The 72,089-nt window shown below is 43.5% G+C and overlaps 2 protein-coding genes across 2 annotated transcripts in view; both read right to left on the bottom strand.

The window, feature by feature from the left end:
* Nucleotides 1-5,664, bottom strand: part of LOC115140692 (electrogenic sodium bicarbonate cotransporter 4-like) — a 62,842-nt gene extending 57,178 nt beyond the window's left edge. The window contains exon 1 of the mRNA XM_065026760.1: nt 5,439-5,664. Within this exon, the coding sequence (XP_064882832.1) occupies nt 5,439-5,484 (46 nt within the window). The 5' untranslated portion in view covers nt 5,485-5,664. The remainder of the gene's footprint in view (nt 1-5,438) is intronic.
* Nucleotides 5,665-44,089: 38,425 nt separating this feature from the next.
* On the bottom strand, nt 44,090-71,770 carry LOC115140254 (tetraspanin-15-like). The gene is made up of 8 exons (XM_029678505.2): nt 71,394-71,770; nt 61,034-61,219; nt 60,662-60,736; nt 60,366-60,461; nt 59,000-59,116; nt 58,042-58,092; nt 57,238-57,354; nt 44,090-45,810 (listed from the first exon to the last, which is right to left on the bottom strand). The coding sequence occupies exons 1-8, from the start codon at nt 71,478-71,480 to the stop codon at nt 45,445-45,447; spliced, it is 1,095 nt and encodes a 364-aa protein (XP_029534365.2). The 5' UTR covers nt 71,481-71,770; the 3' UTR covers nt 44,090-45,444.
* Between the last annotated feature and the right edge of the window lie 319 nt (nt 71,771-72,089).

Below are 72,089 nucleotides of genomic sequence, written 5' to 3'. Positions count from 1 at the left end.
TCAGACTCCAAGTCATCAGATGAGACCTTGTGTTCATCTGCTACTCTGTCACAGACTCACTTTATACAGCTCAGACTCCAAGTCATCAGATGAGACCTTGTGTTCCTCTGCTACTCTGTCACATCCTCTCTTTATACAGCTCAGACTCCAAGTCATCAGATGAGACCTTGTGTTCCTCTGCTACTCTGTCACAGACTCACTTTCACACAGCTCAGACTCCAAGTCATCAGATGAGACCTTGTGTTCCTCTGCTACTCTGTCACAGACTCACTTTCACACAGCTCAGACTCCAAGTCATCAGATGAGACCTTGTGTTCCTCTGCTACTCTGTCACAGACTCACTTTCACACAGCTCAGACTCCAAGTCATCAGATGAGACCTTGTGTTCCTCTGCTACTCTGTCACAGACTCACTTTATACAGCTCAGACTCCAAGTCATCAGATGAGACCTTGTGTTCCTCTGCTACTCTGTCACATCCTCTCTTTATACAGCTCAGACTCCAAGTCATCAGATGAGACCTTGTGTTCCTCTGCTACTCTGTCACAGACTCACTTTCACACAGCTCAGACTCCAAGTCATCAGATGAGACCTTGTGTTCATCTGCTACTCTGTCACAGACTCACTTTATACAGCTCAGACTCCAAGTCATCAGATGAGACCTTGTGTTCCTCTGCTACTCTGTCACATCCTCTCTTTATACAGCTCAGACTCCAAGTCATCAGATGAGACCTTGTGTTCCTCTGCTACTCTGTCACATCCTCTCTTTATACAGCTCAGACTCCAAGTCATCAGATGAGACCTTGTGTTCCTCTGCTACTCTGTCACAGACTCACTTTATACAGCTCAGACTCCAAGTCATCAGATGAGACCTTGTGTTCCTCTGCTACTCTGTCACATCCTCTCTTTATACAGCTCAGACTCCAAGTCATCAGATGAGACCTTGTGTTCCTCTGCTACTCTGTCACAGACTCACTTTATGCAGCTCAGACTCCAAGTCATCAGATGAGACCTTGTGTTCCTCTGCTACTCTGTCACAGACTCACTTTATACAGCTCAGACTCCAAGTCATCAGATGAGACCTTGTGTTCCTCTGCTACTCTGTCACATCCTCTCTTTATACAGCTCTAACTCCAAGTCATCAGATGAGACCTTGTGTTCCTCTGCTACTCTGTCACAGAATCACTTTATACAGCTCAGACTCCAAGTCATCAGATGAGACCTTGTGTTCCTCTGCTACTCTGCCACAGACTCACTTTATACAGCTCAGACTCCAAGTCATCAGATGAGACCTTGTGTTCCTCTGCTACTCTGTCACAGACTCACTTTCACACAGCTCAGACTCCAAGTCATCAGATGAGACCTTGTGTTCCTCTGCTACTCTGTCACATCCTCTCTTTATACAGCTCAGACTCCAAGTCATCAGATGATACCTTGTGTTCCTCTGCTACTCTGTCACAGACTCACTTTATACAGCTCAGACTCCAAGTCATCAGATGAGACCTTGTGTCCCTCTGCTACTCTGTCACAGACTCACTTTATACAGCTCAGACTCCAAGTCATCAGATGAGACCTTGTGTTCCTCTGCTACTCTGCCACAGACTCACTTTATACAGCTCAGACTCCAAGTCATCAGATGAGATCTTGTGTTCCTCTGCAACTCTGTCACAGACTCACTTTCACACAGCTCAGACTCCAAGTCATCAGATGAGACCTTGTGTTCCTCTGCTACTCTGTCACAGACTCACTTTATACAGCTCAGACTCCAAGTCACCAGATGAGACCTTGTGTTCCTCTGCTACTCTGTCACAGACTCACTTTATACAGCTCAGACTCCAAGTCATCAGATGAGACCTTGTGTTCCTCTGCTACTCTGTCACAGACTCACTTTATACAGCTCAGACTCCAAGTCATCAGATGAGACCTTCTGTTCCTCTGCTACTCTGTCACAGACTCACTTTATACAGCTCAGACTCCAAGTCATCAGATGAGACCTTGTGTTCCTCTGCTACTCTGTCACAGACCCACTTTCACACAGCTCAGACTCCAAGTCATCAGATGAGACCTTGTGTTCCTCTGCTACTCTGTCACATCCTCTCTTTATACAGCTCAGACTCCAAGTCATCAGATGAGACCTTGTGTTCCTCTGCTACTCTGCCACAGACTCACTTTATACAGCTCAGACTCCAAGTCATCAGATGAGACCTTGTGTTCCTCTGCTACTCTGTCACATCCTCTCTTTATACAGCTCAGACTCCAAGTCATCAGATGAGACCTTGTGTTCCTCTGCTACTCTGTCACAGACTCACTTTCCCACAGCTACATATTTGTTTTAGTTGTTTGTCTCTGTACCTCTTCAGTGTCATTCAGTCTATTTTTTTCCATCCTTGCTAGTTGCTTGTACTCTTATGGACTTCTTCCCTTCTCTCACTTCCTTGGCTGCTCTGTCAAGAACCTCAAAGGGGGGGCTAGACCCCTGCTTGTTTTGCGTTTGTTTACATGGGGCTTGATGATGTCATCTCTGTAGCAATACTAATGCACTATCTTGAGTTCATATGGATGACACCTTGCTAAAGTACCATGAATTTATGCATAAAACTGACTAAATGTGTTGAAGACTATCTGACTGAAGGTTCTGGACTCAGACTGGGCCACGACAACACCAATAGGAGGAACAGACTTAGTTGTTGCCTAGCAACAGAGACTGACTGTTTGTACTAGAAATACAAGGAGGTGACTCCAACTGTAGTCCAACTGGATTTGTACCAGAACTTAGAACCTATCAGGGGTATGTAGTATGGTGGCCATTGGCCTCTAACATTTACATGAAGATTGACATAGATGTCCATTACTGTGTCCCAAATTACACTCTATTTCCTATATAGTGTACTACTTTTGACCTGAGCCCTATGGGTTATGGTCAAGAGTAGTGCACTAAATAGGGATCAAGGTGCCATTTGGGACACATTCCATATGTGGGTTGTAGTTAGCTGAGGGAAGGGAGCTTTGCACTGTAGCTGGTGGTCACAGTGTTCTAACCTAACCGACGGATGGACTAGAGCCGTCTATAAATTACACACTGAGCTGTAAAAAGCCATGATGGATCAATGGCTTTAAATCATTGTATCGACAGGAACCAACCCGGGAGTGAATTCCTGTTATATTTCCTGTTTGCATACATTAGTACCCACAAAAACCTCACTTGTCAGCCTATGGGGAAGGACCATAGAAACAGAATCCCATCATCATAGTGATTCTATTTCTATGTAGAAAGACAGTATATGTGAATGAGACAGAGCATATTACTTTTTCCAAATGCAGAAAACAACTACTGGGAAACAAATATTCAGCAACCATCACTCCTGTGTTCCAATGGCAGCTTCATTAAATAGTACCTGCAAAACACCAGTCTCAATGTCAACAGTGAAGAGGTGACTCCGGCATGCTGGCCTTCTAGGCAGAGTTCCTCAGACCAGTGTCTGTGTTTTTTTGCCCATCTTAATCTTTTATTTTTATTGGCCAGTCTGAGATATGGCTTTTTCTTTGCAACTCTGCCTAGAAGGCCAGCATCCCAGAGTCGCCTCTTCACTGTTAATGTTGACTGGTGTTTTGCGGGTACTATTTAATGAACCTGCCAGTTCAGGACTTGTGAGGCATCTGTTTCTCAAACTAGACACTCTAATGTACTTGTCCTCTTGCTCAGTTGTGCAACGGAGCCTCCCACTCCTCTTTATATTCTGGTTAGAGACAGTTTGTGCTGTTCTATAAAGTGAGTAGTACACAGCGCTGTTTGAGATCTTCAGTTTCTTGGCAATTTCTTGCATGGAATAGCCTTAATTTCTCAGAACAAGAATAGACTGACGAGTTTCAGAAGAAAGTGTTTTGTTTCTGGCCATTTTGAGCCTGTAATTGAACCTACAAATGCTGATGCTCAAGATACTCAACTAGTCTAAAGAAGGCCAGTTTTATTGCTTCTTTAATCAGGAAAACAGTTTTCATCTGTGCTAACATAATTGCAAGAGAGTTTTCTAATGATCAATTAGCCTTTTAAAATGATAAACTTGGATTAGCTAACACAACGTGCCATTGGAACACAGGAGTGATGGTTGCTGATAATGGGCCTCTGCACGCCTATGTAGATATACCATTAAAAATCAGCCGTTTCCAGCTACAATAGCCATTTACAACATTAACATTAACATGTCTACACTGTATTTCTGATCAATTTGATGTTATTTTAATGGACAAAAAATGTGCTTTTCTTTCAAGAACAATGACATTTCTAAGTGACCCCAAACTTTTGAACGGTAGTGTATATTTTTTAAACCCTTACGTATTTATCCAACTGTAATAAAAACACTGACACAAACAGTTTTCAAAGTGTGAGAAAATGACAGGTACGGGTAGACAGAGAGACTGTCACTACAGTAAGCCGTTTCATTCACTTTCCCGAAATTCTCTTTATTCAGCATTTTCTAAGCTTTCATCTCCCAAAATGTTGTTGTCCTGAAGGTACTTTGGTACGACTCACAACCTTCAAACAGCTTCTAATCTTATAGGGAAAGTTCCACAAAACAACATATTTATGTGGAACTGAACTCTACCTTGTCTTTCCTTCTTCTCTCAAATATATTCAAACATAGTGTTCCTTTCATTCCTGTGTAACAGCCCTCTCCTATTATTGCAGCCATGCAGATGCTCTCTTACACCAGCTAACAAGCTGACTGAGATTAACAACAGCTGCATATTCATACTACTGTGCTGCTTTGAACTCAGTTACACCACATAAAGTGATGTGCACAGCTTTACCTAGCAATTTAACCAGGTCAGCATTCTGGCCAAGGGATGCAATTCCAACCAAACCTGATTTATGTTTTATTTGAGTTCCTGTAAGCATTACAGATCCACTTCCTCATATAGAAAAATGTCCTTGACATTTCAGCCAATTTAGCAGATGCTCTTTTCCAGGGGGACTTGCAGGATAAAATAAAGTGCCTTGCTCAAGGGCTTTGCTTTCAATGACTGGCCCATCATGCTTAACCTCTAGGCTTCCTGCCGCCAAAAGGGAAATAACAACTGGCTATTGAATCTGAAATACTGTCTTCGTCAACTGTCCGGACCGTGCGTCACTGAGAGTTGTTATGATGCAGCCAGCGTCACTGAGAGTTGTTATGATGCAGCCAGCGTCACAGGAGTTGTGACTTGTGGAGGGAATGGAATGAAATCAAATCAAACAAAACCATGTGTTTGATATCATTCATTCCATTCCATACTGTAGTGCAGCATAGTGACATGTGACTCATCATGACTTACTTGTGATGTGATGCGTGAAGTGATTGGTTTTTATGGTGCATAGGCACTGGAGTGTGATGTGATTGAAGCCCAGGTAGTGCACTACATAGCGAATAGGGTGCCATTTGTCACGCAGACCATGACTAACTTGTGCGGTTGATGTCTTGAGGAACTTGGAGGTCATGTGGGTCCATGAGTCCCTCCTCTAGGTCCCTGTATCTGTCTCTGTCATCATGGTCATGGTGTCTATGGTGGTCGTAGTGTCTGTCCCCCCTCTCCTTGTCTGCTGCCTCACGGCCCCCCGCAGAACGTCTTCGCCGGCGTTTCCGTCTGTACCCACGAGGCACCGGGACACCGATGTAGATGTTCTGCTGGTCTGTGGACAAACGGTAATGCAAATTACATTAACATCAAAGTTGGTTACTGGGACACTAATGCAGATGGACTAATGGCCTGTAAACAAACCGTAAGGTAAAGTCACATTAACATACATGATTTAAATCAGTCATTGAGGAGAACGTACTGCAAACATGTATTACAGAAACAGAACGTCCTAAAAAAGACATTAAACTGGGCTTAATAATAGTTTTACAATATCTAGAAAAGCCAAACAACAACCTTGACAGACTAACATAATCACAGAGTCCTGCCACATCACTCATTAATCCCTGGTACAGAAAGGGACATTTCCATAAGCGTTCAATCATTGAAACAAACAATGAATCAATTATGATACAGTGTTCATGTCTGTTTCTCTAATAAATAAACCATTCTCAAGTATTTTAGTCAGGGTTGAATGGCAAAGAAAATGAATTCTTATCAATGAATTGCATGTAAAAGATTACTCTTCTTCTGCACATTGTCTTTTCTTACATGACATACTTTGTGATGTTTTCCTGTCAGCTACTAACAGCAGGAACCATGTCAACGTTTGTGCTGTTTTACATTACTTTGATACCAACTGTACTGTCACTTTGCAATGGACTCCTTTTTGAATATCAATGCATGATCAAGTTCATTTTATGCAACAACTACATTAAAACACAATTAGAACATTGTTCTAAATTGAATAATACGCTGTTTGCCGAAAGGACCCCCCAAAAATTAACTTAGCATGTGAGGCCTGAGGGGTAAGCCAGATCTACTCAGGGTTTTCTAAAGTTATCCAGCTTCAGTTAGCTTCCCATTCCAGCTCAGACTTCATCCGGTGGATGGACGGTGGATATTACTCTTCTGCCTGCCACTAACTCTAGCAGGCTTGTAACTGCGTGTGCATGTCGCATGTGACTAGTCGAATTCCAAACTCTTCATTGAGACAATGCTGAAACATCAAGCCATGGGCAAGTTAGTGTCATATTTTAATTTGTGCCTAAATCAAAATGAAAGAAAATCTTGCAAATTCAGCAGTCTTTTAGAAGTTCCGTCTACACAGCCTCCTCTTCCTAGTATTCTGATGGCTAATGTCCAATCGCTGGAAAATAAATGTTGAACTCAGAGAAAGGCTTCAATCGCATAGGAACATCAGAACATCATGTGTCTGTTTTTCAGAGACATGGCTTACGGACAATTCACTTGCTCTGCTATTCAACCAGGCGGCTTTTCCATTTTCCGTATGGATTGAACGGCGGCTTCTGGTAAGAGCAGGGGGAGGGGTATGCATCCTCATCAACAAAACATCTCAAGCTCCTGGTCACCCAACCTGGAGTTTTTGATGCTAAAATATGCCGAAGGAATTCCTGTGTTGTTATCACAGTGTGTACCTACCGCCACAAGCAAACATCAAGGCGACACTCAGCGAACTGTACAAGGACATTAGCCAGCAAGAATCCTCTCACCCAGAAGCAGTCTTTATTGTCGCAGGAGATTTTAAAACAAAGTATCACCAACATGTATCCTGCCTCATGAGAGGAAACAATGTGATGGACCATGTATATACAAACATCCGTGACAGAGGCAGAATCAATGCTGCAGGACTGTTTTGAGAATACTGATTGGAATATGTTCAAAGAGTCTACTCAGGACTCATCCATCAACATTGAGGAATATATATCATCAGTCACAGGCTTCATTAGGAATGTGTTAATGATGTTGTAACAACACTAACAATCTGTACATACCCAAACCAAAACCCTGGATGAATGGTGAAATCCGTACCATGCTAAGAGCCCATACTGCAGCATTCAATGACTCGTTGACGCGCAAAGCTTATAAGCCAAGCAGGTACAAACTCCGCAAAAAGATGATACAAACATAAACTTGAATCGATGTTCGACAACTCAGAATTCCGACGCATGTGGCAAAGACTACAGGCTATCAGGGACTACAAAGGCAGATCCAGATGTGTGGTGCTCACTGAAGGCTCTAGCTGCTCCAGATAACCAGGTGCTTTTGCTCTCCAAGGCTGACATGAGGAAAACTCTAAAAAGATTAAATACTCACCAAGCCACCGGGCCAGATGGCATCCCTGGCCGGGTGTGTGTTAACCAGCTGGTGGGCATCTTCTCTGACATTTCAACCTGTCCTTGTCCCAGGCTGTAGTCCCCACTTGCTTCAAGGACACCACCATTGTCCCCATGCCCAAAACCAATGTGACATGCCCAAATGACTATTGCCCGTCTCACTCACCACTGGCATCATGAAGTACTTCAAGAGGCTGGTCAAGGCCAGCATGCTAGCCACACTGGACCCACTCCAATGTACCTACAGCTCCAACAGATCCATGGAAGATGCCATTTCCATCGCTATTCACACGGTCCTAATACACCTGGACAAGAGGAACACCTATGTGAGAATGCTATTCATTGACTACAGTTCAGCATTCAACACTATTGTTCCTCCAAGCTCATCACCAATCTCAGAATAATGGGTCTGGACACTGCCCTCTGCACCTGGATCCTGGATCCTGGACTCCCTGATGGGCAGACCACAAGTTGTGAGGATTGGCAACAGCCCCCCCCCCCCCCCCCCACCACTGCTGTACTCCCTGTTCCCCCACGACTGTGTTGCTTTGCACGACACCAACTCCATCATCAAGTTTTCTGATGACACCACGGTTGTAGGACTGATAACCAACAACAATAGGGGGAGGTAAGTGAACTGGCATTGTGGTGCTAGGACAACAACCTGTCCTTCAACATCAGCAAAACAGAGGAGTTCTGGAAGCAGAGGAGGGAACAAGCCCTGATCCACATCAACCAGACTGCATTAGTGAGAGTCAGCAGTTTTAAGTTCCTGCGCGTCCCCATCACAGATAACTTGACATTGACCAACAACACCCCCACTCTTGTCAAGAGGGCTCAACAGCGCCTTTACCCACTAAGGCAGCTTAAGAATTTTGGCTTTCCACCCCGGGTCCTTGCCAAATACTACTGCTGCACCATCGAGAGCATACTGACCAGTTGCATTATGGCCTGGTATGGGAATTGCTCGGTCCATGACCGCAAGGCCCTCGAGTGTGTGGTGAAGTTCGCCAAGTATCTCACTGGGACCGTGCTCCCACCCATCCAGGAAATATATTTGTAACGGTGCCTGAGGAAGTCCCAGGGAATCATCAAGGACCACACACACCCCAGCCATGAAGCATGAGGTCTCATACCAAAAGGCTCAGAGGCTGTTTCTAATTACAAACCATCAGAATGCTAAACACTTGAACTGGACTGACCAACTGCTCTGATTCTCCGCACCTTAGCACACACACACACACACACACACACACACACACACACACACACACACACACACACACACACACACACACACACACACACACATAGTCTTGTACAGCTAACAATGGGACACACAATTCAGTCCCATTCAACATCCAATTTTCTCTAACCCCTAACCCTAGACCTAACCCTAACCTAACCCGTACTCTTACCCTAACCATAAACGTAACCCTAACCCTAACCCAAAACCTAACTTTAACCTTAAACCTAACTCTAGTGTCACGCCCTGATCTGTTTCACCTGTCTTTGTGATTGTCTCCACCCTCCTCCAGGTGTCGCCCATCTTCCCCATTATCCCCTTTGTATTTATACCTGTGTTCGCTGTTTGTCTGTTTCCAGTTAGTTTTGTTCCTCAAACCTGCCAGCATTTTCCCCCTTGCTCCTGCCTTGTCTATATTCCTGTTTTCTAGTTTTCCTGGTTTTGTCCTTTCTGCCTGCCCTGACCTTGAGCCTGCCTGCCGTCCAGTACCTTTGCCCCACTACTCTGGATAACCAACCTCTGCCTGACCTGACCCTGAGCCTGCCTGCCATCCTGTACCTTTGACCTCTACTCTGGATTACCAACCTCTGCCTGACCTGACCCTGAGCCTGCCTGCCATCCTGTACCTTTGACCTCTACTCTGGATTACCGACCTCTGCCTGACCTGACCCTGAGCCTGCCTGCCATCCTGTACCTTTGACCTCTACTCTGGATTACCAACCTCTGCCTGACCTGACCCTGAGCCTGCCTGCCATCCTGTACCTTTGCCTGCCTGTGTTCGTATTAATACACTTTTGTTACTTCGACATTGTCTGCACATGGGACTCACCTTCAAACTTGATACCTAGCTCCTAACCCTAAAGCTAACCCTAGCTCCTAACCATAACCCTAAACCTAATTATAACAAAAACATTCATTCTAACCTGAACCCTAAACAAAACAACAAACAAACAAAATGTCCCCAGTTGGTCAAATTGTTGTTTGTTTACTATTCTTGTGGGGACTTCTGTTAAACACATCCATCACAACTGCTGCCACAAGATTCTTAGTTACTATTGATAATACTGCACAATTTAAACACTTGTCCCCTGATCCCCCATTCCCCTATACTCGTGTAAATATTGGACTATAAATTGTGTCTTCCTGTATTATACTTATGCTAAAATGTTTATTATATTCTACTGAGCCATTTACTTTATGTTCGTATTCTTATATTTTATTATTTATTATTGTTGTCGCATTGTCGAGAAGGAACCCGCAAATAATAATTTATTTGGACGGTGTGTACCATGTGTACCCTGTACATACAACTAATAAAACTTGAAACATGAAAAGTCTGTGACATCCGCCTCAGTGCAAAGCTAAATACAGAGAAATCAATGCTGGAACAACATACAGCCCTGCTGGAAATACACACATCCCTGTTGCCAAATGGATAGATAGGGGCCTGCTTAGGACATGGTGAACCACACTGAGAGTACATACACACATCCCTGTTGCCAAATGGATAGATAGGGGCCTGCTTAGGACATGGTGAACCACACTGAGAGTACATACACACATCCCTGTTGCCAAATGGATAGATAGGGGCCTGCTTAGGACATGGTGAACCACACTGAGAGTACATACACACATCCCTGTTGCCAAATGGATAGATAGGGGCCTGCTTAGGACATGGTGAACCACACTGAGAGTACATACACACATCCCTGTTGCCAAATGGATAGATAGGGGCCTGCTTAGGACATGGTGAACCACACTGAGAGTACATACACACATGCACACTCATATTCACATAGAAAATGGTATCCAATGCCCATCATGATCATGTTATTCTTTCATCGTTGTTATTGCCAATTATCATCACATAGGACATGATTAATTCTTCAAGATAAACAGCACATTTACACAAATGATCAGATCTAATAATGATACATTAGATACTTAAATACACTGAAATGATGAATGTCAGTTCATTCCATTTTAGCCAGGATAGTCCACTCAGTAATAATTGCCACTGTTTTACACAATACTGTAATTGAAAACAAAACTAACTGTAAATCTCTCATGTCCATTCTTGTTAGCAACAGACTGTTAGACCTATTCCATCATGATAGGTCTATTGTACATTATACATCATGTATTTTATTGTAGACGAGGACAGTTTCCTGATGTACTGTGATGTGTCTCACTTACCCTCCTCCTCATCATATCCATGGTGAATGCCCCCCATACCCCGGTCTCCCATACCCCGGTCTCCCATACCCCGGTCTCCCATAACCCGGTCTCCCATACCCCGGTCTCCCATTCGCTCATGGTCCATCCTGGAAAAAAAGAAAGACAGAAAGGGGAAGATCAGTGTAAAGAACTGTGTGTATTTATCACAGTTCACACAATCTTAGTTGACAACCCATCGGTTTCTACGATCAATCAGAGTGGTTAGAATGTATTTGCGTTCTAGAAATCATCGGAGAGGTACTCCGATTCAGACGCATTGCGGAGAAGAAAATATTGTCAGTGAGCATTTGGCCGGAGAAAAAAGTTTGGATAGCCAGGCAATAGACAATGATCATGTTCACAAATTACAGGTCAGTGTGTGTACAGACTGAGTGCTGAACATTTCCCATATCTGGGAGACTCTGAGAATGTAGCGAACTTGTCAAGGATTTGAAGGGCGAGACAGTTCACATATACTGTATGCACTTAGAAGAGTGCTTGCATGGTTGTGACTGACTATATAGCTACTATTGTGTTTCTGTGCGTGTGTGTGTGTGTGTGTGTGTGTGTGTGTGAGACCCAACTGAGCAGTAAGCCATGTGCATTGACCTGCATGTGAGGCTGCTGAGGATCACAGATCAATGTGGAAATAATTAAATGGCAGGTCAACTCAATGGAAATGTAATAATTAAAACAGATGAGCAGAGTACTTCATGCACGTGACATTTTGACATACCACTGGATATGGGGTAATGCCATTGACAATACTTAGGCTTCTCATGTTTGTGTGTCTTACTATTCCCAGGTAACATCCTAACGTGGCACACAAAGTTCATAAACAATACTGACTAAACTATACATTCATAAAGTAGCCTGAGGGCATTTCCATGTAAAAAGCCCCATGAGGTTCATAGGGGCACAACACATTTGAAATCAAATGAAAGCTAAGAGTCTATTTTTTTTTAATTAAAAAATATTTATTTACATTTTGTAACTATTTTTCATCCTAAAAATTGGGATTTGATTTCTGGTCAAACAGATGGAAACCGGGTCTTAGAAAACATCTGTCAGATAAAGTCTTAAAAGGTGTTAGAAAATATATCAGAACACAACAATGTTGAAGTAAAGACTCCTGCCAACTAATATCAGCACATATTTAGCTTTGCAGAAATGATTTATCTTCTGGACAACCCCTCCCTCTTTCTCTTCTCTCTCTCCAGTTAATGTCAACACTACCAACTATTACTGACACTACCCATGAGTCCCCTTTCTTTCCATATATTGTACTGTAACCTGCCCTCTCATGCACCCAGCACCAACTGATACCGGACGTGGGAAATGAGCTGACATTTTGTCAATCCAAATCTGAAATAATCATAGACGTCTGCTTCACAAGTTTGGACAACACAGTACAGTACAGTATAGTGCAGTACAGTACAGTACAGAAGAGTAAAGAAAAATATAGCAGATGATAGGTCAGTGCAATACAGTACAGTACTGTACAGTAGAATAAGGTTTAGTACAGTAGAGCACATTAGAGTAGAGAACAGTATAATTGATTGTATTGTATTGTACTGTACTGTACTGTAGAGTATTGTACTGAACTCTATTCTACTATAATGTGCTGTGCTGTGCTCTACTGTTCTCTACTGTGATGTCCAAACTTGTGAAACACATCAGTCTATGATTGATACAGGTTTGGTCCAGTGCGGACCAACAAAATGTGGTCTTGTTTGGGGGCAGAGACTCATTCGGGGCAGCAGGTAGCCTAGTGATTAGAGCTTTGGGCCAGTAACCGAAAGGTTGCTAGATCGAATCCCTGAGCTGACAAGGTAAAAATCTATCATTCTACCCCTGTTCCTAGGCCGTCATTCTAAATAAGCATTTGTCCTAAACTGACTGTCTTAGTTAAATAAAGGTTCAATTAAAAGAAAAAGAAAAATAGAATAATAGCCAGTGTGTAGAATAATACCCCAAAATATGACATATAGCTTCTACCTTTGTGTTGCTATTCAGGATACATCACCATGAAGAGAATGACATTCATAATGATGCATTTCTGTATAGTACTGATCAGGGACCCATGATGTCATTCTGTTACCAGGTGTTAATCCACTTCACCTACTGTAGTTCAATAACCAAAAGAGATGTTTTCAAACCCAAGGTGTCATATCATAGCTGACACCACATTCTTTCTGCAGACATATTTGAAGCTTGATTCAAATTAGATATTTAAAAGAGTTTTTAGAAAACGTGGTCACCGATGAAGATTTTACCATCATTCTGTTACCAAACTTTGTACCTGCACTATTCTTCAAGTAAATGTGCTTTTGAACCATTTTCAGTGGAAATTGTTAAAAGTAGTAATTGTGCATAGAGTTGTATGATTTGTTTAACTTTGCAATCAATGGTTTTTGTTTGACATACATTTGAAGTAAAATATCTGCTTCTCAGCGTCATTCTGTGGAATTGCCCCTGACTACATTGACTCCACTTTAACACAAAATCAACAAGCATGAAAAGGGTAACAATAGTTAATATCCATTTCCTTTCAAACTATACCACCTGTGTATGCCTTGCTACCAACTATGAGTCCACCCTTTGCTAATATCACAATCCAACCTACAATTACTACCAAATGGATAGCAAGCAGAGTAGGAAAAAGCTTGGTTAAGGCCATAGATGGTTAAGGCTGTGTTGAGCCTGTGTTGAGCTTGCGTGGCTCCTGTGTGTGGCTCTTGTTACTGCTGGCTTCCTGTGTGTGTAATTAGTCCTGTCACATCAGTGTCCTTCACACCCAGTGGACAGGCTGAGTGGGACCTGCAGGCCATCACCGCTCTGCTCTGACAGCCTGATCGATCCGCCTGCAAAGGCACTTAAACTCAATGTGAACAGCCACAGCACACTGATACAAACACTGGTTCTCTCTCTTTCGCTCTCTCTCTGTCACTCTCCCTTTCTCTCTCTCCCCTATCCCCCCCTTTTCTCTCTCTACTCTCTAAACACACGTGCACTGCACTCCCCCATCTCACCTTGGTGCACAATCAATAGTCACATCACATCTGCCTTGCAGATTATACTGTTTCTAGATGAAAACAACACCTGCACCCAAAAAAGGCCAGCCCTCTGACATTTCTGTTGTATGAGTATCAGGAACCGTACTGCTTACAGTTCTGATTTCATTTGCTATTTAAAGATCAAATAAAGTGGTGTTTAATACATTGTAAATCAGTTTGCAGCAAGCATGAAAAGGGTAACAATGAAACCAAATTACATTAGCAGTTATCACAATTTTCTGTTCAAACATATTGTTTCCCAAAGATATGACACATTGAGTTAATTAAACAAAATTTAGTTTTGTACCCCAATTATGTTAATTCCCCAAGAACATTGCTTCTTAGATCAATTTGCTCAAAAACATCAACTGCTTAAAGAATTCACTGTCATTTTTGTGCCCATATCCCTACAAGACTATTCATTGACAGGCGCCAGTTCATATATATATATATATATGCTGGGATATCCAAGCCTACAAGATAAAACATAATTCCCAAATTCATTTAACAATCCATCAAGTTTCAACAATTTATACAGACTTTAGGAAATCATCATCTGCATTTCAGTAAGTAGTTGACAGTGTGAGTTTCGGATCTATTTGCCATCTCCAGCAGGGAGCCTTGATTCTGCAAATGGAACCAGACTAAACAAGACCCAGAGGACAGGTTAATCTATGCACAAAGAGGGCTTACCTGGTGTAGTTTCCTGGCCTGCAATGAGCAAATGGAGAGAGAGAGGTCTTCTGTTAATTGCAGGGATGCATCAATGAAAACATAGTCTACTGTACCAATGGAGCTCTAATGAACTACTGACAACACCAAACTGAGGAATGGGGAAGAGCTGTTCTCTCTCAGCCCCCCGCCCCCCCTCTCTCAACTCTCTTTCTCTAACCGGACAACTGGGATTGAGGCTGGGCTACAGGCTGGTTTGGGTGCTGGTGGGGTTGACTGATCAACCTTCTACAGTGATATGATTACTCTATATGTGACCATAGGAATTCCCTCACTCACACACATACCCTTCAGCTGACCAGGGCATATTTATATGGTCAGTTATACCGTTTTTTAAAATTAAATTGAACACTGTATGCCGGTTCCAACATCAATGAGGTGTACTTATTTCGAACACTAGTTTCCCCCGCCACACACAAATAAACCAACTGTTATATACCTTCTGTCTAGAGAAACTACATCATCATTGATTGTCACTGTAGTAGGCTTGCCTGATGTGACGACTCATCTTGGATTTAACTCCACTTCGCTCTCTGAATCTGCCATCCTAGAAGTCGCTGTCAAAAGGAAGGGTGTTGTACAAAAGAAAGTGGAATGCTAACAGAATGTGGGGGGGCACCTGGATTTGTATTTTATATTTGGAATCGCATTGTCTGAGAGAGATTTACACGGTTAGCAACATGCCACGCCAGAATAAGCCTACACGAAAAACAGCGCTTAATGGAAGTGTTTCTAAAATCCTCTATAGGGAAACTGAATGGTCAAAAAAACGATTGTAACCATTTCCCTGTTTAACCGCTAGATTTGATGGGCATTATGACTCATACTGTGGTACTCTATGATGGTATTACCCAATAATTTATATGTACACTAGATGACTGACGGGGGGCGCTGTTTTGAAGCCACTGCACCTCTATCTTTACACTCCCCCACTATTGTAAAACATATTTTGGAAGCTATAGAAATGCATTTATTAATGTCTATATTTGTTTTTGCCACATTTATTCTACTACAGACACCTTAATGCATACTTTTACATAATATTATGTGAGCTAAACATATATATATTTTTTTATCCGTATGATTTTTTGAAAGTTCTAATGTTACTGTCCCTACTACAACAACAGAATAGTTAAATACATGTAATTTTGTCTTCGAAACATTCATTTAAATACTGTGGAATGAACTCTACTTGAGGACTGCCAGGCAGGTAGCCTGGTGGGTAGGAGCGTTGGGCCAACAACCGAAGCTGGATCGAATCCCTGAACTGACAAGGGAAAATCTGTTGTGTCTGCCCCTGAACAAGTCAGTAAACCAACTGTCACCCGGATGACGTGGATGTCAATTAAGGTCCCCGCATTGTGTGATCCTTCCTTAACCCATAAGAAGTTGACTGCTTTAAAATGGTGTAAGTCCTCAGCAGCAAAGTCCATGCAAAAACGTGTTATTTCCAAGCATCTATCTCAATACGTTTTACTGATCAGAAAAGGAAGGGATGATTGGTTTTATATCTTTTAAAATAACCTCATATGGGTTCTTCTAATTGTTCAGATGTGTGTATATCAGCTACCAATCACATTGCATTTTATTTATAGTCCTATTGTGATTGGTCTCTGGAGCAATAAGAAGCCATTTCAAAAGGGTCCTTGCTATCCAGGTTCCTTGGGACATTTCTTGAGAGGGTAATCCAGTAAATATTGTAAGTGAATATGTAAGAACTCAGTGCTATGCTGTCTTGGATATATTCACTGATGCATCTAAGGACCCTAAAACAGGGAGGACAGGTGCAGCTTTTAGTGTTTCTGAGTTGAAGGGAACATTGATAAAAAGAGCAACAGATCATTTATCTGTTTACATAATGGAGTTGTTATCTGCTCTGTCTCATCTGCAGCACTGATGAGTTGAAATGAATTTCTGACAAAGGAGCATCCAAGATGTATTATATGTGATTATGCAGTGCCTGTTTAGGATGAGACAGCTGGGGGTAATGCTAGCAGTGGCGTGTATTCATGGGTGCCATGAGAAGCCATACTTCCCCCAAAAATGTACCAATATATAAATTCTATAGCATAAAATAATTGATCTTGCGTCTCTCTGTGTTTCATAATTTTCCTTCAGTTTGCAAAAGGCTGAATGTCTCTCACGGGAGAAAGCATCCGAGCGAGAAAAACAGCGCCCCTCTGTCTCTCTACGTGTAGGCCATCTAACTGATGCTGTCTGGTCCAAACCAGCATGACATCGTTGCCGCCCGTAGCATTGAAGGCAAGGGAAGCAAGCTGAGCACTTGGCCTCCCTTGATACATAAATTTTTTTTTTTGCCAATCAGCGTTGAGCTAAAGTGAGCGAGCTCAACTGTGAATTGTCCTGGCACACCAAAAAAAAGTGTCAATGGAAGCCAGCTTGGATTTAGCGTAAATCCTATCAAATCCCATTGAGAGCATATGTCATTGACAGAAAAAACTTCAATTGTTGCATTCCAGCTAGCTAAAATTGTCTGGTTCCTAAATTAGCCATGGATGGAGATAAGGATTTGGACTTGTGGTTTTACTTAATTCTCTGTTCTGGCCAATATTTATAAAGGCAATGCTGATCCAACCATTAATTCATACATTGTTGTGCCCCTGGCCTGGGAGGATGGAAGTTCAGTATGTAGCTAGATATAAAAGGCTAATGTTAACAAGCTAACGTTGCCCATGAATGGAAGTTAGAGTAGCGAGCAAGCATTTTAAACAGGTAGCCTAGGACAACAACAAATTAAAAGGTGTACTGTATGACAGAGTGATAGACCGTTCCCTACAAGTAGGGTGAGTCAACATGTTTTTCTACTTGCACGAACGTGCGCACACACACACACAGAAATCAGAATCATGGACAGCCACACCATATTTAGTTTAAGTTGATTGGACTAAATCGTTTTTGGTATCTTGTAGTTGTCACTGTATTAGACTAAGCAGAAGTGATTTGATGATGTTGATATGTTAAAGTTGAAATGGTGCTGGAATAGTGGAGGCAGCTCCTGTTTTCTTTGTGACTTGTGGTGACTCTATAACTCTGTGTTGTCGTATGTTGCCATGCCATGCTATGTTGTTGTCTTAGGTCTCTCTTTAATGTAGTGTTGTGGTGTCTCTCTTGTCGGGATGTGTGTTTTTTCCTGTTTTTAAATGTTTTTATTTTTTATCCCAGCCCCTGTCCCTGCAGGGGGCCTTTTGCATTTTGGTAGGGCATCGTTGTTCTTAACTGATATGCCTAGTTAAATAAAGGTTACATTTTTATTTTTTATATCTCTGTAGTTCTAAATCAATAGTTGTTTAGTTGTCCGAAATTAAACAACTATGGTGGAAACATTAACTTGCTTGACCATGCTGTGCAATATGCTTTGTGGACTTCACAGGACAGAGGTCGCTATCCAGTTTTGTGATAAAACAAAGGTGTGGTGAATGTATTCTGCCATTGTGCCTTCTAATTGTCTCGGCCTTTAGGCCAATATATCTTGGTCGCAAGGCAAATTAATTAACATGTTGTAAAGTAAACAAAGGGGGTGCTCAAACATCCTAGTATGATATGAGGATGTTGAAATCCTGATATGGAAATATCAATCCTAGTATGATATGATGATGTTGAAATCCTGATATGGAAATATCAATCAGTAAAGCAGAAGCCAATGGGATAAAATGAACAGTGGTTAAAAACAAATGTCAAGAGTTGTGGAACAGGGAGGGCAAGGGAAGAGAACTGTTTAAGGTCCTGGAAAAGGTGGGGGCAGGGACGTCCTCAGGTCGAGAGAGAAGGGAGAAAAGTGTGATCACAAGGCTGAGACTGGGACACACATGGCTCAACAGTATATTGACATTGGTAGGAAAACATCTGACTGGGAGGAATGATCACTGTCAAGAAGAAGGATGCCTTGGAACATCCAACTTTGACATCACCCCATTGAAATTGCGTTAAAATGGTTAAGGAAAGGGTGTCACACCCTGATCTGTTTCACCTGTCCTTGTTATTGTCTCCAACCCCTCCAGGTGTCGCTTATTTTCCCCAGTGTATTTATCCCTGTGTTTCCCATCTCTCTGTTCCATTTCATCTTGTATGTTCCATGTCAACCAGCGGTTTTTCACGTTCTCCTGCCTTTGCTATTCTCCTTTTTCAATTCCTCTCGGTTTTGACCCTTGCCTGTTTCTGGACTCTGTACCCGCCTGCCTGACCATTCTGCCTGCCTTGACCTCGAGCCTGTCTGCCACTCTGTACCCGCCTGCCTGACCATTCTGTCTGCCTTGACCTCGAGCCTGTCTGCCACTCTGTACCCGCCTGCCTGACCATTCTGTCTGCCTTGACCTCGAGCCTGTCTGCCACTCTGTACCCGCCTGCCTGACCATTCTGCCTGCCTTGACCTCGAGCCTGTCTGCCACTCTGTACCCGCCTGCCTGACCATTCTGCCTGCCTTGACCTCGAGCCTGTCTGCCACTCTGTACCCGCCTGCCTGACCATTCTGCCTGCCTTGACCTCGAGCCTGTCTGCCACTCTGTACCCGCCTGCCTGACCATTCTGCCTGCCTTGACCTCGAGCCTGTCTTCCACTCTGTACCCGCCTGCCTGACCATTCTGCCTGCCTTGACCTCGAGCCTGTCTGCCACTCTGTACCCGCCTGCCTGACCGTTCTGCCTGCCTTGACCTCGAGCCTGTCTGCCACTCTGTACCTCCTGGACTCTGGTTTTGACCTGTTTCTGGACTCTGTACCCACCTGCCTGACCATGCTGCCTGCCTTGACCTCAAGCCTGCCTGCCACTCTGTACCTCCTGGACTCTGAACTGGTTTTGACCTGTTTCTGGACTCTGTACCCGCCTGTCTGACCATGCTGCCTGCCTTGACCTCGAGCCTGCCTGCCACACTGTACCTCCTGGACTCTGAACTGGTTTTGACCTGTTTCTGGACTCTGTACCCGCCTGCCTGACCATGCTGCCTGCCTTGACCTCGAGCCTGTCTGCCACTCTGTACCTGCCTGCCTGACCATGCTGCCTGCCTTGACCTCGAGCCTGTCTGCCACTCTGTACCTCCTGGACTCTGAACTGGTTTTGACCTGTTTCTGGACTCTGTACCCGCCTGCCTGACCATGCTGCCTGCCTTGACCTCGAGCCTGTCTGCCACTCTGTACCTGCCTGCCTGACCATGCTGCCTGCCTTGACCTCGAGCCTGCCTGCCACTCTGTACCTCCTGGACTCTGAACTGGTTTTGACCTGTTTCTGGACTCTGTACCCGCCTGCCTGACCATGCTGCCTGCCTTGACCTCGAGCCTGCCTGCCACTCTGTACCTCCTGGACTCTGAACTGGTTTTGACCTGTTTCTGGACTCTGTACCCGCCTGCCTGACCATGCTGCCTGCCTTGACCTCGAGCCTGCCTGCCACTCTGTACCTCCTGGACTCTGAACTGGTTTTGACCTGTTTCTGGACTCTGTACCCGCCTGCCTGACCATTCTGCCTGCCTTGACCTCGAGCCTGTCTGCCACTCTGTACCCGCCTGCCTGACCATTCTGCCTGCCTTGACCTCGAGCCTGTCTGCCACTCTGTACCCGCCTGCCTGACCATTCTGCCTGCCTTGACCTCGAGCCTGTCTGCCACTCTGTACCCGCCTGCCTGACCATTCTGCCTGCCTTGACCTCGAGCCTGTCTTCCACTCTGTACCCGCCTGCCTGACCATTCTGCCTGCCTTGACCTCGAGCCTGTCTGCCACTCTGTACCCGCCTGCCTGACCGTTCTGCCTGCCTTGACCTCGAGCCTGTCTGCCACTCTGTACCTCCTGGACTCTGAACTGGTTTTGACCTGTTTCTGGACTCTGTACCCACCTGCCTGACCATGCTGCCTGCCTTGACCTCAAGCCTGCCTGCCACTCTGTACCTCCTGGACTCTGAACTGGTTTTGACCTGTTTCTGGACTCTGTACCCGCCTGTCTGACCATGCTGCCTGCCTTGACCTCGAGCCTGCCTGCCACACTGTACCTCCTGGACTCTGAACTGGTTTTGACCTGTTTCTGGACTCTGTACCCGCCTGCCTGACCATGCTGCCTGCCTTGACCTCGAGCCTGTCTGCCACTCTGTACCTGCCTGCCTGACCATGCTGCCTGCCTTGACCTCGAGCCTGTCTGCCACTCTGTACCTCCTGGACTCTGAACTGGTTTTGACCTGTTTCTGGACTCTGTACCCGCCTGCCTGACCATGCTGCCTGCCTTGACCTCGAGCCTGTCTGCCACTCTGTACCTGCCTGCCTGACCATGCTGCCTGCCTTGACCTCGAGCCTGCCTGCCACTCTGTACCTCCTGGACTCTGAACTGGTTTTGACCTGTTTCTGGACTCTGTACCCGCCTGCCTGACCATGCTGCCTGCCTTGACCTCGAGCCTGCCTGCCACTCTGTACCTCCTGGACTCTGAACTGGTTTTGACCTGTTTCTGGACTCTGTACCCGCCTGCCTGACCATGCTGCCTGCCTTGACCTCGAGCCTGCCTGCCACTCTGTACCTCCTGGACTCTGAACTGGTTTTGACCTGTTTCTGGACTCTGTACCCGCCTGCCTGACCATGCTGCCTGCCTTGACCTCGAGCCTGCCTGCCACACTGTACCTCCTGGACTCTGAACTGGTTTTGACCTGTTTCTGGACTCTGTACCCGCCTGCCTGACCATGCTGCCTGCCTTGACCTCGAGCCTGCCTGCCACTCTGTAACTCCTGGACTCTGAACTGGTTTTGACCTTTTGCCCGTCCACTTAAAATTTTCTTGCCTACTCATTTTAGGATTATTAAACATCTAAGACTCCAACCATCTGCCTCCTGTCTCATCTTGTGTTATGATAAAGGGTTAAGGTAAGGGTTTTGGTTGGGATTATGGTAAGGTTTAAGGTTAGGGTTTATGGGTGTCCCAAGGATGCCGGATAGCACTAACTATTTCGAAGGGTATATAAAATCTCCACTGATTTTAGTAACAAAACACCCCCAAGTAAAACTAACTTTTCCCTTTTTTTTGTCAAAGCGCAGGTAGTCTGTGATCATTTCCGCAAACACTCAAGCTGAACAATTGTTGCATTCCGCTTCGCTCCACAGGTAGTATCACATTTTCATTTCATTTCATTACAGTACAACGGTTTGATTTGTTTGATCGTAGCTAGCTACATAGCTAGCTACATAGCCGTCTTTGTATCAAAGATAATTGTGTAGTCTAGAGCGATTTTCTAGGTTAGCTAGCCAGCTATTGTCGTTCTTTTAACGCAACGTAACGTAATCAACACTGCTAGCTAGCCCCCGAATAGCAGCACTGTAGAAACTATTACACTCAACTTGATTAGTGTAGTGTCAACAACGCAGCCACTGCCAGCTAGCCTACAAAGTCAACAACGCAGCCACTGCCAGCTAGCCTACTTCAGCAGTACTGTATAATTTTAATCATTTTAGTCAATAAGATTCTTGCTACGTAAGCTTAACTTTCTGAACATTCGAGACGTGTAGTCCACTTGCCATTCCAATCTCCTTTGCATTAGCGTAGCCTCTTCTGTAGCCTGTCAACTATGTGTCTGTCTATCCCTGTTCTCTCCTCTCTGCACAGACCATACAAACGCTCCACACCGCGTGGCCGCGGCCACCCTAATCTGGTGGTCCCAGCGCGCACGACCCACGTAGAGTTCCAGGTCTCCGGTAGCCTCTGGAACTGCCGATCTGCGGCCAACAAGGCAGAGTTCATCTCAGCCTATGCCTTCCTCCAGTCCCTCGACTTCTTGGCACTGACGGAAACATGGATCACCACAGATAACACTGCTACTCCTACTGCTCTCTCTTCGTCCGCCCACGTGTTCTCGCACACCCCGAGAGCTTCTGGTCAGCGGGGTGGTGGCACCGGGATCCTCATCTCTCCCAAGTGGTCATTCTCTCTTTCTCCCCTTACCCATCTGTCTATCGCCTCCTTTGAATTCCATGCTGTCACAGTTACCAGCCCTTTCAAGCTTAACATCCTTATCATTTATCGCCCTCCAGGTTCCCTCGGAGAGTTCATCAATGAGCTTGATGCCTTGATAAGCTCCTTTCCTGAGGACGGCTCACCTCTCACAGTTCTGGGCGACTTTAACCTCCCCACGTCTACCTTTGACTCATTCCTCTCTGCCTCCTTCTTTCCACTCCTCTCCTCTTTTGACCTCACCCTCTCACCTTCCCCCTACTCACAAGGCAGGCAATACGCTCGACCTCATCTTTACTAGATGCTGTTCTTCCACTAACCTCATTGCAACTCCCCTCCAAGTCTCCGACCACTACCTTGTATCCTTTTCCCTCTCGCTCTCATCCAACACTTCCCACACTGCCCCTACTGGATGGTAGCGCGCCGTCCCAACCTTCGCTCTCTCTCCCCCGCTACTCTCTCCTCTTCCATCCTATCATCTCTTCCCTCTGCTCAAACCTTCTCCAACCTATCTCCTGATTCTGCCTCCTCAACCCTCCTCTCCTCCCTTTCTGCATCCTTTGACTCTCTATGTCCCCTATCCTCCAGGCCGGCTCGGTCCTCCCCTCCCGCTCCGTGGCTCGACGACTCATTGCGAGCTCACAGAACAGGGCTCCGGGCAGCCGAGCGGAAATGGAGGAAAACTCGCCTCCTGCGGACCTGGCATCCTTTCACTCCCTCCTCTCTACATTTTCCTCTTCTGTCTCTCCTGCTAAAGCCACTTTCTACCACTCTAAATTCCAAGCATCTGCCTCTAACCCTAGGAAGCTCTTTGCCACCTTCTCCTCCCTCTTGAATCCTCCCCCCCCTCTGCAGATGACTTCGTCAACCATTTTGAAAAGAAGGTCGACGACATCCGATCCTCGTTTGCTAAGTCAAACGACACCGCTGGTTCTGCTCACACTGCCCTACCCTGTGCTCTGACCTCTTTCTCCCCTCTCCCTCCAGATGAAATCTCGCGTCTTGTGACGGCCGGCCGCCCAACAACCTGCCCGCTTGACCCTATCCCCTCCTCTCTTCTCCAGACCATTTCCGGAGACCTTCTCCCTTACCTCACCTCGCTCATCAACTCATCCCTGACCGCTGGCTACGTCCCTTCCGTCTTCAAGAGAGCGAGAGTTGCACCCCTTCTGAAAAAACTTACACTCGATCCCTCCGATGTCAACAACTACAGACCAGTATCCCTTCTTTCTTTTCTCTCCAAAACTCTTGAACGTGCCGTCCTTGGCCAGCTCTCCCGCTATCTCTCTCAGAATGACCTTCTTGATCCAAATCAGTCAGGTTTCAAGACTAGTCATTCAACTGAGACTGCTCTTCTCTGTATCACGGAGGCGCTCCGCACTGCTAAAGCTAACTCTCTCTCCTCTGCTCTCATCCTTCTAGACCTATCGGCTGCCTTCGATACTGTGAACCATCAGATCCTCCTCTCCACCCTCTCCGAGTTGGGCATCTCTGGCGCGGCCCACGCTTGGATTGCGTCCTACCTGACAGGTCGCTCCTACCAGTTGGCGTGGCGAGAATCTGTCTCCTCACCACGTGCTCTCACCACTGGTGTCCCCCAGGGCTCTGTTCTAGGCCCTCTCCTATTCTCGCTATACACCAAGTCACTTGGCTCTGTCATAACCTCACATGGTCTCTCCTATCATTGCTATGCAGACGACACACAATTAATCTTCTCCTTTCCCCCTTCTGATGACCAGGTGGCGAATCGCATCTCTGCATGTCTGGCAGACATATCAGTGTGGATGACGGATCACCACCTCAAGCTGAACCTCGGCAAGACGGAGCTGCTCTTCCTCCCGGGAAGGACTGCCCGTTCCATGATCTCGCCATCACGGTTGACAACTCCATTGTGTCCTCCTCCCAGAGCGCTAAGAACCTTGGCGTGATCCTGGACAACACCCTGTCGTTCTCAAATAACATCAAGGCGGTGGCCCGTTCCTGTAGGTTCATGCTCTACAACATCCGCAGAGTACGACCCTGCCTCACACAGGAAGCGGCGCAGGTCCTAATCCAGGCACTTGTCATCTCCCGTCTGGATTACTGCAACTCGCTGTTGGCTGGGCTCCCTGCCTGTGCCATTAAACCCCTACAACTCATCCAGAACGCCGCAGCCCGTCTGGTGTTCAACCTTCCCAAGTTCTCTCACGTCACCCCGCTCCTCCGCTCTCTCCACTGGCTTCCAGTTGAAGCTCGCATCCGCTACAAGACCATGGTGCTTGCCTACGGAGCTGTGAGGGGAACGGCACCTCAGTACCTCCAGGCTCTGATCAGGCCCTACACCCAAACAAGGGCACTGCGTTCATCCACCTCTGGCCTGCTCGCCTCCCTACCACTGAGGAAGTACAGTTCCCGCTCAGCCCAGTCAAAACTGTTCGCTGCTCTGGCCCCCCAATGGTGGAACAAACTCCCTCACGACGCCAGGACAGCGGAGTCAATCACCACCTTCCGGAGACACCTGAAACCCCACCTCTTTAAGGAATACCTAGGATAGGATAAAGTAATCCTTCTCACCCCCCCTTAAAAGATTTAGATGCACTATTGTAAAGTGGCTGTTCCACTGGATGTCATAAGGTGAATGCACCAATTTGTAAGTCGCTCTGGATAAGAGCGTCTGCTAAATGACTTAAATGTAATGTAATGTAAATGCATGAAAAATACAGGCCCCTTGATAGGGTCGACAAGTATGAAGGTAGGTCTACTTACCAGAATGCTTTTGAGCTGTCTGTCACTCCTCTCCCCATTCACATGGTGTCCTTATTGACCATTGCTCAGTGGCCTACACTGATGGAGAGATGGGCTGCATTGCAAGCATAGGCAAATAGAAATAGCCTAAGCATTAGATGTCCAATGCAGTTGTTTTTATCTCAATATCATTTCTAGCTAACAAGTAAGTACATTACTGTGATTGTTTTCTATTAAAATGGTAAAAACAAATAGCTTCTTAGCAGAGCAATTTCTTAAGCAACAATTTTGCTAGGACTTGATTGGGAGTGGCCTAAGTGGGGAGGGGAAAACTGTTGTCATGAATTCACCTTGGAAGAACATCTCCATCCCACCAAAACAGACACCTGCTTGGAAATAGGCTACAATGACACCAACATTATGTGATAAGGAATAAAGCAAGATATATGGCCTACTCAACTCAATTTTATTACTTTTATTTCACCGTTATTTAACCAGGTAGGCCAGTTGAGAACAAGTTCTCATTTACAACTGCAACCTGGCCAAGATAAAGCAAAGCAGTGTGACAAAAACAACACAAAGTTACACAAACAAATGTACAGTCAATAACACAATAGAAAAATCTATCTACAGTGCAAATGTAGGGAGGTAAGGCAATAATTAGGCCATGGAGGCAAAATAATTACAATTTAGCATTAACACAAGCGATAAATGTGCAAATGATGTGCAAGTAGAGATACTGGGGTGCAAAAGAGCAAGACGATAAGTAACAATATGGGGATGAGGTAGTTGGGTGTGCTATTTACAGATTGGCTGTGTACAGGTACAGTGATCGGTAAGCTGCTCTGACAGCTGATGATTAAAGATAGAGAAGGAGATATCAGTCATTTTTGCAATTCGTTCCAGTCATTGGCAGCAGAGAACTGGAAGGAAAGGCAGCCAAAGGAAGTGTTGGCTTTGGGGATGACCAGTGAAATATACCTGCTGGAGCGTGTGCTATGGGTCGGTGTTGCTATGGTGACCAGTGAGCTGAGATAAGGCGGGGCTTTACCTAGCATAGACTTATAGATGACCTGGAGCCAGTGGGTTTGGCGACAAATATGTAGTGAGAGCCAGCCATCGAGAGCATACAGGTCGCAGTGGTGGGTAGTATATGGGGCTTTGGTAACAAAACGGATGGCACTGTGATAGACTGCATCCAATTTGCTGAGTAGTGTTGGAGGCTATTTTGTAAATGACATCGCTGAAGTAAAGGATCAGTAGCATAGTCAGTTTTACGAGGGTATGTTTGGCAGCAATAGTGAAGGAGGCTTTGTTGCGAAATAGGAAGCCGATTCTAGATTTAATTTTGGATGGCTTATTGTGAGTCTGGAAGGAGAGTTTACAGTCTAACCAGACACCTAGAATATGTGGACAACTACAAATACCTATGTCAGAACCGTCCAGAGTAGTGATGCTAGTTGGGCGGGGGGGTGTGGGCAGCAATCGGTTGAAGAGCATGCACTTAGTTTTACTTGCATTTAAAAGCAGTTGGAGGCCTCGGAAGGAGTGTTGTATGGCATTGAAGCTCGTTTGGAGGTTTGTTAGCACAGTGTCCAAAGAAGGGCCAGATGTGTACAGAATGGTGTCTGTGTAGCAGTGGATCAGAATCACCAGCAGCAAGAGTGACATCATTGATATATACAGAGAAAAGAGTCGGCCCGAGAATTGAACCCTGTGGCACCCCCATAGAGACTGCCAGATGTCCGATTTGACACGCTGAACTCTATCTGAGAAGTAGTTGGTGAACCAGGCGAGGCAGACATTTGAGAAGCCAAGGCTATTGAGTCTGCCGATAAGAATGCTGTGATTGACAGAGTCGAAAGCCTTGGCCAGGTCGATGATTACGGCTGCACAGTACTGTCTATTTTCGATGGCGGTTATGATATTGTTTAGGACCTTGAGCGTGGCTGAGGTGCACCCATGACCAGCTCGGAAACCAGATTGCATAGTGGAGAAGCTACGGTGGGATATGAAATGGTCGGTGATCTGTTTGTTAACTTGGCTTTCGAAGATTATAGAAAGGCAGGGCAGGATGGATATAGGTCTATAACAGTTTGGGTCTAGAGTGTCTCCCCCTTTGAAGAGGGGGATGACCGTGGCAGCTTTCCAATCTTTGGGGATCTCAGATGATATGAGAGGTTGAAAAGGCTAGTAATGGGGATTGCAACAGTTTTGGCAGATAATTTTAGAAAGAGAGGGTCCAGATTGTCTAGCCTTGATGATTTTTAGGGATCCAGATTTTGCAGCTCTTTCAGAACATCAGCTCTCTGGATTTGTTGAATGAGAAGCAGGAGAGTGTGGGCTTGGGCAAGTTGCTGCAGGGGGTGCTGAGATGTTGGTAGGGGTAGCCAGGTGGAAAGCATGGCCAGCAGTACAAAAATGCTTATTGAAAATATTGATTATTGTAGATTTATCGGTGGTGACAATGTTTCCTATCCTCAGTGCAGTGGACAGCTGGGAGGAGGTGGTCTTTGAGTTTGAAGGTACAGTATCACGTTGAGTAAATCCCAAGAGAGCTGCTCTTATCTGCCCTTACTGCTTGAGAATAAGCGATTGAATGGAGTTCATGATTTAATAGAATTTCCATATCTAATCTCAAAGGCTAATATGGAAGTATATCTCCTTTCATATGGATGACAAAAATGGCATTTATAATTTGAGTCCTCGGGAAAGGATACAATGACCTCTGCCTTTGCTGTGATAATATGTATGGCCATGCTTCAGTAGGAAATTAATTATTTTCTCTTATATGGACTGTCTCACTACTTCAGAGGTAGACAAAAAGAAAGGGGATTCCTAGTCAGTTGCACAACTGAACGCATTCCACGTTCAACCCAACCCCTTTGAATCATAGAGGTGTGGGGGGTGGCTTCCTTAATCAAGGTCCACATCATCAGCACCAGAAGAGATTTTGTTACCTCAGGGATTCGAACCAGCAACCTTCCAGTGACTGGCCCAAGGCTCTTAACCGCTAGACTACCTGACACCGGCTGACTTTTGTTGGAGCGGATGGTTGGCTGGCCGAAACAACATAATTATAATAATTTGTACACTGCAAATTGACCACAACTAAACCCTAAATAGCGATTATATATGAACAATAACAACACGAATACAGTTGAAGTCGAAAGTTTACATACGCTTAGGTTAGAGTCAATAAAACTTGTTTTTCAACCACTCCACAAATGTCTTGTTAACAATCTATAGTTTTTGCAAGTCAGTTAGGACATCTACTTTGTGCATGACACAAGTCATTTTTTTGTTTACAGACAGATTATTTCACTTATAATTCATTGTATCACGATTCCAGTGGGTCAGAAGTTTACATACACTAAGTTGACTGTGTCATTAAACAGCTTGGAAAATTCCAGAAAATGATGTCACGGCTTTAGAAGCTTCTGATAGGCTAATTGACATCCTTTGAGTCAGAAGTTTACATACACTAAGTTGACTGTGTCATTAAACAGCTTGGAAAATTCCAGAAAATGATGTCACGGCTTTAGAAGCTTCTGATAGGCTTCTGATAGGCTGATAGGTGTACCTGTTGATGTATTTCAAGGCCTACCTTCAAACTCGGTGCCTCTTTGCTTGACAAATTGGGCATCAAGATGTCTGAAAAAAATGGTAGACCTCCACAAGTCTGGTTCATCCTTGGGAGCAATTTCCAAACGCCTGAAGGTACCACGTTCATCAACAGTAGGCAAGAATAAACACCATGGGACCACGCAGTCATCATACCGCTCAGGAAGGAGACGCGTTCTGTCTCCTAGAGATTAACGTACTTTGGTGTGAAAAGTGCAAACCGTGAAGCATGGGGGTGGCAGCATCATGTTGTGGGTTTTTTTTGCAGCAGGAGGGACTGGTGCACTTCACAAAATAGAAAATGATATGGATATATTGAAGCAACAACTTAAGACATGAGTCAGGAAGTTAAAGCTTGGCGCAAATGGGTCTTCCAAATGGACAATGACCCCACCCCAAGCATACTTCCAAATTTGTGACAAAATGGCTTAAGGACAACAAAGTCAAGGTATTGGAGTGGCCATCACAAAGCCCTGACCTCAATCCTATCAAAATTTGTGGGCAGAACTGAAAAAGCGTGTGTGAGCAAGAAGGCTACCCAAAACGTAGGAGAACTGAAAGTCCCACCCAAGAACAGGAAACTATAAACATACGTGCTTATCACCCAATGCTTCGGAATTCAGACTATCTGCACTGCGCTGTGTAACTCTGTTCTCATGAGTTCACAAAAGTAAAGAATCTTTGACTTGGACTCCAGCAAATCCTTATTTTATAATATCCACCACAGCACGTTATTCTTTTTTAAATTCTTCAAACTCTGTCAAGTTTAGTTTTGTTGATCATTGCGAGACCGACATTTTCAAGTCTTGCTATAGATTTTCAAGAAAATCTAACTGTGCACAGGAACATTCAATGTCGTCTTGGAAAGGAGCTCCTGAGTGGCGCAGGTGTCCATAGCTGGCCACAATTGTTAGGGGAGGATTTGGCCGGGGTCATTGTAAATAAGAATTTGTTCTTATTAACTGACTTGCCAAGTTAAATAAAAAAAGTATATTTGGCATTGTGTTTTAGGTTATTGTCCTGCTGAAAGGTGAATTTGTCTCCAAGTGTCTGTTGGAAAGCAGACTGAACCAGGTTTTTTCAGATTTTTTTCCTGTGCTTAGCTCTATTCCGATACTTTTTATCCTAAAAAACCCTCGTCCTTGCAGATGACAGGCATAACCATAACATGATGCAGCCACCACATGCTTGAAAATATGAAGAGTGATGTGTTGTGTTGGATTTTTCCCAAATATAACACTTTGTATTCAGGACATGTTTTGCAGTTTCATAGTGCCTTATTGCAAACAGGATGCATGTTTTGGAAAAATGTTATTCTGTACAGTGTTCACTCTGTCATTTAAATTAGTATTGTGGAGTAACTGCAATGTTGTTGATCTCTCCTCAGTGTTCTCCTATCACAGCCATTAAACTCTGTAACTGTTTTAAAGTCACCATTGACCTCATGGTGAGGTCCCTAAGCGGTTTCCTTCCTATCCAGCAACTGAGTTAGGAAGGACGCCTGTATCTTTGTAGTGAATGGGTGTATGATAAAGCATCCTAAGTGTAATTAATAACTTCACCATCTACCAATAGGCACGCTTCTTTGCGAGGCATTGGAAAACCTCCCTGGTCTTTGTGGTTGAATCTGTGTTTGAAATTCAGTGCTCAAATGAGGGACATTACAGGTAATTTTATGTGTGGGGTACAGAGATGATTATAGTCATTCAAATCATGTTAAACACGATCATGCAACTCATTATGTGACTTAGCAAATGTTTACTCCTGAAATTATTTAGGCTTACCATAACAAAGGGGATGAATACTCATTGACTCAATACATACTCAATTCAGTTTTTAATTTTTAATTCATTTGTACAAGATTCTAAAAACATAATTCCACTTTGACATGATGGGGTATTGTGTGAAGGCCAGTGACACAATATCAAATGTTATTGGTCACATACACATATTTAGCAGATGTTATTACGGGTGTAGGGAAATGCTTGTGTTCCTAGCTCCAACAGCAATATCTAACAATTCACAACAATACACACAAATCTAAAAGTAAAATAATGGAAATAAAGAAACATAAATATTAGGACAAAAAATGTCGAAGTGGCATTGACTAAAATACAGTAGAAGAGAATGCAGTATATACATATGAAATGTCTAAAGAAGTATGTAAACATTAATAAAGTGACTAGTGATCCATTATTAAAGTGACCAGTGATTCCATGTCTATGCATATAGGGCAGCAGCCTCTAAGGTGCAGGGTTGAGTAACTGGGTGGTAGCTGGCTAAAGGTGGCAATTTATTAACAGTCTGATGGCCTTGAGATAGAAGCTGTTTTTCAGTCTCTCGGTCCCAGGTTTGATGGCCCTGTATTGACCTCACCTTCTGGATGATAGCAGGGTGAACAGGCCTTCACTCGGGTGGTTGATGTCCTTGATGATATTTTTGGCCTTCCTGTGGCATAGAGTGCTGTAGGTGTCTTGGAGGGCAGGCAGTGTGCCTCCAGTGATGGGTTGGGCGGAACGCACCACCCTCTGGAGAGCCCTGCGGTTGTGGGTGGTGGAGTTGTTGTGCCAGGCGGCGATACAGTCCGACAGGATAATCTCAATTTTGTATGGCGCTGGAGAAGAAGCCTGATGTTTTACATGTCTCCATCCAAATGTGTTTTTTTGCACGTTTATTTGTGTTGTTTTGTAACTTATTTTTATACTAATGTTGTACATACTGTTGCCGCTACCATCTTTTATGACCAAAAATAACTTCTGAACATCAGGACTGCGATTACTCACCATGGACTGGCAGAATCCTTTTTTCCCTTTAACGTGTCTGACGAGCCCGACGCAAATGATATACTGCTTTCTCGGGAACAGGCCCAGATCCCCGGGATTTGCGTGAAGAGGAGGTGAAGAAAAAGGGCACGAGGGCGGGATGCCTTCTGAGAATTCGTAGGCGATCGAATAAACCCCCACTTCCTTCCATTCGGCTAGCAAATGTGCAATCTTTGGAGAATAAAATCGATGACCTACTCGCAAGACTATTCTACAAACGGGACATTCAAAACATTGAAATCTTAAGCTCCACAGAGTTATGGCTGAACGGCGACACTATCAACATACAGCTGGCTGATTATACGCTGTTTTGGCAGGATAGAACAGCAGCATCTGGTAAGACAAGGGGCATAGGACTACGTATTTTTGTAAATAGCAGCTGAAGTTTCGAGCTATTGCTCGCCTGAAGTAGAGTATCTCATGATAACCTGTAGACCACACTATCTACCTAGAGAGTTTTCATGTGTTTACATTTTCAACTGTTTACAGAACTGTTTACATACTGTACCACCACAGACCTAGTAGCCGGGGACTGTAATGCAGGGAAGCTTAAATCTGTTTTACCAAAATTCTATCAGTATGTTAAATGTGCAACAAGAGGAAAAAAACTCTGGAACACCTTTACTCCACACACACATACAAAGCTCTCCCTCGCCCTCCATTTGGAAAATCTGACCATAATTCTATCCTCCTGATTCCTGCTTACAAGCAAAAATTTAAGCAGGAAGCACCACTGACAAGATCAATAAAAAAAGGGGTCAGATGAAACAGATGCTAAGCTAAAGGACTGTTTTGCTAGCACAGACTAGAATATGTTCCGGAATTCCTCCGATGTCATTGAGGAGTACACCACATCAGTCATTGGCTTCATCAATAAGTGCATCGATGACGTCATCCCCACAGTGACCGTACGTGCATACGTACCCCAACCAAAAGCCATGGATCACAGGCAACATCCACACTAAGGTAAAGGAAAAACTGCCGCTTTCAAGGAACGTGACTCTAACCCGGGAGCTTAACGAAATCCCGCTATCCCCTCCGACGAACCATCAAACAGGCAAAGCGTCAATACAGGACTAAGATCAAATCGTACTACACCGGCTCTGACGCTGGTTGGATGTGGCAGGACTTGCAAACCATTACAGACTACAAAGGGAAGCACAGCTGAGAGCTGCCCAGTGACGCGAGCCTACCAGACGAGCTAAACTACTTCTATGCTCGCTTCGAGGTAAATAACACTAAAACATACATGAGAGCACCAGCTGTTCCAGAAGACTGTGTGATCACGCTTTCCGCAGCCGATGTGAGTAAGACCTTTTAAACAGGTCAACATTAAACATGCCGCAGGGCCAGACAGATTACCAGGACGTGTACTACGAGCATGCGCTGACCAACTGGTAAGTGTCTTCACTGACATTTTCAATCTCTCCCTGTCCGATTCTGTAATACCAACATGTTTTAAGCAGACCACCATAGTGCCTGTGCCCAAGAACACTAAGGTAACCTGCCTAAATGAATACCGACCCGTGGCACTCACGTCTGTAGCCATGAAGTGCTTTGAAAGGCTGGTTATGGCTCACATCAACACCATTATCCCAGAAATCCTATACCCACTCCAAGTTGCAGCAGATCCACAGATTATGCCATTTCTATTGACTCCATACTGCCATTTCCCACCTGGACAAAAGGAACACCTATGTGAAAATGCTATTCATTGACTACAGCTCAGCGTTCAACACCATAGTGCCCTCAAAGCTCACCAATAAGATAAGGACCCTGGGCCCAAACACCTCCCTCTGCAACTGAATCCTGGACTTCCTGATGGGCCACCCCCAGGTGGTAAGGGTAGGTAACAACACATCCGCCACGCTGATCCTCAACACAGGGGCCCCTCAGGGGTGCGTGCTCAGTCCCCTTCTGTACTCCCTGTTCACTCATGGCTGCACGGCAAGGCAGGACTCCAATACCATCATTAAGTTTGCCAAAGACACAACAGTTGTAGACCTGATCACCGACAACGACAAGACAGCCTATAGGGAGGAGGTCAGAGACCTGGCCATGTGGTGCCAGGACAACAACCTCTCCCTCAAAGTGATCAAGTCAAAGGATATGATGGTGGACTACATGAAAAAGAGGACCGAGCACGCCCCATTCTCATCGACGGGGCTACAGTGGAGCAGGTTGAGAGATTCAAGTTCCTTGGTGTCCACATCACCAACAAACTAACATGATCCAAGCACACCAAGACAGTCGTGAAGAGGGCACAACAAAACCTATTCCCCCTCAGGAGACTGAAAAGATTTGGAATGGGTCCTCAGATCCTCAAAAGTTTCTACAGCTGCACCATCGAGAGCACCCTGATTGGTTGCATCACTGCCTGGTATGGCAACTGATCGGCCTCCAACCGCAATGCACTACAGAGGGTAGTGCGAACGGCCCAGTACATCACTCGGGTCAAGCTTCCTGCCATCCAGGACCTGTATACCAGGTTGTGTCAGAGGCAGGCCCTAAAAACTGTCAGACTCCAGCCACCCTAGTCATAGACTGTTCTCTCTGCTACCACACGGCAAGCGGTACCGGAGTGACAAGTCTAGGTCCAAGAGACTTCTAAACAGCTTCTACCCCAGGCCAGAAGACTCCTGAACATCTAATCAAATGGCTACTCAAAGTATTTGCACCCCCCCCACCCCTTCTTTTACACCGCTGCTACTCTCTGTTGTTAACATCTATGCATAGTCACTTTAATAACTCTACCTACATGTACATATTACCTCAAATAACCCAGTGGCCCCGCACATTGTCTCTGTACTGGTACCCCCCTGTATATATTCTCGCTATTGTTATTTCACTGCTTTTCTTTAATTACTTTTTACTGTTATTTCTTATTCTTATTCATATTTTTTAAAACTGCATTGTTGGTTAGGGGCTTGTAAGTAAGCATTTCACAGTAATGTAACAGTAAAGTTACCTGTTGTATTTAGCACATGTGACTAATAACATTTGATTTGATTAGTGGTCAAATTTCTTCAGCCTCCTGTTTGTGTGGGTGGACAATTTCAGATCATCAGTGATGTGTACACCGAGGAACTTGAAGCTTTCCACCTTCTCCACTGCTGTCCCATCAATATGGATATGGGCGTGCTCCCTCTACTTTTTCCTGAAGTCCACGATCAACTCTTTAGTTTTGTTGATGATGAGGAAGAGGTTATTTTCCTGTCACCACTCAGCCAGGTCCCTTACCTCCTCCCTGTAGGCTGTCTCGTCATCGTTGGTAATTAGGCCTTCTACGGTTGTCATCTGCAAACTTGATGATGGAGTTGTGTGAGAGGTGTCGTGGCAGAATCAAAATGCTTTAGGTAAAATTTATAAATAAGATGTTTTATTAATTTTTATAGTATGCTTATGTGGGAAAAGTTACTTGGGCCCAGAGAGGGGAGAGGCCGGGTTAGTCTTATCTGTGAATGTGTCTAACTATTCCTAAACCATGTGAAGGGATGGTGTGATTAATGGGGAACCAGTTAGGTTGGCTCCACAATGTCTGTGTGCCAGTCACGTCTCTCTGTAAGCTTGTCCAGGAGGCGGTGTATTTGATATATGCCATTGGATGAGGTAATGTTTTTGGTTCTAAGTGGTACCAAGAACGAGATAAGAGCTTTGGTTTAGGAGACCAAAAGGAACGATAATTTATAGCTAATGCTATAAATTATGGGATACTCCTTTTTCTGGTGAAGGTTATTTGTATAATGTTCCTAAGATCTGTTATTTGTCATGTGAGTTTTGATGAGTGTGTCTTGGCTATAAATGATACTAAGGACTGTTTTGTAAGCACTCTCAGAGAATTCATTTATAAACACTGAATTGATCTGAGAGTCACAGGGCTATGGTGAAGGTCATATAATTAAAGATGGACTTTATGATAACTCTGACTTGTGTGTGGTTTGCTCTCTCATGATTTGGTAATACAGGAAGTTTCCACAACAGATGTGTGTGTTGTCATGCAGTCATGGGTGAACAGGGAGTACAGGAGGGGGCTGAGTACGCATCATTGTGGGGCCCCTGTGTTGTTTCCTACCTTCACCACCTGGGGTTGACCCGTCAGAAAGTCCAGGATCCAGTTGCACAGGGCGGGATTCAGACCCAGGGCCCCCGAGCTCGATGATGAGCGTGGAGGGTACTATGGTGTTGAAGGCTGAGCAATAGTCAATGAACAGCATTCTTACATAGGTATTCCTCTTGTCCAGGTGGGACAGGGCAGTGTGCAGTGCAATGGTGATTGCATCATCTGTGGATCTATTGGGGCAGTAAGCAAATTGAAGTGGGTCTGGGGTGCAAGGTAGAGGTGATATGATCCTTAACTAACCTCTCAAAGCACTTCATGATGACAGAAGAGAGTGCTATGGGGTGATAGTAATTTAGTTCAGTTGCCTCTGCTTTCTTGGGTCCAGGAACAATGGCGGACATCTTGAAGCAAGTGGGGACAGCAGACTGGGATAGGGAGAGATTGAATATGTCCGTCAACACCGCAGCCAGCTGGGCTGCGCATGCTCTGAGGACGCGGCTAAGTGTGCCGTCTGGGCCGGCAGCCCTGTGAGGGTTATCACGCTTTAATGTCTCACTCATGTCAGCCACGGAGAAGGAGAGCCCACAGTCATTGGTTGCGGGCTGCGTCCATGGCACTGTGTTATTCTCAAAGAGGGCGAAGAAGGTGTTTAGCTTGTCCAGAAGCAAGACATCCTTGTCCACAACGGGGCTGGTTTTCTTTTTGTAATCCGTGATTGACTGTAGACCCTGCCACATGCGTCTCGTGTCTGAGCCGTTGAATTGCGACTCCACTTTGTCTATGTACTGATGTTTTGCCTGTTTTATTACCTTACTGAGGGAATAACTACAGTGTTTGTATTCGACCATGTTTCCAGTCAGCTTTAGCGTGAATGCTGCCATCTTTTCACGGTTTCTGGTTTGGATAGGTTTTAATAGTCACAGTGGGAACACCATCCCCTACACATTTCCTGATGAACTCCGTCACCGTGTATACATCAATGTTATTATCCGAGGCTACCCGGAACATATCCCAGTCCGTGTGATCAAAACAATCTTGAAGCACGGATTCCGATTGGTCAGACCAGCGTTGAATTGACCTTAGCATGGTTACGTCCTGTTTGAGTTTCTGCCTTTAGGAAGGGAGGAATAAAATGGAATCGTGATATAGTATGCCGAAGGGAGGGTGGGGGAGGGCCTTATAGGCATCCCGGAAGAGAGAATAGAAGTGGTTGAATGTTTTCCCAGCGTGAGTACTACAGTCAATGTGTTGATGAAACTTCGGTAGCATTTTCCTCAAATTTGCTTTGATAAAATCCCCAACTACAATAAATACGACCTCCGAATATATGGTTTCCAGTTTGCATAAAGTCCATTGTAGTTCCTTGAGGGCCGTCATGGTATCGGCTTGGGGGGAAAATACACGGTTGTGACTACAACCGAAGATAATTCTCTTAGGAGGTAATACGGTCGTCATTTGATTGTGAGATATTCTAGGCCGGCTGAACAAAAGGACTTGAGTTTCTGTATGTTATCACAATCACACAATGAGTGGTTAATCATGAAACATACACCACACCCTTCTTCTTCCTGGAGAGTTCTTTATTCCTGTCTGCGCGATGTACTGAGAACCCAGCTGGCTGTATGGACGGGGACAGTATATCCGGAGAGAGCCATGATTCCGTGAAACAGAGTATGTTACAGTCCCAGATGTCTCTCTGGAAGGAGATCCTCACCCTGAGCTCATCTACTTTATTGTTCAGAGACAATACTCGGAAGTGGTGGATGGTGTGTCCACCCCCTGAGTTGGACTAGAAGTCCACTTCGAATACCTCTTCCCCGCCGGCGGCATCTTGGAGCAGCTGCTGGGATAAGTTAAATTGCGTGCGAACAAAGGTTCCAATTCGGGAAAGTCGTATTCCTGGTCGCCTTGCTGGTGAGTTACCCCCGCTCTGATATCCAAAAGTTATTTCCGGCTGTTTGTAATAACACCAAAAACATTCTGGGCTAATAGTGTAATAAATAACACACACAAAAAAATACTGCAAAGTTGCTTAGGAGCTAGAAGCAGAGCTGCCATGTCTGTCGGCACCATCTTGCTGGTTCTCTAGATCTCAATTGAAGCCATTTTAAATTCAGGCTGTAACACAATTATTATTATTTTTAAGTCAAGGGGTGTGAATACTTTCTGAAGGCAAGTATGTCTCTTATTTATTTGTAGGAATAGTTGTTGAACAGATTTCCTAAATAAAACTCATTTTTTGCTGAATTTCTGGTGATTGTATTATTTTTTAACCCAAAACTAAATTCCCCCCACCCCCTACCTAGGCTACATAATCTATATTTCCATAACAATTATTTTGTTTCCCGTCTTACAAATGGTTTTATTCTATTTATAGGCCATAATTCTCCACACAAGATGATGACAGCCTGTCTGTCTCTGTCATATGGGGCCTAACACAGACACACACACCCACCCACACACACAGTCTATCTTCTCTATTAAAACTTAGTTAGCTGTAGTTTTTTAAAGAGCTCAGAAATTATTTGATGTGAAGCATTTTATGAATACAATCAAAGTCAAAAACAAGTGCAGTTTTAAAGCTGGGATCTGTGAAAGGGCGAAACAGCGCCAGTGATCGCTCCCAGGCGATGTGGCAGTTTCATCGCTAAGGATTCCAGCTTTAAACCCAAAGACAGTTTTGGCAATGGCCAGTCACAGAGATTAATTAAATTGAATAGAAAAGCAGAACTAATTGCAAAGGAGAGGGGTAGGTTATGAGCAGTGGCCTAGCAGGATGCTAAAAGCTAGATGAAGACAGCAATAGTGAAAATGCAGAGAACTGTTTCAAAACACTGGAAAACATTTCCATCATTTAAGCTTCAAACTCTCATTAGTTTAGTCATTGTAAGAAATAATGATGGCCCGGTGTGCAACCATCCAGATACATTATGTCTGTGTCCCTACGTCTGAATCCAACTCCTTTCTTCAGCCGCGCCTAGCTCAATTACAATTACACTCACCTTCACCCTATGGCCAAGGTGCATCGACTCGACTATGGAATTGACTCTGGGTTAAATCCAGGTAAATACGAACCTGAAATGGATGACGGTGACATAGACCCATGGGTAATTGAATCATGAGTGCACAGACACTATTGGACACACCTTATGCCCCCTGGGACAGATTAAGCCAAGGGCTAGGCAGGGGTGGACTGGGACCAGAAATTAGCCCTGGCATTTCTAAAACATCGGCCCATATTTTTCATAGAGGCCCCCACACAGGCCAATTTTTTTTTCTCCTTGAAGCACCCATCATTAGCCAGATAATGCTCATTTGCGCAGAAAAAAAACTAGTTAGACAGTCCCACTGGGCTGAAAATGGAAGAGCACATCTGGTATTTGCCTGAAATGCCAGATGGCCATTTCACCCCTGGACCAAAAAACACACTCAATAGAGGATCTCCAAGTGCTTTTGGTCCAGGGACAGGTTTCATCTGTGTCCAGGGAAGGGATCAATTATTAAGCCAACCAGATGACAGATGCCATTGATAACCAGAAATAAATGAGTGAATGGGGAATTGTGAACATTATAAATTGTGTGCACAAATCACATAGAACAAAGGCCAAGATAAATAGCCATTGACCAGCATGTTTCACACTGTGATGATCATGGCCTATCAATGGCATTAATTCACCTAAACATAAAATCAAGCTTGATTTATACAGTACATTTCAGACATGGAATGCAACGCAATGTGCTTCACAGGAAAAAATGAATTGAAAACAGAAATATTTAATACACAACATAAGAGGATAGAAAATAAAATAAAATAACAATTGAACAACTAAAAAGCATCCTAAGGAAAAGCACAGCTAAAATGGTGTGTTTTAAAATGGTGTGTCCACAGTTTCGACCCCCTTCAGGTTCTCTGGCAAACTATTCCAGAGGCTGGGGGCATAATTAATAATGGCTGCCTCTCCATGTCTCTTGGTCCTAGGCTTTGGGATAGTTAAAAGGCCAGTGCTAGTTGACCTGAGGGACGTACTGGGTACATAACTTAAAAGCATGTCTGACATGTATTGGGGTGCACATTCGTGGATTGATTTAAAAACCAATAGAAAAATCTCAAAATGAATTCTAAAACTCACAGGCAGCCAGTGCAGAGACCTTAAAACTTGTCTTGGTCAGCACCCGTGCTGGAGCACTCTGTATGTTTTGCAGTTGACCAATGGCTTTCTTGGGTAGACCAGACAGGAGAGCATTACAGTAGTCAAGCCTGCTTGTAATAAAAGCATGGATGAATCTCTGTATCAGCCTGAGAGAGACGGCTACACCGTGGCAATGTTCCTCAGGTGGTAAAAAGCTTTTTTGGCGTGGTAAGATTGGACCCAGGTGCAGAGAAGAGACCAGACGAGGAATCAGTGGTTAAGGATAAACATAATACTTTACTGAGGAACGGTATCAGCAGGATCACAGTATGCTTGAAAAAACAACAAACACTGTGTCTCGGAAACTCACTCAGCAAATGAACGCACACGGTAAACAATTCAAGCTTTTGCAAAAGACAACAGAAAAAATACCTCTTTTAACAGGGAAATCATTTTAAAGAATTGTTTTAAACCTTTACTTAACCAGGAAAAGCCCATTGATACCCAGTCTCTTTTTCAAGGGAGAGCTGGCCAAGAAGTCAGCAACAATCAATACATTACAGAATTAAAACATACAACAACACAATACAACAACATCATTCAGCCTAAAAAAAAGCATTTTACACTCCTCTGTAACAGAGTCTCCCATCAATATTTTAAATGCATTCAGTGGCACTAACATATCTAGATGAAGCATGGATTGTTGATTATTCCATGCTTCTGGTGCACAAGAAGAGAAGGCAGTCTCAGACACCAACTGATCTGACATCATATTCTTTAAGTACCAACGGACACTTCCAACTGGTTGGATTACAGGAATATTGCTCCATTCCCCAACCTTTTGATGTTACCATACTCTCTCTATGTTAACAAAGGGCTTTCCAAGCGTCCATTCTGTAGAGTGGAGAGAAACGGGGAAAGGTGTTTATAGGGGTCATAAACCTCACCCAACAGGGCAATGTCATGACACTGTGCTGTGGTGGGCACGAAAACAGGATTAGAATGAAAAAAAAAACTTTGGTGCTTAAAAAATAATTTTGCTATTTGAAAACCAATTTCTCCAGAATTTTGCTTAAGAATGGAAGGTTGGAGATTTGCAGTAATTTGCTAAAAACTGAAGAATCTAGATTACTTTTCTTCAGAAGGGGTTTCACCATTGCAGTTTTTACTGCAGTAGAAAGTGCCTGTGAAGCTTGCACTTCTTCAGATATGCAATTAAAACCAATTTGAAGAAGGTGGTGGGGATAGGCAGGTTGAAGTCTTAAGTTATGATATCCCCTTCCTGAACATGTCTGTGTCAACCAGGGAAAATAAATCCATAAGGCCTTTGCGTGCTAGGCTACATATCATCAAACTTCTCATCAGGTCTTGCTTAACTGATACCCTGCCTAATGTTATCTTATCTTTGAAATCTGCCGCAAACTCATCATATTTAGATTTTGAGTAAAGTTCACATAGGTTTGGGGGGGTAAGACTTACCAGGCCATCAATGGTCGAGAAAAGGACTCTCGAATTATTCTGATTACTAGTGATCAAGATTTAAAAAATGCACTCATCTGGCATGTCGAATTGCCTTTGTGATGACCCTCCCACTCTGTCTGCTGAGTTCTTTCTCTTTGCTTTTGTTTCCCTTAATGGGATGTTGGTGGGCGGAGCCGGGAGTGTCGTCAGCGAAATGGGACACACCTGGGCCCGGGTGTGAGATGTAAATACAATAAATAAATAAGTAAATGAATCAGATGTAAATACATCTTTCCCCCATTAATTGAGGAGACTCTCTCCATGCAGACACACTGTTGGATTTTGGTTGTGGCCTGTTTGTTTTGTTTTGTTTTGCTTTACTTTGCTTTGTTTTGCTTTGTTTTGCTTTGCTTGCTTGGGCAACTTTCAACACCCCTCATTATCACATCTATGCACGCAACCACTCACTTACACTACTGACTACATACAGCATTGTTAATTGTTATACTGTAGTTTACTTTAGTTAATACATATATTTGTGTTATTCCTTATCTCCACATCGTCTCCCTTTTTGTTATGGGCTTCGAGCCGGTTCGTGGCACCTTGTTATGCATGCCAAGTTGCTCTCTCAGAATATCATAATGAACCTGCAACTTGGACTTTCTCCACTTCCGCTCTGCCTTTCTGCAAAACATGTAAGATGAAAAAAAATCAAGTAATTTTGGCCTTCCATTATTGTTTTTTGTGATTTTCCCATCTGCCATCTTTCTCAAATTCTCTTATAGTCCTCGCTTCAGAACTACCATAGATTACAAGACACAAAAAGCCTTCTTTCCACCAAAGTTTGAACAGGCACTATCTGTACCAGCCATTGATTTTTCATCTGTTACATCTTAATCCCAGTCTAAAACTCAGTCATAGATCAGCTCTAAGAGGGGACATGGGGGGTTTGTCCTTGAGAGGCTCCCTGTCTGCTCTTGGTAATTACCAACAGCAGCATTCATGTTGTTATTATCATAATGGCTGTTTGGATGCGTCTCGTTCTTGTACTCAGCCCACCGAGTGTTATTTTGGCGACGCAATTCATTTCCTCCCATTGAGCCTCTCGCCTGTATATAATTATTCCACCCGCTTGCTCTTGATCACCATCACAGAGGTGAGAAGAGAGACACAGAGAGAGGTAGAATAGAGGTGGGTGGCACAGTCTCTCTTTCTCTCAGTCTATCCCCCTCTATTCTAGCCATCTCTCTGCCCCTCTCAAGATATGTGTCATGTTCTGTTTGTAGAAATGAATTGACGCATACCTGTATATGCATTTCATTGAAAGAGTCTTTCTTAGAATTCCATTATGATAGTAAAGTATTTCCTTTTAATGTGATAAGCAGCAGCTCGGGAGAGTAAAACAAAGGGGATACCACTCTATGGCCGAGTCCAAAACGGCACCCTATTCCCTATATACTGTAGTGCACTGCTTTTGACCAGGGCTATGACTGACGATTCAAAATCAAATAAAATTTGAAAGGTTGCGTTAACATATTTTGTATGTTTTCGCAGGTGCAGCAAAATTCTTACGTTTCTAGCTCCAACAGTGCAGTAATACCTAACAAATACACACAAATCCCAAAAAATGTTGAAGGAATTAAGTAATATCAGAATGAGCAATGTCAGAGTCCGGAATATATATACATGTATATATATATATATATATATATATATATACTCATTCAAGGGTTTTCTTTATTTTTACTATTTTCTACATTGTAGAATAATAGTGACGACATCAAAACTATGAAATAACACATATGGAATCATGTAGTAACCAAAAAAGTGTTAAACAAATCTAAATAAATTGAGAGATTCTTCAAAGTAGCCACCCTTTGCCTTGATGACAGCTATATACATAGTGCAGCAGTCTGTTAGCTGCAGGGTAAAGTACAGAGTAATGACTGATGATTAAAGCCAACAGATCTAGGATAGGCATTGGCAGTTACCCATTTCAGAAATGCATCTGTGAAATTACATTTCCCTTTTGAATGAGTGAATGAATGAAGTGAATGAAAAGTGCATAGGCTTCATATTAACTCTAAGCACATAGCAGCACATGCTACTGGTGGTGGTACTATCAATCTCTGGCCTGCTTCCAAGCATCTGCTGCAATTTGCCCTGTGTGCCAACCGTGGGTGCATCCCAAATGCCACCCTATTTCCTTTATAGTCCACTAACTTTGAACAGAGCCCATAGGGTTATAGTGCCATTTTGGTCGCAACCATACTTTTCATGGGAGATGGTTGCATGCATCACATGTTTACAGGCAGAATACAGATGACATTACAGCAAAGAAATCAAGTTCAAAACGGCTTTATTAACAATGACAGTAGTGTTTATACAAGACCAGAGCTAAGATGAATCTAAAATAAATCAGATATGAAAAAATATCCTAGCTAAACATGGATTGATATCATTTGGACTCATGGGCGGACAGGCCATCTGGCTATTCGGGCAAATGCCAGATGGGCTGGTCCATTTTTAGCCCAGTGGGCCTGTGTAACTTTTTTATTTTTGAGCAAAATGATCATTATCTGGGTAACAATGGGGACCTCAAGGGGGGAAAAAATGGGCTGGTGTGGGGGCCACAACTAAAAAAATGGGGAGGTGTGTTAGAAATGCCAGGGCCGATTTCTGGTCCCAGTCCGCCCCTGTTTGGACTGGATTTGTTTTATCCCTTATAATGTATTATAAAAGTATAATAAATATGGAGGAAATTGTTTGAGAAGAGACTGAAAACCCCTGATGAGACCCTAAAAGAGCTGTAAACAGTTTGTTTTTTAAACTTCATTAAAATACAAAACACACATGCTTCCCACGTTGTTCCTGAATAGGCAGTTCATAGCATACATACCGGTACAAATGAAATCAAAGAGTTCATACTGAAAAAAGAAACATTAGGCTACACATCCTTCACAGACACGCAACACAACGCAAGACAAGACTGACTATTGCTATTCCTCTGCTCTGACTAGAATGATCATCTCAAACTGATCATTTCATAAAGTCTGTATAGTAAATATACATGACGTAAATCTTCTTCTGACTACTGGGCTACATTTGAATACAGCCTGAGGTATGCTTTAACTTCAGCATTTGAGACAAAGCTCAAAATCAAAACCCCAAAAAATAGCTGGAACAAAATTATAGGAAATATTGAAATAATGCAGAGACGGCAGCTCCACTTGAAAGTTACGTTTTAAAAACGACACACTTAAAGGGTGCCTAAAAGCCACTGCAGCATCTTGTTCTTTTAAAGATTTGGACTTCAAAATAAAAAATATATAAAAACAGGAAAACGACTGCGCCAATAATGCCTTGGCAAAGTGCCATACCTCTGGTCGCTTTCCAGACCAACTGCATGCATCGCATCAACCAATTGTTGTGTGCCACATCATCGACTGAACAGTCGGGAATCAGATTGCTATATCATATGGTGCGGTTAGCTGATACGTTAAACACCTATCCAGGAATTGAGATCTGGCATGCATCTGCAATGTAGTCAACTAGGAACGTGACCATTATAACCTGTAATCCTGTCAGTTAATGACCATTGATTGGCCTGACCACCAAATAGAACCCCAGGTCTAACCTGTCCTTCAACAAACACAGTGACCAAAACAACAACAAAACAACTGAGAAAATTCACAAATCAATATTCCCTTCTTTTCTGCTTATTCTGCTTACGCCCAATGTCTACCTCATCCAGTCTAAGCCCAGATAGCTGGAGGTCTTGGAGGGATTGGGCCAGGGGCTTATGGACTTGGACGGGCAGGGGCCGCTGGACCCGGATGGGGATGGGCTTTAGGTCAGGGTCAGACAAGATGGGGTCTAAGGCTGGCAGAGGGAGGTAGCCTCCGTCTCTGGGCAGACACAGGCAGCAGCCAGCACCAGCCAGGTCCAGCTCGCTGTACTCGAAGCCAGCCCTCTTGAGGATCTTGAAGTCCACCATGTCCATGGACTCACTCATCTCCACCAGAAGGTTCCAGAACATACAGCTCAGCATGATGCCCATCAGCTGGAGAGACACACAGGGAACAGAGCAGAAAGGCCAGTAGCATTTAGACTCTGACACTGGGACTAGTACACCACACAGCCCATCAGCTGGAGAGAGAGGGAACATAGAAGACCAGAGAGACCAGTTAGAGTTAGACTCTGATACCCTATTCACTTTATATTCCACTACTTTTGACCAGGGCCCATAGGGACAGGTACCCACAGCCAGGGGGAAATATTACAGCTGTAGATACAAGGACCATGTAACTATGTACTTAAATATATTGCACTGTCATGTGTGTGTTTAATGTGCTTGTATGTACCTGACACTACAAAAGTTGCAGAGGCACACAAATATCCAACTTTTGAATGAATTAATATCTTACTTTGGTCCCAAGGTGAGCTATGCCTGGGCAAGCCAACTTGAGCGTGCTGTTGTCCATTCCCCAGTGCTTTAAAAATGGACTAGTTCACCTGAGCTGGCCTGATAAGAACCCCCAGTTTCCTTTTCCATTTGAGAAAGTTTTCTGCAGCCAGTCTGTGGTCTACTGAACCCTGGTGTACTGGACTGTCTGTCTGCTACTGAACCGGACTGTCTGTCTGCTTCTGGACTGTCTGCTTCTGGACTGAACAATCTGCTAATGGACTGGACTGTCTGCCTGCTACTGGACTGTCTGTCTGTCTGTCTGCTACTGGGCTTGACTGTCTGTCTGCTACTGGACTGGACTGTTTGTCTGCTACTGGACTGGACTGTTTGTCTGCTACTGGACTGTCTGTCTGCCTGCTACTGGACTGTCTGTCTGTCTGCTACTGGACTGTCTGTCTGTCTGCTACTGGACTGTCTGTCTGTCTGCTACTGGACTGTCTGTCTGCTACTGGACTGTCTGGCTGCTACTGGACTGGACTGTCTGTCTGCTACTGAACTGGACTGTCTGTCTGCTACTGAACTGGACTGTCTGTCTGCTACTGAACTGGACTATCTGTCTGCTACTGGACTGTCTGTCTGCTACTGAACTGGACTGTCTGTCTGCTACTGAACTGGACTGTCTGTCTGCTACTGAACTGGACTATCTGTCTGCTACTGAACTGGACTATCTGTCTGCTACTGGACTGACTGTCTGCTACTGAACTGGACTATCTGTCTGCTACTGGACTGTCTGTCTGCTACTGAACTGGACTATCTGTCTGCTACTGGACTGTATGTCTGATACTGGACTGACTGTCTGCTACTGAACTGGACTGTCTGGCTGCTACTGAACTGGACTATCTGTCTGCTACTGGACTGTATGCCTGATACTGGACTGACTGTCTGCTACTGAACTGGACTGTCTGTCTGCTACTGGACTGTCTGTCTGCTACTGAACTGGACTATCTGTCTGCTACTGGACTGTATGTCTGCTACTGGACTGGACTGTCTCTCTGCTACTGAACTGGACTATCTGTCTGCTACTGGACTGTCTGTCTGCTACTGGACTGTCTGTCTGCTACTGGACTGTCTGTCTGCTACTGAACTGGACTGTCTGTCTGCTACTGAACTGGACTATCTGTCTGCTACTGAACTGGACTGTCTGTCTGCTACTGAACTGGACTGTCTGTCTGCTACTGAACTGGACTGTCTGTCTGCTACTGAACTGGACTGTCTGTCTGCTACTGGACTGTCTGTCTGCTACTGAACTGGACTGTCTGTCTGCTACTGAACTGGACTATCTGTCTGCTACTGGACTGTATGTCTGATACTGGACTGACTGTCTGCTACTGAACTGGACTATCTGTCTGCTACTGGACTGTCTGTCTGCTACTGAACTGGACTATCTGTCTGCTACTGGACTGTATGTCTGATACTGGACTGACTGTCTGCTACTGAACTGGACTGTCTGGCTGCTACTGAACTGGACTATCTGTCTGCTACTGGACTGTATGCCTGATACTGGACTGACTGTCTGCTACTGAACTGGACTGTCTGTCTGCTACTGGACTGTCTGTCTGCTACTGAACTGGACTATCTGTCTGCTACTGGACTGTATGTCTGCTACTGGACTGGACTGTCTCTCTGCTACTGAACTGGACTATCTGTCTGCTACTGGACTGTCTGTCTGCTACTGGACTGTCTGTCTGCTACTGGACTGTCTGTCTGCTACTGAACTGGACTGTCTGTCTGCTACTGAACTGGACTATCTGTCTGCTACTGAACTGGACTGTCTGTCTGCTACTGAACTGGACTGTCTGTCTGCTACTGAACTGGACTGTCTGTCTGCTACTGAACTGGACTGTCTGTCTGCTACTGGACTGTCTGTCTGCTACTGAACTGGACTGTCTGTCTGCTACTGAACTGGACTATCTGTCTGCTACTGGACTGTATGTCTGATACTGGACTGACTGTCTGCTACTGAACTGGACTATCTGTCTGCTACTGGACTGTCTGTCTGCTACTGAACTGGACTATCTGTCTGCTACTGGACTGTATGTCTGATACTGGACTGACTGTCTGCTACTGAACTGGACTGTCTGGCTGCTACTGAACTGGACTATCTGTCTGCTACTGGACTGTATGCCTGATACTGGACTCACTGTCTGCTACTGAACTGGACTGTCTGTCTGCTACTGGACTGTCTGTCTGCTACTGAACTGGACTGTCTGTCTGCTACTGAACTGGACTATCTGTCTGCTACTGGACTGTATGTCTGATACTGGACTGACTGTCTGCTACTGAACTGGACTGTCTGTCTGCTACTGGACTGTCTGTCTGCTACTGGACTGGACTGTCGGTCTGCTACTGAACTGGACTGTCTGTCTGCTACTGGACTGTCTGTCTGCTACTGAACTGGACTGTCTGTCTGCTACTGGACTGTCTGTCTGCTACTGGACTGTCTGTCTGCTACTGGACTGTCTGTCTGCTACTGAACTGGACTGTCTGTCTGCTACTGGACTGGACTGTCTGTCTGCTACTGAACTGGACTGTCTGTCTGCTACTGGACTGTCTGTCTGCTACTGAACTGGACTGTCTGGCTGCTACTGAACTGCACTATCTGTCTGCTACTGGACTGTCTGTCTGCTACTGAACTGGACTGTCTGTCTGCTACTGAACTATCTGTCTGCTACCGGACTGTATGTCTGATACTGGACTGACTGTCCGATACTGGACTGGAATATCTGATACTGGACTGCCTGTCTGTCTACTACTGGACTGGACTTTCTGTCTGCTACTGGACTCATGGCCTAATAGTGCAGCGACTGCAGACTCAGTATGTGGTGTTATTACACGTCTCCAGGGGGGCTCGCATAGAAGTCTGGCTGCAAAACTTTCACAGCACAGGAGAGGAGTGAGGCCGGGGTAGGAAATGGAATAGAGAGAATGGATGAAAGAGAAAGAGGAGAGGAAGAGAGAATGGGGGGACAAAATAAATTAGAGACAGACAGACAACAGATAATCAAGGTAGATGGATTATTTTAAATATGTTATTGGACAATAAACAGATATGGCTTATTAACCTATACGGTCCAAATAATGATGATCCAAGCTTCTTTGAAGATATATATAAGAATTGATCAACTCTACAAGCAACACTAGACTATTATTATGGTGGGGGATTTTAATATGGTTTTAAATACTTTCTTATGTCATTATCTCTGGCACCAAAAGTTTAAAAAGTGTTGATAGGGGACAGAATGCTGTCAGATCATCACATAATTGGCATAAATATATTACTCTTTCAGAAATTCCACATGGGAGAGGATATTGGAAATGTAATCAAACCCTACTGGATGATAACTTGTTTTTAACTAGGACAGAATAATTTATAACTGACTTTTCCCGACATAACATACAGATCCTTACTGTATGGGACACTTTTAAATGTGTCTTTAGAGGCCATGCAATTCAGTACTCATCTATAAAACAAAAGCAATTTAGATCAAAAGAGTCCAAATGAACAAAGGAAATTGAAGGACTAACAGTAAAGTTAGATAGCAATAAAAACTGTACCATAGTGGCACAGAATATGATAGAGGAAAAAGAAATGGAGGAACCTATTCAAGAAAGATCCAGTGTAATAAATTATAAAAATTAAGCAAATTGGTTGGAATATGGGAAAAATGCACCAAATTCCTTTTCAATCTTCAACATAGAAATGCATACCACTTTTTTGATATACTCAGAGGACCATTATTAGTATGTTTTAACCACTCCTATATAAACTGTAGATTATGGGACACACAACAAGGTCAGATTTCATTATTACTGAAAGGATCCAAATGGTATATATAAAGATCCAGTCCACAAAAAAAAATTGGAGGCCTCTTACACTTCAGGGTTGTGATGCAAAACTTCTAGCTAAATGCTTGATGCATATAATTAAAAAGGTATTGTCGTATTATTCATCCTACTCAGACAGGTTGTTTTACATGGACGATACATTGGAGGTAATATAAGACAAATACTGGAAACAATGGGATAGTATGAAATATCGGGGAAACCAGGCCTGGTTTTCATAGCTGATTTTGAAAAGGCTTTTGATAAAGTACGAGTGGTGTTAATATATACAGTGGGGAGAACAAGTATTTGATACACTGCCGATTTTGCAGGTTTTCCAACTTTACAAAGCATGTAGAGGTCTGTAATTTTTATCATAGGTACACTTCAACTGTGAGAGACAGATTCTAAAACAAAAATCCAGAAAATCCCATTGTATTATTTTAAAGTAACTAATTAGCATTTTATTGCATGACATAACTATTTGATACATCAGAAAAGCAGAACTTAATATTTGGTACAGAAACCTTTGTTTGCAATTACAGAGATCATACGTTTCCTGTAGTTCTTGACCAGGTTTGCACACACTGCAGCAGGGATTTTGGCCCACTCCTCCATACAGAACTTCTCCAGATCCTTCATGTTTCGGGGCTGTCGCTGAGCAATACGGACTTTCAGCTCCCTCCAAAGATGCTCTATCGGGTTTAGGTCTCCCAGCCTTGTGCAGGTCTACCATTTTATCCCTGATGTCCTTACACAGCTCTCTGGTTTTGGCCATTGTGGAGAGGTTGAAGTCTGTTTGATTGAGTGTGTGGACAGGTGTCTTTTATACAGGTAACGAGTTCAAACAGGTGCAGTTAATACAGGTAATGAGTGGAGAACAGGAGGGAAACTAACAGGTCTGTGAGAGCCGGAATTCTTACTGGTTGGTAGGTGATCAAATACTTATGTCATGCAATATAATGCAAATTAATTACTTAAAAATCATACAATGTGATTTTCTGGATTTTTGTTTTAGATTCCGTCTCTCACAGTTGAAGTGTACCTATGATAAAAATGACAGACCTCTACATGCTTTGTAAGTAGGAAAACATGCAAAATCGGCAGTGTATCAAATACTTGTTCTCCCCACTGTAAATGCCTAGAATATTTCAATTTTGGAGAATCTCTTATAAAATAGGTTAAAGTTACGTATAGTAACCCTAGATATAAAATAGTAAATAATGGCTACATCTCAGAAAGTTTTAAACTGTCAAGAGGAGTAAAACAAGGTTGTCCACTATCGGCATATCTATTTATTATTGCCATCGAAATGTTAGCAGTTTAAATGAGATCAAACAATAATATTAAGGGATTAGAAATCCATGACTTAAAAACTAAGGTGTCATTGTACGCTGATGATTCATGTTTTCTTTTAAAACCATAATGATAATCTCTCCACGGCCTCAGAGGATCTAGATACTTTTGCTAATCTTTTGGGATTAAAACCAAATTATGATAAACTTTTACATTATCGTGTAGTTTACCAATAAAATGGTCTGACGGGGATGTGGGCATACTCGGTATACTTAGCCTGAAAGAAAGAAATTATTTCACTCCAAAAACTTTTAATAGAAAGTGAGCAAAAATAGACAAGATCTTGCTACCATGGAAAGGAAAATACCTGTCTATTTGTGGAAAAATCACCCTTATTAACTCTTTAGTTATATCACAGTTTACCTATTTGCTTTTGGTTTTGTCTACACTGAGTGACCTGCTTTTTAAATTATATGAACAAAAAATATTCAAGTTAATTTGGAATGGCAAACCAGACAAAATTAAAAGCGCCTATTTATATAACAAATATGATTTGAGGGCAGAAATGATTAAATATTAAAGCATTAGACCTCTCACTAAAGGCATCAGTCATAAAAAAGTTATACTTAAATCCAAAATGCTTCTCTAGTAAATTTGTAAAACTGTCTCACCCCATGTTCAAGAATGGCCCTTTCCCCTTTATTCAGATTACAACTGCTCACTTTCGTTATTTGAAAACGAAATCAACTCAAAAATATAATTATTTTCTAAACAAGCCTTAGAAAGTTGGTTGCAATTTCAGTTTAATCCACCTGAAAAGACAGAACAAATAATCCAACAAATATTGTGGTATAACTCAAATATACTACCGTAATTCTTTTTTGATATAATTTTTTAAAAAGGTTTAATTTTTATAAATGATATCATAAATAAGACTGGTGGAGTTACATCACAGGTGCAGCTAACACAGACATGGACAAAATTACAACCAACTAATTACATCATTATCACAAAAATGGAAGAGGCAAGTAGAAGGGGAAAAGTAAGGAACTTGTCTGTCGGCCCTGCATTAAAGACCATAAATGGTTAAAGAAAATTGTGATAAATGAAAACATAGACCAATTTCATTTAAGGACCAAAAAATTGACAGCTGTGCCATATACCTTATACCAAATAGTTGGGAAGAGATTTTCGATGTACCGATTCCATGGCACATGGTCCATGAATTGACACGCAAAACAACGCCTGATTCAAACTTCACATTTTTCTATTTAAATGATTATACAAAAATCTTGCAACCAATAGAATGTTATATATATATATATATGGGGGATACAATCTTCCCAGCTCTGCAGATTTTGCTGTGAGGAGGCAGAGTCATTAGATAATTTATTTTGGTCCTGTCCACATGTAACTTGTTTTTGGTCACAGGTCCAGGAATGGCTGAAGAATTGCAACACTTACCTAGAACTAACGCTACAGATAGCAATACTGGGTGATTTGAAAAATCATAGTCAATCGATCAATAATATAATAATTATTTTAGCAAAAATGTTTATCTTTAATTTCCAATCTGTAGAAGCTATGAGAATAGAAAGGTTCAGAACTTACAGTATGTGAAGCATCACAGTACAGTTGAAAAATATATGGCAAATAGAAATCCAAAATGGATGGTGTTAAGAAATAGATGGGAGGGGTTGAATTGAGCTGAAGGGTGGGACTAATAACAAGATAACCAATGTAAAGAAATATGGGGTTTGTAAAATGTATATAGGTTCAGAAATGTTGTGAAAGAGCACAGTTACAATTAGAAATCAACCTGAATGGACATCAGAAATAGAAAAGGACTAAAAACAAACAAAATATAACTATTGTAAAATAGATTGTGTCTGTAAAATGTGTATAATATGTATAAACTGAAGGTAAAAGCCTACTGTTGTGTATTGTTTATTAGTTTATTAGTTTGTTTATTAGTTTAGTCAAATTGGGGGAGGGGTGGTAGAGTTTGCGTGAAATAATAAAGATATATATTAAAAAAGCATGTATATGTATCTATCTATATAAAGATAAACATTTTTGCTAAAATAAATATTATATTATTGCTGAGTTTACATACATACGTACCTATATATATATACATACGTACATATATATATATATACGTACACACATATATATATATATATATACACATATATATATATATATATATATATATATATATATATATATATATATATATACGTATGTATATGTATGTAAATTCAGCAAAAAAAGAAACGTCCTCTCACTGTCAACTGCGTGTAGATATTGGTATGAACATAACAAGATTCAACAACTGAGACATAAAATGAACAAGTTCCACAGACATGTGACTAACATAGATGGAATAATGTGTCCCTGAACAAAGGGGGGGGTCAAAATCAAAAGTAATAGTCAGTATCTGGTGTGTCCACCAGCTGCATTAAGCACTGCAGTGCATCTCCTCCTCATGGACTGCACCAGATTTGTCAGTTCTTGCTGTGAAATGTTACCCCACTCTTCCACCAAGGCACCTGCAAGTTCCAGGACATTTCTGGGGGGAACGACCCTAGCCCTCACCCTCCGATCCAACAGGTCCCAGACGTGCTCAATGGGATTGAGACCCGGGCTCTTCGCTGGCCATGGCAGAACACTGACATTCCTGTCTTGCAGGAAATCACGCACGGAAGGAGCAGTATGGCTGGTGGCATTGTCATGCTGGAGGGTCATGTCAGGATGAGCCTGCAGGAAGGGTACCACATGAGGGAGGAGGATGTCTTCCCTGTATCGCATAGAGTTGAGATTGCCTGTAATGACAACAACCTCAGTCCGATGATGCTGTGACACACCACCCCAGACCATGACGGACCCTCCACCTCCAAATCGATCTTGCTCCAGAGTACAGGCCTTGAAGTAATGCTCAATCCTTCGACGATAAACGCGAATCCGACCATCACCCCTGGTGAGACAAAACCGCAACTCGTAAGTGAAGAGTATTTTTTGCCAGTCCTGTCTGGTCCAGCAATGGTTGGTTTGTGCCCATAGGCGACGTTGTTGCCGGTGATATCTGGTGAGGACCTGCCTTTCAACAGGCCTACAAGCCCTCAGTCCAGCCTCTCTCTCAGCCTATTGCAGACAGTCTGAGCACTGATGGAGTGATTGTGCGTTCCTGGTGTAACTCGGGCAGTTGTTGTTGCCATCCTGTACCTGTCCCGCAGGTGTAATGTTCAGATATACCGATCCTGTGCAGGTGTTGTTACATGTGGTCTGCCCCTGCAAGGAAGATCAGCTGTCCGTCCTGTCTCCCTGTAACGCTGTCTTAGGCGTCTCGCAGTACAGACATTGCAATTGTTTGCCCTGGCCACATCTGCAGTCCTCATGCCTCCTTGCAGCATGCCTAAGGCACGTTCACACAGATGAGCAGGGACTCTGGGCCTCTTTCTTTTGGTGTTTTTCAGAGTCCTCTTTAGTGTCCTAAGTTTTCATAACTGTGACCTTAATTGCCTACCATCTATAAGCTGTTAGTGTCTTAACGACCGTTCCACAGGTGCATGCTCATTCATTGTTTATGGTTCATTGAACAAGCATGGGAAACAGTGTTTAAACCTTTTACAATGAAGATCTGTGAAGTTATTTGGACTTGAATTATCTTTGAAACTCCAAGAGTTTATGTATGTACAGTTGAAGTCGGAAGTTTACATACACCTTAGCCAAATAAATTTAAACTCCGTTTTTGACAATTCCTGAAAATTAATCTTAGGAAAAATTCCCTGTCTTAGATCAGTTAGGATCAACACTTTATTTAAGAATGTGAAATGTCAGAACAATAGTAAAGAGAATTATTTATTTCAGCTTTTATTTCTTACATCACATTCCCAGTGGGTCAGAAGTTTACATACACTCAATTAGTATGTGGTAGCATTTCCTTTAAATTGTTTGACTGGGTCAAATGTTTTGGGTAGCCTTCCACAAGCTTCCCACAATAAGTTCTGTGAATTTTGGCCCATTCCTCCTGACAGAGCTGGTATAACTGAGTCAGGTTTGTAGGCCTCATTCCTCACACATGCTTTTTCAGTTCTGCCCACAAATCTTCTATAGGATTGAGGTCAGGGCTTTGAGATGGCCATTCCAATACCTTGACTTTGTTGTCCTTAAGCCATTTTGCCACAACTTTGGAAGTATGCTTGGGGTCATTGTCCATTTGGAAGACCCATTTGCGACCAAGCTTTAACTTCCTGACTGATGTCTTGAGATGTTGCTTCAATATATCAACATAATTTTTCTGCCTCATGATGCCATCTATTTTGTGGCGTGCACCAGTCTCTCCTGCAGCAAAGCACCCCCACAACATGATGCTGCCACCCCGTACTTCACGGTTGGGATGGTGTTCTTCTGCTTGCAAGCCTCCCCTTTTTCCTCCAAACCTAACGATGGTCATTATGGCCAAACAGTTCTATTTTTGTTTCATCAGACCAGAGGACATTTCTCCAAAAAGTACATTGTTCCCATGTGCAGTTGCAACCGTAGTCTGGCTTTTTTATGGTGGTTTTGGAGCAGTGGCTTCTTCCTTGCTGAGCGGCCTTTCAAGTTATGTCAATATAGGACTCGTTTTACTGTGGATATATATATACTTTTGTACCTGTTTCCTTCAGCATCTTCACAAGGTCCTTTGCTGTTGTTCTGGGATTGATTTGCACTTTTCACACCAAATACGTTCATCTCTAGGAGACAGAAGGAGTCTCCTTCCTGAGCAGTATGACGACTGCGTGGTCCCATGGTGTTTATACTTGCCTACTGTTGATGAGCGTGGTACCTTCAGGCATTTGGAAATTGCTCCCAAGGATGAACCAGACTTGTGGAGGTCTACAATTTCTTTTCTGACATCTTGATGCCCAATTTGTCAAGCAAAGAGGCACTAAGTTTGAAGGTAGGCCTTGACATACATCCACAGGTACACCTCTAATTGACTCAAATTATGTCAATTAGCCTAACAGAAGCTTCTAAAGCCGTGACATCATTTTCTGGAATTTTCCAAGCTGTTTAATGACACAGTCAACTTAGTGCATGTAAACTTCTGACCCACTGGAATTGTGATACAGTGAATTATAAGTGAAATAATCTGTCTGTAAACAATTGTTGGAAAAATAACTTGTGTCATGCACAAAGTCCTAACTGACTTGCCAAAACTATAGTTTATTAACAAGAAATTTGTGGAGTGGCTGAAAAACAAGTTTAATGACTCCAACCTAAGTGTGTTAACTTCTGACTTCAACTGCATATGGATATATATATTTTCCCCAAAATGTTGAAATGATGCAGACAATTACATTGATAGAAGCAAGAATCTATCCGCAATATTAAAGCTGATCCACCCCCTTAAAAACAACACAGACAGACAGACAGACAGAGACAGACAGACAGACACAGACAGACAAAAGCTGTAAACTAGACAAAAACACAATCCAAGTGAATGGATAATAATAGTAAACTACAAACCCTGATCCATTACAACTGACTTTATAACACAATAAAATCATCCAGCTGCTTGTTGGTTATGAAAGCACTACAGAGGCATTAAGTGGAAGCTGGCTAAGATACATGTAGGATGGACCCTAGTCAAGGATAGTACACTATATATGGTATAGGGTGCCATTTAGAACACGTCCATGGTTGAGATCTGGGTGAACGGAAGACAAAATACGAATGAAGTGGTGGACAGACAGAGACAGACTGGCTAGGAGGCTGTGAGAAACCTCTCAGGGATGAGGCGACTGGGTGACTAGACACACACACACACACACCTGGGTCAGGTAAGTTGGTTGTCTGATTGGAGGCAGTTGCGCAAGTGTGTGTGTTGGGTGTTTGTCTGTGTCTGTGACTGACCTGTGGCAGCCCTATAGCACAGCAGAGTCCAATAGTTGCTCCCACGTTGTCTCCCATCCACAGGTTGACAGCATGGATACAGCCCCGTACATGGATCACCTCATCCAGGAGCTCACGCTGACAGAGAAAGAGAGAAGACAGGGAGAATGAAAGAGAGAGAGACTACAGTACATGAGATGCATTTGACTGATTGTAGTTATGTTTTAAATATATGTCATCAAGGCAAAAGAAAGACAGTAATTTCACAGATGATGAGGCACTACAATGCTAACATGAACAATAGAAAAACAGAGGATTCTCTTCGTTTTTATCTACTACGACAAACTAATATTGTGCCTTAAACTAATAAACTATTCCCCACAAACACCTGAGATTTTCCATAGTACCAAAGAAAATATGGAGGTGAGAACATCTCAAGGACAGAAAACAGAGACAGCTGAATCAATATCACAACAACACCAGCCACTACCAGCTGGCACAATATATCGTGACTCAGTTAGTCTACCTTATTTTCAGCATGCTGCAGCTGGAGAAAATAAAATGTTTTGGGGCCATGAAAGTAAATGATCCTGCTGCTGCTCGTTTCCCTTTTGTAGTCTCTGAATGCGTCCTGATGCGGGCCCTCGTCAAAAGTAGTGTACTATGTAGGGAAAAGGGGTGCCATTTGGGACGTAACTCCTGTCTCTGTGCAGAATGACAAACTCCACAGACTAATGAAGACCAAAAAGTGAGCAGAACACTGGGGGGGCGGGGGGGGTTCACAGCCTATTAGGAGTGGAATATAGCAACTTATTTTACCCTTACCTGTTGGCTGAGAGTCTTGTAACCACAAAGAGTGTTGACAACCTCTCCCACCTGGGAAAAATGAGACAGGAAGAGATGAAGATCATGAAGAAGAAGATTAATGTATTGTCCATTCTTCTGTGCAAAGATAAGAAGAAGAAAAAACTACAAACATTTCTTAAGTCAAATATGCTTGTAGTGGCCCAGTTAAAAATACATCTACGCACGTTGGACACACACACATCCCCTAATCTGTGTTTATAGCTGTTTGGAGCTTTGGAGTTGCCCTGGGCACAGACCAGACAGAGGAAGAGAGAGTGAGAGAGAGAGAGAGAGAGAGAGAGAGAGAGAGAGAGAGAGAGGGAGAGGAATAGATGAAGAGAGAGCGAGACAGAGAGGGAGAGGAAGAGAGAGAGAGATAAAGTGAGAGAAATAGAGGGCAGAAAGAGATAAGCCAGAGCGTGAATTAGACAGGGGGAGAGAGAATGAATCATGAGCTCAGTAAATTAATTTGATTATCTCCCACTCTCTCCACTGATGCTGAGGTCTCGGGGTCTCTTCCTGTGCCTGAGTGGCTTTACACATTTCACTGTAACCAATTCAGCCAGCGCTAATTACCTAGTAATGAACCATGAGGCCAGGGGAAGTACTGGCAGGTGGAGAGAGGCTTTACTGAGAGCAAAACATGGATCCCTCCAGTCACTGCATTCACACAGCCAGCCCAATTCCGATCTTTTTCTGTTCCCGTGTTGCCATACAGTTCTGTGCGTGGGGAGCCTAGATGAGCACTAAATGAGATCCACAGAAACATGTCTCCCCCAGAGATGTGAGAGACTGATAGGCTGATAGTGGAGGGCAGGTATAATATTGGATAAGGTTCATGTGTTATCGGATCCTAACTTTCAGAGCTCCTTTCATTCATTCACACACAGTCTAGATGAGAGGTGAAAAGCGAGTCGAGAACGGTTTTAGCATTCACCTTGTGGGGGACACAGCATGTATAAGGGACGCCACAGGCCAGTGGCCCGGTGCCATTGCAGAAATGGTATTGATTGACACCCCAGTCCTTGTAGTCGTCCCCACCACAACAAGAGAACTAGAGAGAGAGAGAGAGGTTTAATAAAAAATCAGTTAAGTCTATTGTTTATCAATCACACTCTATCCATGTCAGTTAGGGCTGCAAAACTACAGGTAATTTACCGAAGTTACCAGAATCTTCATTACGTTTGGCAATTAAAGACGCACTATGCAGAAATTTGACAAAACAAGCCATGCATAGTGTAGAGAATCATTGTAACATCTAAACCGCTGTGAAATATCTTTTCCATAACCAAAAATATTGTATTTTCAGCTGTTTGAAACTGGTGTACAAAACTGAAAGTAAAAGACAGCGAAAAATAAACTTAAGAGCAGGAGGCATAGAAATTGAGCAAATAGAACAGATCTACCGCTTCTTGGACTTTTCTATGTGAATTTGGTCAGGTCGCCCAAAGTTACATATTGCAGCTTTAATAGAAAATCTATGGCAATCTATTGGTCATTTATATTTAAATAACTTTTTTTTAAAGTATTCATTTACAGTGCCTTCAGAAATGGATTAAATACATTTTATTTTGTCACCCATCTACACACAATACCCCATCATGACAAAGTGAAAACATGTTTTTAGAATGTAGTCAAATGTATTAAAAATAACTAACAGAACTTATTTTTCACATGTGATAAGGCCAGAGAGAGGCCAGAGATAATTACAGACACCTGTGATAATGTGAAGTACCCAAAAGGGCCACTAGATGTCTTGTGATAGGTTACATATAATCCTTGAAAATCCTGGTAGTTTACTGGTAAACATATACATCTTACAGTAATATACCTTCTCTTTGCAACCCTACCCACTGGGCACAGATGTCAATTTAACGTCTATTCCAAGTTGGTTTAACATAATTTCATTAAAATGACGTGGAAACAATGTTGATTCAACCAGTTTGTGCCCAGTGGGTAATGTGTGGGTGTGTGCCCAGTGGGTAATGTGTGGGTGTGTGCCCAGTGGGTAATGTGTGGGTGTGTGCCCAGTGGGGCAGCAGGTAGCCTAGTGGTTAGAGCGTCTGGCCAGTAACCGAAACGTTGCCAGATCGAATTCCCGATCTGACAAGGTAAAAATCTGTCGTTCTGCCACTGAACAAGGCAGTTAACCCACTGTTCCTAGGCTGTCATTGTACATCAGAATTTGTTCTTAACTGACTTGCCTGGTTAAATAAAAAACGGTCAGTGGCCTCTTCATTCAGTACACACCACTATTTCCTGTCTGTTGCTTCTGATAATGAAAAGGGAATCAGTCCTCTTACCTTCTGTTGCACAAAGTCCAGGATGTTTTTGAAGTCCAGATCATCGTAATAGTGTTTAATTCCCTCTCGTATACTGCTCTGGAACAGGGCTGATGTCTACAGGGAGAGAGAGAAAGAGTAGAGAGAGAAGAGGGATGATAAGCCATGAAATTCCTCATCCATCACATTGAATGCTTCTTTGATGTGATCTTATCGTGACTGGAGGCGATGCCAGAGGCGACACTGGTGAACATGTGTTACAGCTGTGTGTGTGTGTGTGTGTGTGTGTGTGACAGAGAGAGAGAGAGAGAACTGACCTTTTTCTCAAAGATGAGCGCAACGATGAGAGCCACAGCCTGCAGGAACAGTAGCACACACAGGACACACAAAAACTGGAAAACAGATGGAGAGAGGGAGAGAATGCACTTAGCATGCCATGTACATATCAAGCCAGAGGGACCAGAGATTGCTAGGCTGAGATTGGCAACACCATCCTCAGGTTGACTGACATATCCCAGTCAGCAGAGTCCTCTTGTCCTGTCCCCTCCTCCTCCCACTCCATATACCTTGGGTCTCCTCAACCTAATCTCTCAACCCTCCTATTCTTTCCTTCATCCCTCCTCTTTTCCATCCTAACCTCCATCGCTCCTCATATCCCCCTTCCCCCCTCCCATCCCTCCCTCTCTCACCATGTGTAGCAGGGTCTTGTTGTCCCTGAGGGAGCCCACCATGCCCACCAGGGAGACGGTGAACATCACCAGGCCCAGCAGGATGAGGACCACAGCGGGGGCCAGGAACACCCCCTCCAGGGTACGGTTCTTCTGACGCTCCACCTCCGCGTACACCCCCACGCACAACACACACAGGCCCAGGAGCTGGGGGAGGGAGAGAGAGAGGGAGAGGCAGGGAGAGGGGGAAGAAGAGAGGGTAGGGGTCGGGGTGAGATGGTCAGAGCTCTGCAGTGTGCCATCTTTCTGAATAAGCATCATTTCATGAGAGCAGTGTGCATAGAAAGCCTAACCAAGCAACGTTCAAAGCTACCGTTTCCCTTGGATTGTGTTGTAAACTCATAGCTGATGTCAAATAACATGGACTTCTTCAAAATAGCATGGATAAGTCCCAAATGGTACCCTAGTCCATATAGTGCACTTCTTTTGACCAAAGCCCTGGATGTTCCACCTGGCTACTCCTACCCCGGTCAACAGCACTGCACCCCCAACAGCAACTCGCCCAAGCCTTCCCCATTTCTCCTTCTCCCAAATCCGTTCAGCTGATGTTCTGAAAGAGCTGAAAAATCTGGACCCCTACAAATCAGCCGGGCTAGACAATCTGGACCCTTTCTTTCTAAAATTATCTGCAGAAATTGTTGCCACCCCTATTACTAGCCTGTTCAACCTCTCTTTCGTGTCGTCTGAGATTCCCAAAGATTGGAAAGCAGCCGCGGTCATCCCCCTCTTCAAAGGGGGGGACACTCTTGACCCAAACTGCTATAGACCTATATCTATCCTACCATGCCTTTCTAAGGTCTTCGAAAGCCAAGTCAACAAACAGATTACCGACCATTTCGAATCTCACCATACCTTCTCTGCTATGCAATCTGGTTTCAGAGCTGGTCATGGGTGCACCTCAGCCACGCTCAAGGTCCTAAACGATATCTTAACCGCCATCGATAAGAAACATTACTGTGCAGCCGTATTCATTGATCTGGCCAAGGCTTTCGACTCTGTCAATCACCACATCCTCACCGGCAGACTCGACAGCCTTGGTTTCTCAAATGATTGCCTCGCCTGGTTCACCAACTACTTCTCTGATAGATTTCAGTGTGTCAAATCGGAGGGTCTGCTGTCCGGACCTCTGGCAGTCTCTATGGGGGTGCCACAGGGTTCAATTCTTGGACCAACTCTCTTCTCTATATACATCAATGAGGTCGCTCTTGCTGCTGGTGAGTCTCTGATCCACCTCTACGCAGACGACACCATTCTGTATACTTCCGGCCCTTCTTTGGACACTGTGTTAACAACCCTCCAGGCAAGCTTCAATGCCATACAACTCTCCTTCCGTGGCCTCCAATTGCTCTTAAATACAAGTAAAACTAAATGCATGCTCTTCAACCGATCGCTACCTGCACCTACCCGCCTGTCCAACATCACTACTCTGGACGGCTCTGACTTAGAATACGTGGACAACTACAAATACTTAGGTGTCTGGTTAGACTGTAAACTCTCCTTCCAGACCCATATCAAACATCTCCAATCCAAAATTAAATCTAGAATTGGCTTCCTATTTCGCAACAAAGCATCCTTCACTCATGCTGCCAAACATACCCTTGTAAAACTGACCATCCTACCAATCCTCTACTTTGGCAATGTCATTTACAAAATAGCCTCCAATACCCTACTCAACAAATTGGATGCAGTCTATCACAGTGCAATCCGTTTTGTCACCAAAGCCCCATATACTACCCACCATTGCGACCTGTACGCTCTCGTTGGCTGGCCCTCGCTTCATACTCGTCGCCAAACCCACTGGCTCCATGTCATCTACAAGACCCTGCTAGGTAAAGTCCCCTCTTATCTCAGCTCGCTGGTCACTATAGCATCTCCCACCTGTAGCACACGCTCCAGCAGGTATATCTCTCTAGTCACCCCCAAAACCAATTCTTTCTTTGGCCGCCTCTCCTTCCAGTTCTCTGCTGCCAATGACTGGAACGAACTACAAAAATCTCTGAAACTGGAAACACTTATCTCCCTCACTTGCTTTAAGCACCAACTGTCAGAGCATCTTACAGATTACTGCACCTGTACATAGCCCACCTATAATTTATCCCAAACAACTACCTCTTTCCCAACTGTATTTCATTTATTTATTTATTTTGCTCCTTTGCACCCCATTATTTTTATTTCTACTTTGTACATTCTTCCATTACAAAACTACCATTCCAGTGTTTTACTTGCTATATTGTATTTACTTTGCCACCATGGCCTTTTTTGCCTTTACCTCCCTTCTCTCCTCATTTGCTCACGTTGTATACAGACTTGTTTATACTGTATTATTGACTGTATGTTTGTTTTACTCCATGTGTAACTCTGTGTCGTTGTATCTGTCGAACTGCTTTGCTTTATCTTGGCCAGGTCGCAATTGTAAATGAGAACTTGTTCTCAACTTGCCTACCTGGTTAAATAAAGGTGAAATAAAATAAAAAATAAAAAAATGTCTTCCTCTCTAGTGGTAGCATCCTGATGATACGACCCATTTCCCTTGTTCCTTGTAGTTCATTAGGAAACACAAAGGGCTTTAGTTTAAAGTTGGCAAATGACGACAGGAGATGGTGGTTAGAGAACTAGGCCAAGGCTAGCTGCTGTGTTGTTGTGGCATCAGCCTTGTTAGCAACAAACAAACCCATTACATTTACATTTACATTTAAGTCATTTAGCAGACGCTCTTATCCAGAGCGACTTACAAATTGGTGCGTTCACCTTAAGACATCCAGTGGAACAGCCACTTTACAATAGTGCATCTAAATCTAAAACCCCACTTGACTCCCTCCTGGTGTGCCATTAGAGAGCTTTCAAAACCATGGCAGGGTGGGTCTCACGTTGTCTGCATCCCAAATGGCACCCTTTTCCCTTTATAGTGAATTAAAGGGACTATAAAAGGCACTAGCCTATATCGGGAATAGGGTGCCATTTGGAATGCAGACTGACTCATAATGATAGTCCTTTCTTTCTGCAACAAACAATCTTAACCCCATAGGCCTACCTATTGATTCTCAATTAGGAAGAGAGGCAATCTGCACTAAGAGAGCAAGCCTCATCACTCTTTCCCTACTTTAGTCCATTCACGACTGCCAGCACCACCCCGCCCAACATCGGAAAAAGTCCCTACCCAGTGGGGTGCAAAAATCAAGTTGAATCAACGTGGAATACTGATTGGATTTGCAAAAAGTCATCAACGTAAGGGAATTTCATATTTTTTTCACACAACTTCACTCAAAGTAGGGTCAAATTGTAGGTTGATTTCACACTGAATTCACGTTAGTTGACAACTCAACATGTAAATCAAAACTAGACGTTAAAATGACGTCTGTGTCCAGTGGATATTTTCAAAAGATGTAGGCCTACTTTTAGTCTCTCACAGCGGTTAGCTAATTTATCATTCATTCTGTCATCCACTGTAGTGTAGCGTAAAAAGGAGGCTACACACACTGAGACTGAGAGACAAACCCATCATCTTACAAAATAACAAACTTCAGACTGATAAGAAGCAATGCAAATAGGCTACACAGTACACATACTCTCTCAAAGGATTAGTCGACTGACTCTCTCCTTCCCAAAGGAAACCTACACGCAAAACTGTGTGAAATTACACAAAGCAGATTGAACAGACAAGGAGAGGAAATAGCATTAATTAACAATGAGTGCTCCTGCATGGCTTTGGGCCAGGGGAGCTCTTGGGGGAACACAAGCCAAGGCATTACATCTGAACACGGCAGAGGAGGCAGTGCTGAAAGGAAAAAGGATTAACGAAAGAAGTTAGAAAGAATGGAGAAAATAAAAATCGAAGCGGGGGAAGTTCCTGACATCTTTTACTAAGTTCATACTCAGCAGCAGTATGGCTGACGAAGGGAGACAGGCAGAGAGACAGAGCTACAGACAGAAAGGTGGGGTGAAAATTGAACATGAAATTGACTGCAATTTCCTGTGAGGTGAGAGGGAGAGTCATGGACTGTGAGAGAGGGTGAGAAAGCAGAGAGGGAGATGGCTGAGGAACGCTCAACTCCGTTCTCTTATATCGAGGCGGAGTTGAGTAGTGATAACTGGTCGCGCGATTCACTAACAACAACATTGAGTCACCATCAGTCGTTACTTGTAAAAATGTAAATACTGAAAATGCTTACCGGTACCTATGTTTGACCTGTGCTACTGTGGTCCGTCCACATAAAAAAATGTATTGAAGACAACCACCAACTTTTCCCTCATTTGTGTTGCACAACTCAGCGTGAATGTGACTGTAACAATTGAATCCCAGCTCAACTTAGTACGTCAAGGCCGCTACGTCTCCAGTTGAGCAACACAAAGGAGCACGGTTGTACAGGTCAATCATAGGTACAGTTAAGCGTTATCAGAATTGACATTTTTACAAGTATCAACTGATGGTGACTTAATGTTGTTGCTAGCAAATTGCAAAACCAGTTATTAATAGTCAACTCCGCATTGATATAAGAGAACGGAGTTGAGCTTTCCTGAGCTAAGAGGGAGAGAGAGAGGGATTCATTATACCCACTGATTGATTCCAGGATGACGAGTATTCACTAAAAATGGTGGCGGAAAGAGAGAGTGATGGCGGGACAGGGTTACATTTAACTGATAAAGTAACTGGATGAGTAAAATAGACTCACCATCTAAATCTGCTGACTCATCCATTAGCTTAGGCTATGGTTTGAAGTTCAAATTTGACAAATAGAAAAGAGGCGGAGAGCACTAGGATCTGTTCAATAGTCTCCTTTAAAGACTTTCTATTCTACCACCTTTCAGGCAGCACATCCACAACTAGAGGCCTAACTATAGGTGGCACACAATGGAGCTAGCACTCAAAGGTTGTCTATGGTGACTCATAGAGATGGGCGAATCAAATTAAATTGTATGTGTCACATACACAGTTTACAGCAGGTATAAAAGTTGCAGTGAAATGCTTGTGTGCTAATAGCTCCCTCAACAGTGCAGTACATTAGTCAATATGTATCATAACAATAATACGTGTAAAATCAAAAATAACAAGTATGAGTGTGGGTGCTTGTGTGTTTGTGTGTAAGGGTTAAATGTGTGGAGACTGGAGAGTGCAAATAATAATAATAATAATCTAAATTGCAGGTAGTCTCTGAGGTCCAGATAGTCTCTGAGGTCCAGATAGTCTCTGAGGTGCATGTCTGTGCAGGGAGAAAGCTAGTTCAGCATTCTGATGGCCTGGTGGTAGAAACTGTCTCGGAACCTGATGCTCCGAAAAAGCTTGCCAGATGGTAACAGAGTGAAGAGTTTGTGGCTCGTGTGCCCTTGACAATCAGTCCTTGACAATCTTACTCAAACATCGCCTGGTGTACAGAAAAAGTATGTGAACCTTTTGGAATTACCTGGATTTCTGCATAGATTTGTCATAAAATGTGATCTGATCGTCATCTGTCACAACAATAGACAAACACATTTTGCTTAAACTAATAACACAAACAATTATATGTTTTCATGTCTTTATTGAACAGACTGTGTAAACATTCACAAGTGCAGGGTGGGAAACGTGTGTGTACCCTTGGATTTAATAACTAGTTGACCCTCCTTTTTGCAGCAATAACCTCAACCAAACATTTTCTGTAGTTGCGGATCAGACCTTCACAACGGTCAGGAGGAATTTTGGACCATTCCTCTTTACAAAACTGTTTCAGGTCAGCAATATTCTTGGGATGTCTGGTGTGAACTGCTCTCTTGAGGTCATGCCACAGCATCTCAATTGGGTTGAGGTCAGGACTATGACTGGGCCACTCCAGAAGGCGTATTTTCTTCTTTTGAAGCTATTCTGTTGTTAATTTACTTCTGTGTTTTGGGTCGTTGTCCTGTTGCATCAACCAACTTCTGTTGAGATTCAATTGGCGGACAGATAGCCTTACATTCTCCTGCAAAATGTCTTGATAAACTTGGGAATTCATTCCATCGATGATAGCAAGCTGTCCAGGCCCTGAGGCAGCAAAGCAGCCCCAAACCATGATGCTCCCTCCACCATACTTTACAGTGGGGATGAGGTTTTGATGTTGGTGTTCTGTGCCTTTTTTTCTCCACACACAGTGTTGTGTGTTCCTTCCAAACAACTCAACTGTAGTTTCATCTGTCCACAGAATATTTAGCCAGTAGCGCTGTGGAACATCCAGGTGCTCTTTTGCAAACCTTTTTTTGGCTTCTTCCATTGTGTCCTCCCATGAACACCATTCTTGTTTAGTGTTTTATGTATCGTAGACTCGTCAACAGAGATGTTAGCATGTCCCAGAGATTTATGTAAGTCTTTAGCTGACATTCTAGGATTCTTCTTAACCCCATTGAGCATTCTGCACTGTGCTCTTGCAGTCATCTTTGCAGGATGGCCACTCCTAGGGAGAGTAGCAACAGTGCTGAACTTTCTCCATTTCTAGACAATTTGTCTTACTGTGAACTGATGAACATCAAGGCTTTTAGAGATACTTTTGTAACCATTTCCAGCTTTATACAAGTCAACATTTCTTAATGTTTTGAGATATCTTTTCTTCAAGGCATGGTTCACATCAGGCAATGCTTCTTGTGAATAGCAAACTACTGTTTTGCAAGGGTGTTTTATAGGGCAGGGCAGCTCTAACCAACATCTCCAATCTCGTCTCATTGATTTGACTCCAGGTTAGCTGACTCCTGACTCCAATTAGCTTTTGGAGAAGTCATTAGCCTAAGGGTTCACATACTTTTTCCAACCTACACTGTGAAAGTTTAAATTATGTATTCAATATAGACAAGAAAAATACAATAATTTGTGTGTTATTAGTTTAAGCACACTGTTTGTCTATTGTTGTGACTTAGACAAAGATCAGATCAAATTTTACGACCAATTTATGCAAAAATCCAGGTAATTCCAAAGAGTTCACATACTTTTTCTTGCCACTGTACATGTTCTGGAGGACAGGAAGCTCACCCCCAGTGATGTATTGGGCCGTCCACACCACCCTGTGTAGAGCGTTCCAGTAGAGGCGGTGACGCAGCCGGTCAATATGATTGTGCAGCTATAGCACTTATTGAGGATCTGAGGGCCCATGTCAAATTTCTTCAGTCGCCAGAGATTGAAGAGACACCGTTACGCCTTCTTCACCACAGTGGTGGTGTGTATGTTCCATGTCAGGTCCTCTGTGACGTGCACATCGAGGAACATGGAGCTTTTGATCCCCCTCTCCCCCTGTTTCCTATAGTCCACAATCAGCTCCTTAGTTTTGCTGACATTGAGGTTATTTTCCTGGCACAGCTCTGCCAGGGCTTGTCACCGTCGGCGATCAGGCCCGCCACCGTCGTGTCGTTGGCACTCATATACGTTCATAAAGACATCACTTAAACACTGAGTCACTAATCAAGGTTAGGTTGCATTTCATTACATAAATTATCGACCATACCGATCAATTTTATCCCAAGCATTTTTGCTGATATCCTTCATGACGATATGTAGCCTATTCTAGAGAAATGTGACGTTTGAAATGAAATAGGTTTGCTAATATGGGTGATTGTTAATGGGACAATCGATGGCTACTACCATCAAACTGGTAGTAGTAGTTTACAGGATAATTAAAAAATAATTGTGGTAGACATTAATGTTAGATGATTATCATTCTACTTATCATATCAATTCATGCAATTTATCGCAACTTTTGTCCATATCGCACAGCTCTATACTGATGTATAAGCAAAGAAAATGAATTGAAAGCAAGCTGAAGTCACCAAGCCACCCATCCTTATCTCTTACTAACTTTCCCAGTTCCCTTCCTTCTCTCTTTCAGCTGTAGCATCCTCACTGCCTGGTGGTGGGATGACAGTAAAGACTGACATTGCAGCATCCTACTGGATTAATGCATAATCTTCACAGACCTTTCTAGGGAGTTGTTCCTAGCCACTGTGCTTCTACACCTGCATTGCTTTTAGGCTGGGTTTCTGTACAGCACTTTGAGATATCAGCTGATGTACGAAGGGCTATATAAATACATTTGATTTGACAAAGCAGAGCAGAGAGTACAGATCATCCCTCTTAGGAGCAATGGGACAGGGGGCTCTCAATCTCAAGCCCTCACTCTCAGAGTAAAAGCCTCTCAACACACAGCATGTCCGAATGGCAACCTATCCCCTATGTAGTGCACTACATTTGACCAGGGCCCATAAAGCACTGGTCAAAAGTAGTGCACTATGTAGGGTATAGGGGACGCACAACAATATTACTGCACGCAACGCTTATCACCAAACTACAGCTGGTAAAGCAAATGACAGTCTGTGACTTGTGCCACATGGTACCCAGAGATAGTTATATGGTGCTGTGTTGCGTGTGGGTGGGTTGGTTGCATGCCCTTCCTGAAAAGGCTGTGTCAGAAACCCCAAATCATGTGACACTGGTAGACAGTGACAGTCTGTGCAATGAGATGGTGTCATAATTGAAGATTAAACACTCAGCAAACTAGGCTATTCACTACAAAATGGCACTAGAAAGTTCATCCGTAGACCGAGCAGCATTTTAAGTTAAGCTTATTCACCCCAAAATACTTATTTGCTGTAAAATACATCCATGATGCAAATTCCCTTATTCTAAACAGACACATAATACTTTTAATACTCTGTAATCTGCATCACTAGCCTTAAAGCCTACAGCACACACAATTAAAATGTGTCATATAGGCTAGCCTGTCATGGACTTTAAGAGAATTAGACCTACCTGTGTAACCCACTACTGCCCTGAAAAGCTGTAATTACAATGTTGTAAATACCCTACGTCTCAGAACACCTAACCAAGGCATGTCAACACCAGGCTGCATTACATGTCTCAGAACACCTAGAAGAGGCTTGTCAACACCTTGTCAACACCTAGACGAGACATGTCAACACCAGGCTGCATTACATGTCTCAGAACACCTAGAAGAGGCTTGTCAACACCAGGCTGCATTACATGTCTCAGAACACCTAGAAGAGGCTTGTCAACACCAGGCTGCATTACATGTCTCAGAACACCTAGACAAGGCTTGTCAACACCAGGCTGCATTACATGTCTCAGAATACCTAGATGAGACATGTCAACACCAGGTTGCATTACATGTCTCAGAACACCTAACCGAGGGATATCAACACCAGGCTGCATTACATGTCTCAGAATACCTAGACAAGGCCTGTCAACACCAGGCTACATTACATGTCTCAGAACACCTGGATTAAAACCAGGTACTGCAGTGACACCTCTTGCACTGAGATACAGTGTCTTAGACCACTGCGCCACTTGGGAGCCCTCATCAAAAGTAGCGTAGTAATATGTAGGCATAGCATAGATAACTACATTGAATGGCCCTGCCTCTCACAATATTGCAATATGTAGGCCCTAGGCTATGAAGTTAGACTGAAACAAAAATATTTGTTAATGGAATACAGCTAGAAACATGTTTCCTGTCTAGCAAAAATAAAAGATCCCACTTAACCCCTTTCACTGTATCACTCAGTAGTCCCACACCCTGCCCTGTACTACAACACAGAAAGGAAAGAGTGTAGCCTAGTGTAGTAAATTAACGACTGTATCAGACAAAGTGTACACACAGTAGTATTTCCTTGACATTATTTGTTTTCTGGCAAGAAATTTGATGCCAGAGAGTTAGCTAGCGAACTAGGAAGATGCAGTACAGATAGCTATACTCTGCAAAGACAAAGCAGTGCAGAGCAAACGGTTCATCCCTCTTAGGAGCACTGGAGCAGGTTGCTCTCAATCTCAAGCCCTCACTCTCAGAGTAAAGGACTCTCAACACACAGTTATTGTCCCAATGGCACCCTATGCCCTATATAGTGCACTACTTTTGACCAGGACCCAGATAGAGCTCTGGTCAAAAGTAGTGCACTATGTAGGGAATAGGGGACGCACTAAACCCCTTTCACTGTATCACTCAGTAGTCCCACGCCCTGCCCTATACCATAAAGCAGAAAGGAGAGTGTAGCCTAGTGAGGTAAATGAACAACTAACGTTATATCAGACAGAGTGTACACACAGTAATATTTTCTTGGTATTATACGATCTTCTGGCAAGCAATTTGGCACTAGAGAGTTAGCTAGCGAGCTAGGAAGATACCGATAGCTATACTAGCTAGCTACTACACTGGCTAGCTAGCTAAACAAAGGTGGTGGTTTTCTAACAGCCAACAATATGGTCCCCCCTAGCCCATTCAAATAGACGGCCATTTCCTGCTTGGGTTCTTGAGAGCTAGCTAGTGGTCACCAACCCTGTCCCTGAAACCAACAAGTCCATATTAACAACACTTACCGAGAAGAGCATTGAGTAGACATTTAAGGTGAATTTGATGAAATAATAGAAGCGGTTGCTGTTTCTCACTTCTTTGTATGAAGGCATACTGCTTGGTAGCTGAAGAAGCTTGGTAGCTGAAGAAGCTAGCTAGCTAGCCAAGACACTAACGTTAGCTAGCTAGCTAGCTATGCTAGTAGAAGAATATCAACAACACTGATTAGCTATTTCAGCAAATTAGCTAGCTATATTATCGGATTTAATTTTCAAAACGTGTCAATTTTGCACGAGGACGTGAACGCTTTAATTGATCTCAAATAGCTACTCCCGTTAAATTGTGTCTCACACACACAAATCCCCCTCTATTCCCACAAACAATAACTTCCGTGCACGCTCTGATTTGGCCACATAATTTAAAGGGCCAGAGCGGTGAAATACATTGTACTAACGATGTAATTAACGTGTCATCTCACTCTATCTTTTAAAAATAATTATCGAAATACATAGCAATTTCGTTTTTTTGTTTTTGTTGCTATTTATAGCAATTATCCAACAGCACTCGATTATTACAGTATGATCACGTGCAACAGCCCAGATGGTAGACAAAGGAGCTTGCTTTCATCATCCAGACATGCATTGCTTGTTTTCCTTTGGAACGAACATCTTAAAGGAAATGGGTCACATCCAAGGTTCCCCTTAGCCGCTTAATAGGCTGTG

This window comes from Oncorhynchus nerka, linkage group LG13 (assembly GCF_034236695.1).
Source record: "Oncorhynchus nerka isolate Pitt River linkage group LG13, Oner_Uvic_2.0, whole genome shotgun sequence".
Classification (NCBI taxonomy): Eukaryota; Metazoa; Chordata; class Actinopteri; order Salmoniformes; family Salmonidae; genus Oncorhynchus; species Oncorhynchus nerka.
This window is presented reverse-complemented; position numbering and strand designations above follow the sequence as displayed.

Excerpts from the sequence above, each read along its gene's own strand:
- LOC115140254 (XM_029678505.2), bottom strand. The coding sequence starts at position 71,480 with ATGCCTTCATACAAAGAAGTGAGAAACAGCAACCGCTTCTATTATTTC. Across the intron at positions 57,355-58,041 it reads ACAAGACTCTCAGCCAACAG|CGTGAGCTCCTGGATGAGGT; the intron begins GTAAGGGTAAAA and ends TTTCTCTGTCAG. Across the intron at positions 45,811-57,237 it reads GTGCTATAGGGCTGCCACAG|CTGATGGGCATCATGCTGAG; the intron begins GTCAGTCACAGA and ends GTGTCTCTCCAG.